The sequence below is a fragment of the Xenopus tropicalis genome, chromosome 2, assembly GCF_000004195.4.
Source record: "Xenopus tropicalis strain Nigerian chromosome 2, UCB_Xtro_10.0, whole genome shotgun sequence".
Lineage (NCBI taxonomy): Eukaryota > Metazoa > Chordata > Amphibia > Anura > Pipidae > Xenopus > Xenopus tropicalis.
The window spans coordinates 3,760,066-3,832,154 of NC_030678.2; positions in this window are offsets into that span (position 1 = coordinate 3,760,066).

The following is a 72,089-nucleotide window of genomic DNA, read 5'->3' on the forward strand; positions in this document are numbered from 1 at the left end:
AAAGGAACCAGGAGTAGGAATAACAAGGAGCAGGTGGAGAAACCAGGATTGGGAAAAGGAACCAGGAGTAGGAATAACCAGGAGCAGGTGGAGAAACCAGGATTGGGAAAAGAAACCAGGAGTAGGAAGAATAACCAGGATCAGGTGGAGAAACCAGGATTGGGAAAAGGAACCAGGAGTAGGAATAACCAGGATCAGGTGGAGAAACCAGGATTGAGAAAAGAAACCAGGAGTAGGAAGAATAACCAGGATCAGGTGGAGAAACCAGGATTGGGAAAAGGAACCAGGAGTAGGAGTAACCAGGAGCAGGTGGAGAAACCAGGATTGGGAAAAGGAACCAGGAGTAGGAATAACCAGGAGCAGGTGGAGAAACCAGGATTGGGAAAAGGAACCAGGAGTAGGAATAACCAGGATCGGGTGGAGAAACCAGGATTGGGAAAAGGAACCAGGAGTAGGAATAACCAGGATCAGGTGGAGAAACCAGGATTGAGAAAAGAAACCAGGAGTAGGAAGAATAACCAGGATCAGGTGGAGAAACCAGGATTGGGAAAAGGAACCAGGAGCAGGAATAACCAGGATCAGGTGGAGAAACCAGGATTGGGAAAAGGAACCAGGAGTAGGAATAACCAGGATCGGGTGGAGAAACCAGGATTGGGAAAAGGAACCAGGAGTAGGAATAACCAGGAGCAGGTGGAGAAACCAGGATTGGGAAAAGGAACCAGGAGTAGGAGTAACCAGGAGCAGGTGGAGAAACCAGGATTGGGAAAAGGAACCAGGAGTAGGAATAACCAGGATCAGGTGGAGAAACCAGGATTGGGAAAAGGAACCAGGAGTAGGAGTAACCAGGAGCAGGTGGAGAAACCAGGATTGGGAAAAGGAACCAGGAACCATCATTAAGACTAAAAACCAAGACAAGGAGCATGAATATGATAGGAATCAGGACAAAAACTGAATATACCCAGGAAGTCCCAAAATGAGCCTCCACTAAGAGATGCCAAGCTGTGGTCTGCCCCTACTGACTAAAGGGGAACATGAAAAAACACACTTTTACAATAAAACATTACCTTGCAATACATATGGTGGGGACTGATTCAATAGAAACACACGTGTGAGGAACAATGGGCTCAAACAGCACTTTATAGGCACTTAACCTGCTAACTAGATGGCTCAAGTGGTTCTTTTCTGCTTGCAAATGATATTTTTCTATGTAAGGTATCGCCAGCTTCTTTCACTATATATGATTATATTCACTCAGTGGAATCCGTAGCACAGAGAGGAGCGAGGGGAAAAGCCAACACGTCAGGCAGATCCCCCTTATTTCATACTTTGAAGACCAAATGGCACCGCGGAGCAGGAAAACTGAGTCTATGTTACAGCGAAGAAGAAATCCGTGCGAATGGGGGAATTAGAAGTATGTGAGTGTTTTGTTGTGGTAATCGCACTGCTGTCACTTAATTAGATAACACATTTTAATGACAGCTGCTTCCTTTTATTCAGCTTTCTGCTATTTGGAACTATCGGGGGGTTTTTTCATTTCTTTCATTTTGTGTATAATAATTCCTATTGTATTCATTGTTTTAATGTTCTTTCCTTTCAACTCAAAGACATTTTACTATTTTACTGTCAGTAGTGGAAATGTAGAAAAAAAAATCCACGTATGTCTTGAAAATCAGAAGGAAATATGTCTTAAAAGAAAGTGTAACTCTTACAGCAAAGGGAAACGGCCTGGAAAAACCTCACCAATGCTTTTGTGGCTGAGTGGAAGCAACTCCCACTAACAATGTTCCAACATATAGTGGGAACCTTCCCAGAAGGGTAGGGGCAGTTATAGCAGCAAAAGTTGGGGCAACCCCACTGAACCCCTGTGGGATGAATTGGACCTCCGACTGTGAGCCTGATCCCCAACATCACTGCCCAACCTCACTAATGCTCTTGTGGCTGAATGGGAGCAACTCCCAGCAACACTTTTCCAACATCTAGTGGGAACCTTCCCAGAAGGGTAGGGGCAGTTAAAGCAGCAAAGGGAGGGGCAACCCAATGGAATCCCTGTGGGATGAATTGGACCCCCGACTGTGAACCTGATCCCCAATATCACTGCCCAACCTCACTAATGCTCTTGTGGCTGAATGGAAGCTAGTGGGAACCTTCCCAGAAGGGTAGGGGCAGTTATAGCAGCAAAGGCTGGGGTAACTCAACTGAATCCCTGTGGGATGAACTGGAGCCCAGACTGTGAGTCTGATCCCCAACATCAGTGCCCAACCTCACTAATGCTTTTGTGGCTGAATGGCAGCAACTCCCAGCAACACTGTTCCACCATCTAGTGGGAACCTTCCCAGAAGGGTAGGGGCAGTTATAGCAGCAAAGGTTGGGGCAACCCAACTGAATCCCTGTGGGATGAATTGGACCCCCGACTGTGAGCCTGATCCCCAACATCAGTGCCCAACCTCACTAATGCTCTTGTGGCTGAATGGAAGCTAGTGGGAACCTTCCCAGAAGGGTAGGGGCTGTTATAGCAGCAAATGGGCAACTTCATATTAACCCCCTTGGTTTAGGAATCAGATGTTGGACAGGCAGGGATCCAGGGCAGTTGGAATAATCCATTTACTATTAAACTTTACTCTCTTTAGGATGCAAGGCAAAACACTGGGGTGGCTTTGGTAGAGGCGACCATTGTACCTTGAAAGCTTCCTCAATAGTTCCTGAAGCTTTTCCACCTCCCCCTAATGGCTTCATGAAACAGACCAACAGCTAGCGTTTTGTGGGTTCTAATACTACAGGAGTGTTAGCAGAAACAGTAAGAATGTTTTTATCTGCTTGTCAAACAACAATGGAGTCAAATGTAAGACTGAAAGTGAGTCAAAAATAACTTCATAGAAGTTAGGAAAAACAAAGCAAAAGGAAAATAACATTCATCCCTTAACGTTTCCATAAGACAAATACAAAAACACAGTGGAAGATACAATACAAGGGCCCTAATTTGCAGGCTTTAAATTCTCTAAACATAATAATAATAATAATAATAATAAATAAATGTATAAATACATTCTTACAGATTTCAGCCACTTGGCTATAAATGGGCCTGTGCCACATATTTATATCTATAAAAAGCCTTCATTTTAAACTATCTAATTGAATAACTGTGCGACATGATGAACTATTTATATTTTCGATTTCCTACAAAGAATCTAATTATGCAGAAGGTCAAGATAAAATGATAAAGTATTATGGGATTATAATATTATAGTATTTCATATGTTGTGCTTAATAAACAGACACAAATACATATATGTAAGGAGAGTGCACACTGCATCCGAATGGAAACCAAGCCACATTACAGAGGGACTGCTGGACTGCTGTATCTCCTCTATCAAACCCAAGCCTATAGCTGAGCTCAGTATCTCCTCTATCAAACCCAAGCCTATAGCTGAGCTCAGTATCTCCTCTATCAAACCCAAGCCTATAGCTGAGCTCAGTATCCCCTCTATCAAACCCAAGCCTATAGCTGAGCTCAGTATCAACTCTATCAAACCCAAGCCTATAGCTGAGCTCAGTATCTCCTCTATCAAACCCAAGCCTATAGCTGAGCTCAGTATCTCCTCTATCAAACCCAAGCCTATAGCTGAGCTCAGTATCCCCTCTATCAAACCCAAGCCTATAGCTGAGCTCAGTATCTCCTCTATCAAACCCAAGCCTATAGCTGAGCTCAGTATCTCCTCTATCAAACCCAAGCCTATAGCTGAGCTCAGTATCTCCTCTATCAAACCCAAGCCTATAGCTGAGCTCAGTATCTCCTCTATCAAACCCAAGCCTATAGCTGAGCTCAGTATCTCCTCTATCAAACCCAAGCCTATAGCTGAGCTCAGTATCCCCTCTATCAAACCCAAGCCTATAGCTGGACTGCTGTATCTCCTCTATCAAACCCAAGCCTATAGCTGAGCTCAGTATCCCCTATATCAAACCCAAGCCTATAGCTGAGCTCAGTATCCCCTCTATCAAACACAAGCCTATAGCTGAGCTCAGTATCTCCTCTATCAAACCCAAGCCTATAGCTGAGCTCAGTATCTCCTCTATAAAACCCAAGCCTATAGCTGAGCTGAGAATCTCCTCTATCAAACCCAAGCCTATAGCTGAGCTCAGTATCTCCTCTATCAAACCCAAGCCTATAGCTGAGCTGAGAATCTCCTCTATCAAACCCAAGCCTATAGCTGAACTCAGTGTCCCCTCTATCAAACCCAAGCCTATAGCTGAGCTCAGTATCTCCTCTATCAAACCCAAGCCTATAGCTGAGCTCAGTATCTCCTCTATCAAACCCAAGCCGATAGCTGAGCTCAGTATCTCCTCTTTCAAACCCAAGCCTATAGCTGAGCTCAGTATCCCCTCTATCAAACACAAGCCTATAGCTGAGCTCAGTATCTCCTCTATCAAACCCAAGCCTATAGCTGAGCTCAGTATTTCCTCTATCAACCCAAGCCTATAGCTGGGCTCAGTATCTCCTCTATCAAACCCAAGCCTATAGCTGAGCTCAGTATCCCCTCTATCAAACCCAAGCCTATAGCTGAGCTGAGTATCAACTCTATCAAACCCAAGCCTATAGCTGAGCTCAGTATCTCCTCTATCAAACCCCAGCCTATAGCTGAGCTCAGTATCTCCTCTTTCAAACCCAAGCCTATAGCTGAGCTCAGTATCCCCTATATCAAACCCAAGCCTATAGCTGAGCTCAGTATCCCCTATATCAAACCCAAGCCTATAGCTGAGCTCAGTATCCCCTCTATCAAACACAAGCCTATAGCTGAGCTCAGTATCTCCTCTATCAAACCCAAGCCTATAGCTGAGCTCAGTATTTCCTCTATCAACCCAAGCCTATAGCTGGGCTCAGTATCTCCTCTATCAAACCCAAGCCTATAGCTGAGCTCAGTATCCCCTCTATCAAACCCAAGCCTATAGCTGAGCTGAGTATCAACTCTATCAAACCCAAGCCTATAGCTGAGCTCAGTATCTCCTCTATCAAACCCAAGCCTATAGCTGAGCTCAGTATCTCCTCTATCAAACCCAAGCCTATAGCTGAGCTCAGTATCTCCTCTATCAAACCCAAGCCTATAGCTGAGCTCAGTATCCCCTCTATCAAACCCAAGCCTATAGCTGAGCTCAGTATCCCCTCTATCAAACCCAAGCCTATAGCTGAGCTCAGTATCTCCTCTATCAAACCCAAGCCTATAGCTGAGCTCAGTATCTCCTCTATCAAACCCAAGCCTATAGCTTAGCTCAGTATCTCCTCTATCAAACCCAAGCCTATAGCTGAGCTCAGTATATCCTCTATCAAACCCAAGCCTATAGCTGAGCTCAGTATCTCCTCTATCAAACCCAAGCCTATAGCTGAGCTCAGTATCTCCTCTATCAAACCCAAGCCTATAGCTGAGCTGAGAATCTCCTCTATCAAACCCAAGCCTATAGCTGAACTCAGTGTCCCCTCTATCAAACCCAAGCCTATAGCTGAGCTCAGTATCTCCTCTATCAAACCCAAGCCTATAGCTGAGCTGAGAATCTCCTCTATCAAACCCAAGCCTATAGCTGAACTCAGTGTCCCCTCTATCAAACCCAAGCCTATAGCTGAGCTCAGTATCTCCTCTATCAAACCCAAGCCTATAGCTGAGCTCAGTATCTCCTCTATCAAACCCAAGCCTATAGCTGAGCTCAGTATCTCCTCTTTCAAACCCAAGCCTATAGCTGAGCTCAGTATCCCCTATATCAAACCCAAGCCTATAGCTGAGCTCAGTATCCCCTCTATCAAACACAAGCCTATAGCTGAGCTCAGTATCTCCTCTATCAAACCCAAGCCTATAGCTGAGCTCAGTATCTCCTCTATCAACCCAAGCCTATAGCTGGGCTCAGTATCTCCTCTATCAAACCCAAGCCTATAGCTGAGCTCAGTATCCCCTCTATCAAACCCAAGCCTATAGCTGAGCTGAGTATCAACTCTATCAAACCCAAGCCTATAGCTGAGCTCAGTATCCCCTCTATCAAACCCAAGCCTATAGCTGAGCTCAGTATCTCCTCTATCAAACCCAAGCCTATAGCTGAGCTCAGTATCTCCTCTATCAAACCCAAGCCTATAGCTGAGCTCAGTATCCCCTCTATCAAACCCAAGCCTATAGCTGAGCTCAGTATCCCCTCTATCAAACCCAAGCCTATAGCTGAGCTCAGTATCTCCTCTATCAAACCCAAGCCTATAGCTGAGCTCAGTATCTCCTCTATCAAACCCAAGCCTATAGCTGAGCTCAGTATCTCCTCTATCAAACCCAAGCCTATAGCTGAGCTCAGTATATCCTCTATCAAACACAAGCCTATAGCTGAGCTCAGTATCTCCTCTATCAAACCCAAGCCTATAGCTGAGCTCAGTATCTCCTCTATCAAACCCAAGCCTATAGCTGAGCTGAGAATCTCCTCTATCAAACCCAAGCCTATAGCTGAACTCAGTGTCCCCTCTATCAAACCCAAGCCTATAGCTGAGCTCAGTATCTCCTCTATCAAACCCAAGCCTATAGCTGAGCTGAGAATCTCCTCTATCAAACCCAAGCCTATAGCTGAACTCAGTGTCCCCTCTATCAAACCCAAGCCTATAGCTGAGCTCAGTATCTCCTCTATCAAACCCAAGCCTATAGCTGAGCTCAGTATCTCCTCTATCAAACCCAAGCCTATAGCTGAGCTCAGTATCTCCTCTTTCAAACCCAAGCCTATAGCTGAGCTCAGTATCCCCTATATCAAACCCAAGCCTATAGCTGAGCTCAGTATCCCCTCTATCAAACCCAAGCCTATAGCTGAGCTCAGTATCTCCTCTATCAACCCAAGCCTATAGCTGGGCTCAGTATCTCCTCTATCAAACCCAAGCCTATAGCTGAGCTCAGTATCCCCTCTATCAAACCCAAGCCTATAGCTGAGCTGAGTATCAACTCTATCAAACCCAAGCCTATAGCTGAGCTCAGTATCTCCTCTATCAAACCCAAGCCTATAGCTGAGCTCAGTATCTCCTCTTTCAAACCCAAGCCTATAGCTGAGCTCAGTATCCCCTATATCAAACCCAAGCCTATAGCTGAGCTCAGTATCCCCTATATCAAACCCAAGCCTATAGCTGAGCTCAGTATCCCCTCTATCAAACACAAGCCTATAGCTGAGCTCAGTATCTCCTCTATCAAACCCAAGCCTATAGCTGAGCTCAGTATTTCCTCTATCAACCCAAGCCTATAGCTGGGCTCAGTATCTCCTCTATCAAACCCAAGCCTATAGCTGAGCTCAGTATCCCCTCTATCAAACCCAAGCCTATAGCTGAGCTGAGTATCAACTCTATCAAACCCAAGCCTATAGCTGAGCTCAGTATCTCCTCTATCAAACCCAAGCCTATAGCTGAGCTCAGTATCTCCTCTATCAAACCCAAGCCTATAGCTGAGCTCAGTATCTCCTCTATCAAACCCAAGCCTATAGCTGAGCTCAGTATCCCCTCTATCAAACCCAAGCCTATAGCTGAGCTCAGTATCCCCTCTATCAAACCCAAGCCTATAGCTGAGCTCAGTATCTCCTCTATCAAACCCAAGCCTATAGCTGAGCTCAGTATCTCCTCTATCAAACCCAAGCCTATAGCTTAGCTCAGTATCTCCTCTATCAAACCCAAGCCTATAGCTGAGCTCAGTATATCCTCTATCAAACCCAAGCCTATAGCTGAGCTCAGTATCTCCTCTATCAAACCCAAGCCTATAGCTGAGCTCAGTATCTCCTCTATCAAACCCAAGCCTATAGCTGAGCTGAGAATCTCCTCTATCAAACCCAAGCCTATAGCTGAACTCAGTGTCCCCTCTATCAAACCCAAGCCTATAGCTGAGCTCAGTATCTCCTCTATCAAACCCAAGCCTATAGCTGAGCTCAGTATCTCCTCTATCAAACCCAAGCCTATAGCTGAGCTCAGTATCCCCTCTATCAAACCCAAGCCTATAGCTGAGCTCAGTATCTCCTCTATCAAACCCAAGCCTATAGCTGAGCTCAGTATCTCCTCTATCAAACCCAAGCCTATAGCTGAGCTCAGTATCTCCTCTATCAAACCCAAGCCTATAGCTGAGCTCAGTATATCCTCTATCAAACACAAGCCTATAGCTGAGCTCAGTATCTCCTCTATCAAACCCAAGCCTATAGCTGAGCTCAGTATCTCCTCTATCAAACCCAAGCCTATAGCTGAGCTGAGAATCTCCTCTATCAAACCCAAGCCTATAGCTGAACTCAGTGTCCCCTCTATCAAACCCAAGCCTATAGCTGAGCTCAGTATCTCCTCTATCAAACCCAAGCCTATAGCTGAGCTGAGAATCTCCTCTATCAAACCCAAGCCTATAGCTGAACTCAGTGTCCCCTCTATCAAACCCAAGCCTATAGCTGAGCTCAGTATCTCCTCTATCAAACCCAAGCCTATAGCTGAGCTCAGTATCTCCTCTATCAAACCCAAGCCTATAGCTGAGCTCAGTATCTCCTCTTTCAAACCCAAGCCTATAGCTGAGCTCAGTATCCCCTATATCAAACCCAAGCCTATAGCTGAGCTCAGTATCCCCTCTATCAAACCCAAGCCTATAGCTGAGCTCAGTATCTCCTCTATCAACCCAAGCCTATAGCTGGGCTCAGTATCTCCTCTATCAAACCCAAGCCTATAGCTGAGCTCAGTATCCCCTCTATCAAACCCAAGCCTATAGCTGAGCTGAGTATCAACTCTATCAAACCCAAGCCTATAGCTGAGCTCAGTATCTCCTCTATCAAACCCAAGCCTATAGCTGAGCTCAGTATCTCCTCTTTCAAACCCAAGCCTATAGCTGAGCTCAGTATCCCCTATATCAAACCCAAGCCTATAGCTGAGCTCAGTATCCCCTATATCAAACCCAAGCCTATAGCTGAGCTCAGTATCCCCTCTATCAAACACAAGCCTATAGCTGAGCTCAGTATCTCCTCTATCAAACCCAAGCCTATAGCTGAGCTCAGTATTTCCTCTATCAACCCAAGCCTATAGCTGGGCTCAGTATCTCCTCTATCAAACCCAAGCCTATAGCTGAGCTCAGTATCCCCTCTATCAAACCCAAGCCTATAGCTGAGCTGAGTATCAACTCTATCAAACCCAAGCCTATAGCTGAGCTCAGTATCTCCTCTATCAAACCCAAGCCTATAGCTGAGCTCAGTATCTCCTCTATCAAACCCAAGCCTATAGCTGAGCTCAGTATCTCCTCTATCAAACCCAAGCCTATAGCTGAGCTCAGTATCCCCTCTATCAAACCCAAGCCTATAGCTGAGCTCAGTATCCCCTCTATCAAACCCAAGCCTATAGCTGAGCTCAGTATCTCCTCTATCAAACCCAAGCCTATAGCTGAGCTCAGTATCTCCTCTATCAAACCCAAGCCTATAGCTTAGCTCAGTATCTCCTCTATCAAACCCAAGCCTATAGCTGAGCTCAGTATATCCTCTATCAAACCAAGCCTATAGCTGAGCTCAGTATCTCCTCTATCAAACCCAAGCCTATAGCTGAGCTCAGTATCTCCTCTATCAAACCCAAGCCTATAGCTGAGCTGAGAATCTCCTCTATCAAACCCAAGCCTATAGCTGAACTCAGTGTCCCCTCTATCAAACCCAAGCCTATAGCTGAGCTCAGTATCTCCTCTATCAAACCCAAGCCTATAGCTGAGCTGAGAATCTCCTCTATCAAACCCAAGCCTATAGCTGAACTCAGTGTCCCCTCTATCAAACCCAAGCCTATAGCTGAGCTCAGTATCTCCTCTATCAAACCCAAGCCTATAGCTGAGCTCAGTATCTCCTCTATCAAACCCAAGCCTATAGCTGAGCTCAGTATCTCCTCTTTCAAACCCAAGCCTATAGCTGAGCTCAGTATCCCCTATATCAAACCCAAGCCTATAGCTGAGCTCAGTATCCCCCTCTATCAAACACAAGCCTATAGCTGAGCTCAGTATCTCCTCTATCAAACCCAAGCCTATAGCTGAGCTCAGTATCTCCTCTATCAACCCAAGCCTATAGCTGGGCTCAGTATCTCCTCTATCAAACCCAAGCCTATAGCTGAGCTCAGTATCCCCTCTATCAAACCGAAGCCTATAGCTGAGCTGAGTATCAACTCTATCAAACCCAAGCCTATAGCTGAGCTCAGTATCTCCTCTATCAAACCCAAGCCTATAGCTGAGCTCAGTATCTCCTCTATCAAACCCAAGCCTATAGCTGAGCTCAGTATCCCCTCTATCAAACCCAAGCCTATAGCTGAGCTCAGTATCAACTCTATCAAACCCAAGCCTATAGCTGAGCTCAGTATCTCCTCTATCAAACCCAAGCCTATAGCTGAGCTCAGTATCTCCTCTATCAAACCCAAGCCTATAGCTGAGCTCAGTATCCCCTCTATCAAACCCAAGCCTATAGCTGAGCTCAGTATCTCCTCTATCAAACCCAAGCCTATAGCTGAGCTCAGTATCTCCTCTATCAAACCCAAGCCTATAGCTGAGCTCAGTATCTCCTCTATCAAACCCAAGCCTATAGCTGAGCTCAGTATCCCCTCTATCAAACCCAAGCCTATAGCTGGACTGCTGTATCTCCTCTATCAAACCCAAGCCTATAGCTGAGCTCAGTATCCCCTATATCAAACCCAAGCCTATAGCTGAGCTCAGTATCCCCTCTATCAAACACAAGCCTATAGCTGAGCTCAGTATCTCCTCTATCAAACCCAAGCCTATAGCTGAGCTCAGTATCTCCTCTATCAAACCCAAGCCTATAGCTGAGCTGAGAATCTCCTCTATCAAACCCAAGCCTATAGCTGAGCTCAGTATCTCCTCTATCAAACCCAAGCCTATAGCTGAGCTGAGAATCTCCTCTATCAAACCCAAGCCTATAGCTGAACTCAGTGTCCCCTCTATCAAACCCAAGCCTATAGCTGAGCTCAGTATCTCCTCTATCAAACCCAAGCCTATAGCTGAGCTCAGTATCTCCTCTATCAAACCCAAGCCGATAGCTGAGCTCAGTATCTCCTCTTTCAAACCCAAGCCTATAGCTGAGCTCAGTATCCCCTCTATCAAACACAAGCCTATAGCTGAGCTCAGTATCTCCTCTATCAAACCCAAGCCTATAGCTGAGCTCAGTATTTCCTCTATCAACCCAAGCCTATAGCTGGGCTCAGTATCTCCTCTATCAAACCCAAGCCTATAGCTGAGCTCAGTATCCCCTCTATCAAACCCAAGCCTATAGCTGAGCTGAGTATCAACTCTATCAAACCCCAAGCCTATAGCTGAGCTCAGTATCTCCTCTATCAAACCCAAGCCTATAGCTGAGCTCAGTATCTCCTCTTTCAAACCCAAGCCTATAGCTGAGCTCAGTATCCCCTATATCAAACCCAAGCCTATAGCTGAGCTCAGTATCCCCTATATCAAACCCAAGCCTATAGCTGAGCTCAGTATCCCCTCTATCAAACACAAGCCTATAGCTGAGCTCAGTATCTCCTCTATCAAACCCAAGCCTATAGCTGAGCTCAGTATTTCCTCTATCAACCCAAGCCTATAGCTGGGCTCAGTATCTCCTCTATCAAACCCAAGCCTATAGCTGAGCTATGTATCCCCTCTATCAAACCCAAGCCTATAGCTGAGCTGAGTATCAACTCTATCAAACCCAAGCCTATAGCTGAGCTCAGTATCTCCTCTATCAAACCCAAGCCTATAGCTGAGCTCAGTATCTCCTCTATCAAACCCAAGCCTATAGCTGAGCTCAGTATCTCCTCTATCAAACCCAAGCCTATAGCTGAGCTCAGTATCCCCTCTATCAAACCCAAGCCTATAGCTGAGCTCAGTATCCCCTCTATCAAACCCAAGCCTATAGCTGAGCCCAGTATCTCCTCTATCAAACCCAAGCCTATAGCTGAGCTCAGTATATCCTCTATCAAACCCAAGCCTATAGCTGAGCTCAGTATCTCCTCTATCAAACCCAAGCCTATAGCTGAGCTCAGTATCTCCTCTATCAAACCCAAGCCTATAGCTGAGCTGAGAATCTCCTCTATCAAACCCAAGCCTATAGCTGAACTCAGTGTCCCCTCTATCAAACCCAAGCCTATAGCTGAGCTCAGTATCTCCTCTATCAAACCCAAGCCTATAGCTGAGCTGAGAATCTCCTCTATCAAACCCAAGCCTATAGCTGAACTCAGTGTCCCCTCTATCAAACCCAAGCCTATAGCTGAGCTCAGTATCTCCTCTATCAAACCCAAGCCTATAGCTGAGCTCAGTATCTCCTCTATCAAACCCAAGCCTATAGCTGAGCTCAGTATCTCCTCTTTCAAACCCAAGCCTATAGCTGAGCTCAGTATCCCCTATATCAAACCCAAGCCTATAGCTGAGCTCAGTATCCCCTCTATCAAACACAAGCCTATAGCTGAGCTCAGTATCTCCTCTATCAAACCCAAGCCTATAGCTGAGCTCAGTATCTCCTCTATCAACCCAAGCCTATAGCTGGGCTCAGTATCTCCTCTATCAAACCCAAGCCTATAGCTGAGCTCAGTATCCCCTCTATCAAACCCAAGCCTATAGCTGAGCTGAGTATCAACTCTATCAAACCCAAGCCTATAGCTGAGCTCAGTATCCCCTCTATCAAACCCAAGCCTATAGCTGAGCTCAGTATCTCCTCTATCAAACCCAAGCCTATAGCTGAGCTCAGTATCTCCTCTATCAAACCCAAGCCTATAGCTGAGCTCAGTATCCCCTCTATCAAACCCAAGCCTATAGCTGAGCTCAGTATCCCCTCTATCAAACCCAAGCCTATAGCTGAGCTCAGTATCTCCTCTATCAAACCCAAGCCTATAGCTGAGCTCAGTATCTCCTCTATCAAACCCAAGCCTATAGCTGAGCTCAGTATATCCTCTATCAAACCCAAGCCTATAGCTGAGCTCAGTATCTCCTCTATCAAACCCAAGCCTATAGCTGAGCTCAGTATCTCCTCTATCAAACCCAAGCCTATAGCTGAGCTGAGAATCTCCTCTATCAAACCCAAGCCTATAGCTGAACTCAGTGTCCCCTCTATCAAACCCAAGCCTATAGCTGAGCTCAGTATCTCCTCTATCAAACCCAAGCCTATAGCTGAGCTGAGAATCTCCTCTATCAAACCCAAGCCTATAGCTGAACTCAGTGTCCCCTCTATCAAACCCAAGCCTATAGCTGAGCTCAGTATCCCCTCTATCAAACCCAAGCCTATAGCTGAGCTCAGTATCTCCTCTATCAAACCCAAGCCTATAGCTGAGCTCAGTATCTCCTCTTTCAAACCCAAGCCTATAGCTGAGCTCAGTATCCCCTATATCAAACCCAAGCCTATAGCTGAGCTCAGTATCCCCTCTATCAAACACAAGCCGATAGCTGAGCTCAGTATCCCCTCTATCAAACCCAAGCCTATAGCTGAGCTCAGTATCTCCTCTATCAAACCCAAGCCTATAGCTGAGCTCAGTATCTCCTCTATCAAACCCAAGCCTATAGCTGAGCTCAGTATCCCCTCTATCAAACCCAAGCCTATAGCTGAGCTCAGTATCCCCTCTATCAAACCCAAGCCTATAGCTGAGCTCAGTATCTCCTCTATCAAACCCAAGCCTATAGCTGAGCTCAGTATCTCCTCTATCAAACCCAAGCCTATAGCTGAGCTCAGTATCTCCTCTATCAAACCCAAGCCTATAGCTGAGCTCAGTATATCCTCTATCAAACCCAAGCCTATAGCTGAGCTCAGTATCTCCTCTATCAAACCCAAGCCTATAGCTGAGCTCAGTATCTCCTCTATCAAACCCAAGCCTATAGCTGAGCTGAGAATCTCCTCTATCAAACCCAAGCCTATAGCTGAACTCAGTGTCCCCTCTATCAAACCCAAGCCTATAGCTGAGCTCAGTATCTCCTCTATCAAACCCAAGCCTATAGCTGAGCTGAGAATCTCCTCTATCAAACCCAAGCCTATAGCTGAACTCAGTGTCCCCTCTATCAAACCCAAGCCTATAGCTGAGCTCAGTATCTCCTCTATCAAACCCAAGCCTATAGCTGAGCTCAGTATCTCCTCTATCAAACCCAAGCCTATAGCTGAGCTCAGGATCTCCTCTTTCAAACCCAAGCCTATAGCTGAGCTCAGTATCCCCTATATCAAACCCAAGCCTATAGCTGAGCTCAGTATCCCCTCTATCAAACACAAGCCTATAGCTGAGCTCAGTATCTCCTCTATCAAACCCAAGCCTATAGCTGAGCTCAGTATCTCCTCTATCAACCCAAGCCTATAGCTGGGCTCAGTATCTCCTCTATCAAACCCAAGCCTATAGCTGAGCTCAGTATCCCCTCTATCAAACCCAAGCCTATAGCTGAGCTGAGTATCAACTCTATCAAACCCAAGCCTATAGCTGAGCTCAGTATCTCCTCTATCAAACCCAAGCCTATAGCTGAGCTCAGTATCTCCTCTATCAAACCCAAGCCTATAGCTGAGCTCAGTATCCCCTCTATCAAACCCAAGCCTATAGCTGAGCTCAGTATCAACTCTATCAAACCCAAGCCTATAGCTGAGCTCAGTATCTCCTCTATCAAACCCAAGCCTATAGCTGAGCTCAGTATCTCCTCTATCAAACCCAAGCCTATAGCTGAGCTCAGTATCCCCTCTATCAAACCCAAGCCTATAGCTGAGCTCAGTATCTCCTCTATCAAACCCAAGCCTATAGCTGAGCTCAGTATCTCCTCTATCAAACCCAAGCCTATAGCTGAGCTCAGTATCTCCTCTATCAAACCCAAGCCTATAGCTGAGCTCAGTATCCCCTCTATCAAACCCAAGCCTATAGCTGGACTGCTGTATCTCCTCTATCAAACCCAAGCCTATAGCTGAGCTCAGTATCCCCTATATCAAACCCAAGCCTATAGCTGAGCTCAGTATCCCCTCTATCAAACACAAGCCTATAGCTGAGCTCAGTATCTCCTCTATCAAACCCAAGCCTATAGCTGAGCTCAGTATCTCCTCTATCAAACCCAAGCCTATAGCTGAGCTGAGAATCTCCTCTATCAAACCCAAGCCTATAGCTGAGCTCAGTATCTCCTCTATCAAACCCAAGCCTATAGCTGAGCTGAGAATCTCCTCTATCAAACCCAAGCCTATAGCTGAACTCAGTGTCCCCTCTATCAAACCCAAGCCTATAGCTGAGCTCAGTATCTCCTCTATCAAACCCAAGCCTATAGCTGAGCTCAGTATCTCCTCTATCAAACCCAAGCCGATAGCTGAGCTCAGTATCTCCTCTTTCAAACCCAAGCCTATAGCTGAGCTCAGTATCCCCTCTATCAAACACAAGCCTATAGCTGAGCTCAGTATCTCCTCTATCAAACCCAAGCCTATAGCTGAGCTCAGTATTTCCTCTATCAACCCAAGCCTATAGCTGGGCTCAGTATCTCCTCTATCAAACCCAAGCCTATAGCTGAGCTCAGTATCCCCTCTATCAAACCCAAGCCTATAGCTGAGCTGAGTATCAACTCTATCAAACCCAAGCCTATAGCTGAGCTCAGTATCTCCTCTATCAAACCCAAGCCTATAGCTGAGCTCAGTATCTCCTCTTTCAAACCCAAGCCTATAGCTGAGCTCAGTATCCCCTATATCAAACCCAAGCCTATAGCTGAGCTCAGTATCCCCTATATCAAACCCAAGCCTATAGCTGAGCTCAGTATCCCCTCTATCAAACACAAGCCTATAGCTGAGCTCAGTATCTCCTCTATCAAACCCAAGCCTATAGCTGAGCTCAGTATTTCCTCTATCAACCCAAGCCTATAGCTGGGCTCAGTATCTCCTCTATCAAACCCAAGCCTATAGCTGAGCTCAGTATCCCCTCTATCAAACCCAAGCCTATAGCTGAGCTGAGTATCAACTCTATCAAACCCAAGCCTATAGCTGAGCTCAGTATCTCCTCTATCAAACCCAAGCCTATAGCTGAGCTCAGTATCTCCTCTATCAAACCCAAGCCTATAGCTGAGCTCAGTATCTCCTCTATCAAACCCAAGCCTATAGCTGAGCTCAGTATCCCCTCTATCAAACCCAAGCCTATAGCTGAGCTCAGTATCCCCTCTATCAAACCCAAGCCTATAGCTGAGCTCAGTATCTCCTCTATCAAACCCAAGCCTATAGCTGAGCTCAGTATATCCTCTATCAAACCCAAGCCTATAGCTGAGCTCAGTATCTCCTCTATCAAACCCAAGCCTATAGCTGAGCTCAGTATCTCCTCTATCAAACCCAAGCCTATAGCTGAGCTGAGAATCTCCTCTATCAAACCCAAGCCTATAGCTGAACTCAGTGTCCCCTCTATCAAACCCAAGCCTATAGCTGAGCTCAGTATCTCCTCTATCAAACCCAAGCCTATAGCTGAGCTGAGAATCTCCTCTATCAAACCCAAGCCTATAGCTGAACTCAGTGTCCCCTCTATCAAACCCAAGCCTATAGCTGAGCTCAGTATCTCCTCTATCAAACCCAAGCCTATAGCTGAGCTCAGTATCTCCTCTATCAAACCCAAGCCTATAGCTGAGCTCAGTATCTCCTCTTTCAAACCCAAGCCTATAGCTGAGCTCAGTATCCCCTATATCAAACCCAAGCCTATAGCTGAGCTCAGTATCCCCTCTATCAAACACAAGCCTATAGCTGAGCTCAGTATTTCCTCTATCAAACCCAAGCCTATAGCTGAGCTCAGTATCTCCTCTATCAACCCAAGCCTATAGCTGGGCTCAGTATCTCCTCTATCAAACCCAAGCCTATAGCTGAGCTCAGAATCCCCTCTATCAAACCCAAGCCTATAGCTGAGCTGAGTATCAACTCTATCAAACCCAAGCCTATAGCTGAGCTCAGTATCCCCTCTATCAAACCCAAGCCTATAGCTGAGCTCAGTATCTCCTCTATCAAACCCAAGCCTATAGCTGAGCTCAGTATCTCCTCTATCAAACCCAAGCCTATAGCTGAGCTCAGTATCCCCTCTATCAAACCCAAGCCTATAGCTGAGCTCAGTATCCCCTCTATCAAACCCAAGCCTATAGCTGAGCTCAGTATCTCCTCTATCAAACCCAAGCCTATAGCTGAGCTCAGTATCTCCTCTATCAAACCCAAGCCTATAGCTGAGCTCAGTATATCCTCTATCAAACCCAAGCCTATAGCTGAGCTCAGTATCTCCTCTATCAACCCAAGCCTATAGCTGAGCTCAGTATCTCCTCTATCAAACCCAAGCCTATAGCTGAGCTGAGAATCTCCTCTATCAAACCCAAGCCTATAGCTGAACTCAGTGTCCCCTCTATCAAACCCAAGCCTATAGCTGAGCTCAGTATCTCCTCTATCAAACCCAAGCCTATAGCTGAGCTGAGAATCTCCTCTATCAAACCCAAGCCTATAGCTGAACTCAGTGTCCCCTCTATCAAACCCAAGCCTATAGCTGAGCTCAGTATCCCCTCTATCAAACCCAAGCCTATAGCTGAGCTCAGTATCTCCTCTATCAAACCCAAGCCTATAGCTGAGCTCAGTATCTCCTCTTTCAAACCCAAGCCTATAGCTGAGCTCAGTATCCCCTATATCAAACCCAAGCCTATAGCTGAGCTCAGTATCCCCTCTATCAAACACAAGCCTATAGCTGAGCTCAGTATCTCCTCTATCAAACCCAAGCCTATAGCTGAGCTCAGTATCTCCTCTATCAACCCAAGCCTATAGCTGGGCTCAGTATCTCCTCTATCAAACCCAAGCCTATAGCTGAGCTCAGTATCCCCTCTATCAAACCCAAGCCTATAGCTGAGCTGAGTATCAACTCTATCAAACCCAAGCCTATAGCTGAGCTCAGTATCCCCTCTATCAAACCCAAGCCTATAGCTGAGCTCAGTATCTCCTCTATCAAACCCAAGCCTATAGCTGAGCTCAGTATCTCCTCTATCAAACCCAAGCCTATAGCTGAGCTCAGTATCCCCTCTATCAAACCCAAGCCTATAGCTGAGCTCAGTATCCCCTCTATCAAACCCAAGCCTATAGCTGAGCTCAGTATCTCCTCTATCAAACCCAAGCCTATAGCTGAGCTCAGTATCTCCTCTTTCAAACCCAAGCCTATAGCTGAGCTCAGTATCCCCTATATCAAACCCAAGCCTATAGCTGAGCTCAGTATCCCCTCTATCAAACACAAGCCTATAGCTGAGCTCAGTATCTCCTCTATCAAACCCAAGCCTATAGCTGAGCTCAGTATCTCCTCTATCAACCCAAGCCTATAGCTGGGCTCAGTATCTCCTCTATCAAACCCAAGCCTATAGCTGAGCTCAGTATCCCCTCTATCAAACCCAAGCCTATAGCTGAGCTGAGTATCAACTCTATCAAACCCAAGCCTATAGCTGAGCTCAGTATCTCCTCTATCAAACCCAAGCCTATAGCTGAGCTCAGTATCTCCTCTATCAAACCCAAGCCTATAGCTGAGCTCAGTATCTCCTCTATCAAACCCAAGCCTATAGCTGAGCTCAGTATCCCCTCTATCAAACCCAAGCCTATAGCTGAGCTCAGTATCCCCTCTATCAAACCCAAGCCTATAGCTGAGCTCAGTATCTCCTCTATCAAACCCAAGCCTATAGCTGAGCTCAGTATCTCCTCTATCAAACCCAAGCCTATAGCTTAGCTCAGTATCTCCTCTATCAAACCCAAGCCTATAGCTGAGCTCAGTATATCCTCTATCAAACCCAAGCCTATAGCTGAGCTCAGTATCTCCTCTATCAAACCCAAGCCTATAGCTGAGCTCAGTATCTCCTCTATCAAACCCAAGCCTATAGCTGAGCTGAGAATCTCCTCTATCAAACCCAAGCCTATAGCTGAACTCAGTATCTCCTCTATCAAACCCAAGCCTATAGCTGAGCTGAGAATCTCCTCTATCAAACCCAAGCCTATAGCTGAACTCAGTGTCCCCTCTATCAAACCCAAGCCTATAGCTGAGCTCAGTATCCCCTCTATCAAACCCAAGCCTATAGCTGAGCTCAGTATCTCCTCTATCAAACCCAAGCCTATAGCTGAGCTCAGTATCTCCTCTTTCAAACCCAAGCCTATAGCTGAGCTCAGTATCCCCTATATCAAACCCAAGCCTATAGCTGAGCTCAGTATCCCCTCTATCAAACACAAGCCTATAGCTGAGCTCAGTATCTCCTCTTTCAAACCCAAGCCTATAGCTGAGCTCAGTATCCCCTATATCAAACCCAAGCCTATAGCTGAGCTCAGTATCCCCTCTATCAAACACAAGCCTATAGCTGAGCTCAGTATTTCCTCTATCAAACCCAAGCCTATAGCTGAGCTCAGTATCTCCTCTATCAACCCAAGCCTATAGCTGGGCTCAGTATCTCCTCTATCAAACCCAAGCCTATAGCTGAGCTCAGTATCCCCTCTATCAAACCCAAGCCTATAGCTGAGCTGAGTATCAACTCTATCAAACCCAAGCCTATAGCTGAACTCAGTATCTCCTCTATCAAACCCAAGCCTATAGCTGAGCTCAGTATCTCCTCTATCAAACCCAAGCCTATAGCTGAGCTCAGTATATCCTCTATCAAACCCAAGCCTATAGCTGAGCTCAGTATCTCCTCTATCAAACCCAAGCCTATAGCTGAGCTCAGTATCTCCTCTATCAAACCCAAGCCTATAGCTGAGCTGAGAATCTCCTCTATCAAACCCAAGCCTATAGCTGAACTCAGTGTCCCCTCTATCAAACCCAAGCCTATAGCTGAGCTCAGTATCTCCTCTATCAAACCCAAGCCTATAGCTGAGCTGAGAATCTCCTCTATCAAACCCAAGCCTATAGCTGAACTCAGTGTCCCCTCTATCAAACCCAAGCCTATAGCTGAGCTCAGTATCTCCTCTATCAAACCCAAGCCTATAGCTGAGCTCAGTATCTCCTCTATCAAACCCAAGCCTATAGCTGAGCTCAGTATCTCCTCTTTCAAACCCAAGCCTATAGCTGAGCTCAGTATCCCCTATATCAAACCCAAGCCTATAGCTGAGCTCAGTATCCCCTCTATCAAACACAAGCCTATAGCTGAGCTCAGTATTTCCTCTATCAAACCCAAGCCTATAGCTGAGCTCAGTATCTCCTCTATCAACCCAAGCCTATAGCTGGGCTCAGTATCTCCTCTATCAAACCCAAGCCTATAGCTGAGCTCAGTATCCCCTCTATCAAACCCAAGCCTATAGCTGAGCTGAGTATCAACTCTATCAAACCCAAGCCTATAGCTGAGCTCAGTATCCCCTCTATCAAACCCAAGCCTATAGCTGAGCTCAGTATCTCCTCTATCAAACCCAAGCCTATAGCTGAGCTCAGTATCTCCTCTATCAAACCCAAGCCTATAGCTGAGCTCAGTATCCCCTCTATCAAACCCAAGCCTATAGCTGAGCTCAGTATCCCCTCTATCAAACCCAAGCCTATAGCTGAGCTCAGTATCTCCTCTATCAAACCCAAGCCTATAGCTGAGCTCAGTATCTCCTCTATCAAACCCAAGCCTATAGCTGAGCTCAGTATATCCTCTATCAAACCCAAGCCTATAGCTGAGCTCAGTATCTCCTCTATCAAACCCAAGCCTATAGCTGAGCTCAGTATCTCCTCTATCAAACCCAAGCCTATAGCTGAGCTGAGAATCTCCTCTATCAAACCCAAGCCTATAGCTGAACTCAGTGTCCCCTCTATCAAACCCAAGCCTATAGCTGAGCTCAGTATCTCCTCTATCAAACCCAAGCCTATAGCTGAGCTGAGAATCTCCTCTATCAAACCCAAGCCTATAGCTGAACTCAGTGTCCCCTCTATCAAACCCAAGCCTATAGCTGAGCTCAGTATCCCCTCTATCAAACCCAAGCCTATAGCTGAGCTCAGTATCTCCTCTATCAAACCCAAGCCTATAGCTGAGCTCAGTATCTCCTCTTTCAAACCCAAGCCTATAGCTGAGCTCAGTATCCCCTATATCAAACCCAAGCCTATAGCTGAGCTCAGTATCCCCTCTATCAAACACAAGCCTATAGCTGAGCTCAGTATCTCCTCTATCAAACCCAAGCCTATAGCTGAGCTCAGTATCTCCTCTATCAACCCAAGCCTATAGCTGGGCTCAGTATCTCCTCTATCAAACCCAAGCCTATAGCTGAGCTCAGTATCCCCTCTATCAAACCCAAGCCTATAGCTGAGCTGAGTATCAACTCTATCAAACCCAAGCCTATAGCTGAGCTCAGTATCCCCTCTATCAAACCCAAGCCTATAGCTGAGCTCAGTATCTCCTCTATCAAACCCAAGCCTATAGCTGAGCTCAGTATCTCCTCTATCAAACCCAAGCCTATAGCTGAGCTCAGTATCCCCTCTATCAAACCCAAGCCTATAGCTGAGCTCAGTATCCCCTCTATCAAACCCAAGCCTATAGCTGAGCTCAGTATCTCCTCTATCAAACCCAAGCCTATAGCTGAGCTCAGTATCTCCTCTATCAAACCCAAGCCTATAGCTGAGCTCAGTATATCCTCTATCAAACCCAAGCCTATAGCTGAGCTCAGTATCTCCTCTATCAAACCCAAGCCTATAGCTGAGCTCAGTATCTCCTCTATCAAACCCAAGCCTATAGCTGAGCTGAGAATCTCCTCTATCAAACCCAAGCCTATAGCTGAACTCAGTGTCCCCTCTATCAAACCCAAGCCTATAGCTGAGCTCAGTATCTCCTCTATCAAACCCAAGCCTATAGCTGAGCTGAGAATCTCCTCTATCAAACCCAAGCCTATAGCTGAACTCAGTGTCCCCTCTATCAAACCCAAGCCTATAGCTGAGCTCAGTATCCCCTCTATCAAACCCAAGCCTATAGCTGAGCTCAGTATCTCCTCTATCAAACCCAAGCCTATAGCTGAGCTCAGTATCTCCTCTTTCAAACCCAAGCCTATAGCTGAGCTCAGTATCCCCTATATCAAACCCAAGCCTATAGCTGAGCTCAGTATCCCCTCTATCAAACACAAGCCTATAGCTGAGCTCAGTATCTCCTCTATCAAACCCAAGCCTATAGCTGAGCTCAGTATCTCCTCTATCAACCCAAGCCTATAGCTGGGCTCAGTATCTCCTCTATCAAACCCAAGCCTATAGCTGAGCTCAGTATCCCCTCTATCAAACCCAAGCCTATAGCTGAGCTGAGTATCAACTCTATCAAACCCAAGCCTATAGCTGAGCTCAGTATCCCCTCTATCAAACCCAAGCCTATAGCTGAGCTCAGTATCTCCTCTATCAAACCCAAGCCTATAGCTGAGCTCAGTATCTCCTCTATCAAACCCAAGCCTATAGCTGAGCTCAGTATCCCCTCTATCAAACCCAAGCCTATAGCTGAGCTCAGTATCCCCTCTATCAAACCCAAGCCTATAGCTGAGCTCAGTATCTCCTCTATCAAACCCAAGCCTATAGCTGAGCTCAGTATCTCCTCTTTCAAACCCAAGCCTATAGCTGAGCTCAGTATCCCCTATATCAAACCCAAGCCTATAGCTGAGCTCAGTATCCCCTCTATCAAACACAAGCCTATAGCTGAGCTCAGTATCTCCTCTATCAAACCCAAGCCTATAGCTGAGCTCAGTATCTCCTCTATCAACCCAAGCCTATAGCTGGGCTCAGTATCTCCTCTATCAAACCCAAGCCTATAGCTGAGCTCAGTATCCCCTCTATCAAACCCAAGCCTATAGCTGAGCTGAGTATCAACTCTATCAAACCCAAGCCTATAGCTGAGCTCAGTATCTCCTCTATCAAACCCAAGCCTATAGCTGAGCTCAGTATCTCCTCTATCAAACCCAAGCCTATAGCTGAGCTCAGTATCTCCTCTATCAAACCCAAGCCTATAGCTGAGCTCAGTATCCCTCTATCAAACCCAAGCCTATAGCTGAGCTCAGTATCCCCTCTATCAAACCCAAGCCTATAGCTGAGCTCAGTATCTCCTCTATCAAACCCAAGCCTATAGCTGAGCTCAGTATCTCCTCTATCAAACCCAAGCCTATAGCTTAGCTCAGTATCTCCTCTATCAAACCCAAGCCTATAGCTGAGCTCAGTATATCCTCTATCAAACCCAAGCCTATAGCTGAGCTCAGTATCTCCTCTATCAAACCCAAGCCTATAGCTGAGCTCAGTATCTCCTCTATCAAACCCAAGCCTATAGCTGAGCTGAGAATCTCCTCTATCAAACCCAAGCCTATAGCTGAACTCAGTGTCCCCTCTATCAAACCCAAGCCTATAGCTGAGCTCAGTATCTCCTCTATCAAACCCAAGCCTATAGCTGAGCTCAGTATCTCCTCTATCAAACCCAAGCCTATAGCTGAGCTCAGTATCTCCTCTATCAAACCCAAGCCTATAGCTGAGCTCAGTATCTCCTCTATCAAACCCAAGCCTATAGCTGAGCTCAGTATCTCCTCTATCAAACCCAAGCCTATAGCTGAGCTCAGTATCCCCTCTATGGGGGGTAACAGAGACATAGGGGGCTCACTGTAACTCTCATTTATTTTAGGAAAAGCAAAGTTGGGAGCAAAGAGATCCATCTCTGAGGATTACTGGGTGCGGTGAAATTCTTTGCACGGTGACTCACTGGTGACTCAATAGTGAGTATTTTTATGAATGAATGGAGTGGGGTCACAGAGATGTGAACTCAACAAATTGTGTAATCTTTTTATTTTCTGCCTTTTAACTCCCTTTTATCTAGTAACTGCCACTCTGTGTAGGTCCCAGCTGCACCGCACACTACGCCTGATGGGCGCCCCTAATATTACAGCCCCTGCACCCTATTGACTTTTTTTTGTCATAGAATGTCCTATTCCTAGCAACTTTGCAATTGGTCTTTATTATTTATTTCTTATAGTTTTTGAATTATTTGCCTTCCTCTTCTAACTCTTTTTCCAGCTTTCAAATGGGGGTCACTGACCCCGGCAGCCAAACCCTATTATAGCGTGAAGCTCCAGTTTTATTGTTATTGTTACTTTATATAACACATTTTTCTGTTCAGGTCCTCCCCTATAAATATATTAATCTCTCTTTCAAACCTGGTTGGTTGCTAAGGTATTTTGGATCCTAGCAACCAGATATCTGCTGAAACTCCAAACTGGAGAGCTGCTGAACAAAAATGTAGATAATTAAACAACTACAAATAATAAAAAAATACAGACCAACTGCAAATTGTCTCAGAATAACTTGGAGGGCTGGATCTGGCCCGCGGGCCATAGTTTAAGGATCCCTGCCCTAAAGCTTTGGTATTAAACGTTCTGTACGTTCTGCTGTGGGGCATTAGCCGTGCATTGCATTCTCAGTCTGCAATGGTCTCTGGGGCGCTAATATGATAACACAGAGGATAAATCAGTTTTATTGTTTATATTACCCCCAAATGCTCTATATTAGGTGGAAAATGTGCTTTTATTTGCGGTCACATTTTACAGCCATGCACATAATCAATTCATTGGTTCATTAAATATATCAGAGCACAGACACTGCCCTACTGACTCCCCCTGCGGTGACAGGTGATGCCCGATCTGTAGCTACTGGCACCAAACTGGTAACCAGATACTTACATGGTCCCACTGTTCCCTCCATCACTGCCCACTCACTGTCTGTCTGCAGCTGGGGCTTTAAAGGAACAGTAACACAGTAACTGGGGTGTTTGCCGGGGCTACACAGCGGGGTATTTATATAAACTATAGTAGGGTTTCTGTAGCAAACACCCCAGCTGTACCAGTGCAGGAATGGCTGCCCCCGGGGCTACACAGCGGGGTATTTATATAAACTATAGTAGGGTTTCTGTAGCAAACACCCCAGCTGTACCAGTGCAGGAATGGCTGCCCCCGGGGCTACACAGCGGGGTATTTATATAAACTATAGTAGGGTTTCTGTAGCAAACACCCCAGCTGTACCAGTGCAGGAACGGCTGCCCCCGGGGCTACACAGCGGGGTATTTATATAAACTATAGTAGGGTTTCTGTAGCAAACACCCCAGCTGTACCAGTGCAGGAATGGCTGCCCCGGGGCTACACAGCGGGGTATTTATATAAACTATAGTAGGGTTTCTGTAGCAAACACCCCAGCTGTACAAGTGCAGGAACGGCTGCCCCGGGGCTACACAGCGGGGTGTTTATATAAACTATAGTAGGGTTTCTGTAGCAAACACCCCAGCTGTACCAGTGCAGGAATGGCTGCCCCCGGGGCTACACAGCGGGGTATTTATATAAACTATAGTAGGGTTTCTGTAGCAAACACCCCAGCTGTACCGGTGCAGGAACGGCTGCCCCCGGGGCTACACAGCGGGGTATTTATATAAACTATAGTAGGGTTTCTGTAGCAAACACCCCAGCTGTACCGGTGCAGGAACGGCTGCCCCCGGGGCTACACAGCGGGGTATTTATATAAACTATAGTAGGGTTTCTGTAGCAAACACCCCAGCTGTACCGGTGCAGGAATGGCTGCCCCCGGGGCTACACAGCGGGGTATTTATATAAACTATAGTAGGGTTTCTGTAGCAAACACCCCAGCTGTACCAGTGCAGGAACGGCTGCCCCCGGGGCTACACAGCGGGGTATTTATATAAACTATAGTAGGGTTTCTGTAGCAAACACCCCAGCTGTACCAGTGCAGGAACGGCTGCCCCCGGGGCTACACAGCGGGGTATTTATATAAACTATAGTAGGGTTTCTGTAGCAAACACCCCAGCTGTACCGGTGCAGGAATGGCTGCCCCCGGGGCTACACAGCGGGGTATTTATATAAACTATAGTAGGGTTTCTGTAGCAAACACCCCAGCTGTACCGGTGCAGGAATGGCTGCCCCCAGGGCTACACAGCGGGGTATTTATATAAACTATAGTAGGGTTTCTGTAGCAAACACCCCAGCTGTACCGGTGCAGGAATGGCTGCCCCCGGGGCTACACAGCGGGGTATTTATATAAACTATAGTAGGGTTTCTGTAACAAACACCCCAGCTGTACCCCAGTACATTACATATTAACAAGTTAACTGTTCCCATTATATATATATCAATCATATAAGGCAGGTTTGAGAGATATATATATTGTACAGATGGAGTTTGTGCCAAAGCTGCCCATACATGTAATGACCAGTTACTCGCAAACGTTCCATAGCGACTGGGTCGTTACAAGTGTGGCCGTGGGGGTGGCCAATGCTCAAGGCCGCAGCCCAATCTGTAAAAGCCTCATGTCCCATGATGCTTGGCTCCCCGGGCCCGAGCGGCTCATAGAAAGTGTGTATTTAATCCTAGAAACCCAACCTTCTCTCTCAGACCACAAAACCTCCGACCTGCAGAAGAGATTAAGCAAATGAGCAGGCACAAGGCTTAATTATTGATAGGAATAAACATTTGTGTGAATAATTAATGTGCGTAGCCTTCGCGCCGTTCTTCTTCCTCTCTCTCTAAATTTAGCAAATGACTTTGTGGTTTGTAAGAGCTCGGGGTTTGGCAAACTTTCCCCTAAATCTTCCACAAATCCTACACTTCCTGTTCCAAATCGGAAAGGGTCAAGGCTTTTAGAAGAGAAACAGAAGGTATACAAGTCATTGGCAAGCACAGCTGGGAAAATACTCACAAACCCTCAGAGACAAACAAGAGAGCCGTCCCTTTTAGGAAACCATTCAGGATCTGCCCCTTTGCCTCCTGCGGGGGCCGCACATTCTGGGGGGGATTTCTTTCATTATCAGATAATTCACTATTTGCTTTGCATGTTACACACAGCGAGACTGACGTGAGATGCCAGGGGTTAAACTGCCACTACAAAGATGGCGGCTGTAAGGAGTCCATCCAGCAAAGCATCCTGGGACACATCTGTAGTCACTTTGCACAGCTGTAGTCTCTTTAAAATGCATCTGTAAATGTACTGACCCAACGTTTGCTGTCTCTCACAGTCGTGAGTCCAAGAGTCCAAGTTACCCATTCACGTTATTGATTCAGGATGCGTTTATTGGTCATATTTCTCACTCAAGAGGGTGGGCATATGGGTAGGGTTGGCACCCAGCCGGTATTTGTCTCAGCCTAGCCAGCCAATCACCAGCTAGGGCCGGTAATACAATTTACTGGCAATATACCTGTTGGTAAATCTGTAAGGCTGGCAACCCTACCTATAAATACCTCCATTCCCTGATGCTCTCCGTGGCCAATCAGCCCCTTTTAAATAGAGACAGTGTCTGTCCAGCCCATTTCCCTGCCCTATCTGTCCATTTCCCCAACCCATACACCCATTACCCCAACCCATACGCCCATTTCCCCAACCCATACGCCCATTTCCCCAACCCATACGACCATATCCCCAACCCATACGCCCATATCCCCAACCCATACGCCCATTTCCCCAACCCATACGCCATTTCCCCAACCCATACGTCATTTCCCCAACCCATACGCCCATTTCCCCAACCCATACGCCCATATCCCCAACCCATACGCCCATATCCCCAACCCATACGCCCATATCCCCAACCCATACGCCCATTTCCCCAACCCATACGCCCATTTCCCCAACCCATACGCCCATTTCCCCAACCCATACTCCCATTTCCCCAACCCATACCCCCATTTCCCCAACCCATACGCCCATATCCCCAATCCATACACCCATTTCCCCAAGCCATACTCCCATTTCCCCAATCCATACGCCCATTTCCCCAACCCATACTCCCATTTCCCCAACCCATACGCCCATTTCCCCAACCCATACGCCATTTCCCCAACCCATACGTCATTTCCCCAACCCATACGCCCATATCCCCAACCCATACGCCCATATCCCCACCCATACGTCCATATCCCCAACCATACGCCCATATCCCCAACCCATACGCCCATTTCCCTAACCCATACGCCCATTTCCCCAACCCATGCGCCCATTTCCCCAACCCATACGCCCATATCCCCAACCCATACGCCCATTTCCCCAACCCATACGCCCATTTCCCCAACCCATACGCCCATATCCCCAACCCATACGCCCATTTCCCTACCCTATCTGTCCATTTCCCTACCCTATCTGTCCATTTCCCTACCCTATCTGTCCATTTCCCCAACCCATACGCCCATTTCCCCAACCCATATGCCCATTTCCCCAACCCATACGCCCATTTCCCTACCCTATCTGTCCATTTCCCTACCCTATCTGTCCATTTCCCCAACCCATACGCCCATTTCCCCAACCCATACACCCATTTCCCTACCCATACGACCATATCCCCAACCCATACGCCCATATCCCCAACCCATACACCCATTTCCCCAACCCATACACCCATTTCCCTACCCATACAACCATATCCCCAACCCATACAACCATATCCCCAACCCATACGCCCATATCCCCAACCCATACACCCATTTCCCCAACCCATACACCCATTTCCCTACCCATACAACCATATCCCCAACCCATACGCCCATATCCCCAACCCATACACCCATTTCCCCAACCCATACGCCCATTTCCCTACCCATACACCCATATCCCCAACCCATACGCCCATTTCCCTACCCATACACCCATATCCCCAACCCATACGCCCATTTCCCTACCCATACACCCATATCCCCAACCCATACGCCCATTTCCCTACCCTATCTGTCCATTTCCCCAACCCATACGCCCATTTCCCTACCCTATCTGTCCATTTCCCCAACCCATACACCCATTTCCCCAACCCATACGTCCATTTCCCCAACGCATACGCCCATTTCCCCAACCCATACACCCATTTCCCCAACCCATACACCCATTTCCCCAACCCATACACCCATTTCCCCAACCCATACACCCATTTCCCCAACGCATACGCCCATTTCCCCAACCCATACACCCATTTCCCCAACCCATACGTCCATTTCCCCAACCCATACGTCCATTTCCCCAACCCATACGCCCATTTCCCCGCCCTGTGACATTATTGCCCCCCAAGTGACATCACCCCATATGTAACAGACCAACAGAAATGGAGCCTGGCCAGCTTGCTAGATAGGCTGGATAGAGAACTTTCCAATGTTGAGTACTGAGGTTTGTTTAAATTTCTGGTTTATGCCTTTTTTTTTCTATAACTTCCTATTGGTTTATAACACCAAAATAAATGTTTCTCGTTACATGAATCTGGTTGCATATATTTTTGTGACAGTTTGCTGATGATGCCTTAATGATACAAGTTATCGCAAAACAAAGTTACAGTTATCATTATCCATCAATAGTATGTCAGTTCCAAAAATAACAATAACCAATGTATTTCCGTATTAATGATAGAGAGATACGTAATAAAACAGGAGTATAAGTGGATAACCACCGTGAGGTATATTTTGAACATATTTCAGTTTAGACATATTTTACTACAGCTCGTTAAATGGATAATTAATTGGGTAGGAAGGGTCCCTCCAAACCTACAGTCTTGGTTTTTGCCTTGTTAAACACAGGTATATACAGGGAGGGGTTATAACAAGTAGAGAAACAGCCGATGGTGGCATGTAAAGGAGAAGGAAGAGTACAATTAACTGACACCCCGGGCCGGTCTTCCAATTAGTCTACGTCTTTCCAGCTTTCACATGGGGGTCACTGACCCCACGAGCCAAAACATTTGCTCATTAAGGCTACAGTTTTATTTTTAGTCTCTTTTCTATTCATATTCCAGTGTCTCATTCACACCACTGCCTGGTTGCTAAGGTAAACAAGACCCTAGCAACCAGATAGCTGCTGAAATTCCAAACTGGAGAGCTGCTACAAAAAAAAAAGCTAAATAATTCAAAAACTACAAATAATATAACTGTCTACATCATACTAAAAGTTGATTTTAAAGGGGTTGTTCACCTAGTATGTTGTAGAGAGTGATTTTCCAAACAATTTTCAATTGGTCATTTTTTTATTTGTAGTTATTTATCTTTATATTCAGCAACTCTCCAATTTGGTATTTTAGCAGCTATGCAGTTGCTAGGGTCCAAATTATCCTAGCAACTGAGCAGTGGTTTAATTGGGTTGTTCACCTTTGAGTTAACGTTTAGTATGATGTAGAGAGTGATATTCCGAGACAATTTGCTATTGGTCTTCATTTTTTATTATTTCAGTAGCTCTCCAATTTGGAGTTATACCAGCAATCTGGTTGCTAGGGTCCAAATTACCTTAGCAACCAGGGAGTGGCTTGAATGAGAGACTGACATATGAATAGGGGAGGGACTGAATAGAAAAGAAAGTTACAAAACTTATCAATAAAACTGGAGGTTTTTGGCTGCCGGGGTCACTGACCCCCATTTGAATGCTGGAAAGTATTAAAAGTAGAAGGCAAATAATTCAAAAACTATAAAAAATAAATAATAAAGACTAATTGAAAAGTTGCTTTAAACTGGCCATTCTAGAACCTACTAAAAGTTAACTTAAAGTTGAATCCCCCCCCCCTTTATCAAGCCCATTCAGACCCCAAAGCTGACAGCAACTCTCACTGCCGACAGGGGCTACAGGGAGTCATCCCACCCCGGCTGTCGGTATGTGGCTTGGCACCACTCCAGTGCAAACAGATGTATCATCAAGCAAACAAACGGCACAGTACTAATCAATACAGGAGGTAAAGAGGGCCCTGCCCAGGAGAGCTCACAATCTAAAGGTGTCGTCTCTCTCGCTCTGAAGTCCTTACAGCACTCTGTCTCCACGTGCTGTCACTTTGTGCCCTGAACACTCCATAACACCAGATTAATACTGAGCCCAGTCACCCTGTCTTGGGCAAACGACACAACATCTGTGCAGTTGGTCACTTTAGAAAGCCCCTAGGGGGCAGAAAAGCCAATGTCAGGCATCCAGCAAAATAATGGGCAACAATGGAGTAAATGTGTAACCAATGCACTTACCCAGTCATTGACACGACGTATCCCGTCCTTATTGGGTCTTGTGTAGTGCAGCACCTGGGCCGGAACCAGCGCTACGGGGAGAACAGAAAGTGACAGTCAGCGGAGAGAATGCGCCCCCACATCAGAATAATAATAAGAATAAGTAATGGGGGAGTAGGCAGGGGAGAAGGTGACAGGGATACAAAGGGAATCGTCAGTCATAGTAAATAATCGGATTTTAACCCTACGGTGATTTAACCCCGCGGCCAACGGCAGCTCTGGCACCTTACGGGCCCAGCGTGGCACCTCCCTAGTGGGCAGAACAGGGCACGCCGGGCCATGATACAGATCTGACAGTAGGCGACGCGGGCTTTGCTTTATTTATTATCTTTGCATGTAATATTGATTGCAATGTGGCTGCACTTACTGGGCCCTGCGGGTACCTCTCCTGTACGGTATCTGCCCAGCAATGTCCTTGTGTGCCCGGGATTAAACTTTAATTAGGGTGGTACTGGCTGCGTCACAAAGAATGTCATTGTGTTCCTCACTTCAAAGGGGTGTAGGGCTCGCCGGCGGGGAGGGACTCCCGTGCCAACACGTCGCATCAGGACCTCCAATCAAACAATTAGCTGACTGCCAGCTTGTGTACCAGCTGCCGGCACCGGCACCCGCTTGTAGTTTGCAATTCACCAACCTGTGGCTCTGCCATGACAACTACAACTCCCAGCCACCTCCGGCGGATGCACGTAGTACCGTTCAGCAGCAGCCCCATTCAGTGAATTGATCGTTGGCTAAAGAGGGCTGGGGCCACGGGCACTAGGCATGTAGGGCTCTGCCAGCCAAGGGGAACCAACCTTATCTCATAAGGCAATGATAAAAACTTAAAGGGGAAGTAAAGTACTAAAAAACACAAACACATCAGCTAAGAACTTAATAATGAGACTTTATTTGTTTCTGGCAGTGCACTCGTGCCAGGGGTTAATTTAGTATCCAAAGGCACCGCCTGTGCCAATTCTGTGCCAGCTGAAGAAACCTGCGACCCCTCCCCAAGTCTGATAATGAGCTGTTACTCCCACTCGGTTACATTATCGTTAGGTGAAACGAGATCCCAGCCGGAGACATAAAGTGTGCGGCACAAACACAGTGAAATCTGTGCGACAGGAGACAACCTGCACTGTACGAGAGCCCACGAGAGGGTATTTAGGGTATTAGAGAATTGCCCCCAAAACTGCCCTGATGCACATTCACAGGGCACCGTTATTCCTATAGCAACCCCTGATATTTTACCTACAGGATTTGTACTTCTTTCCTATTTATATAACATTTATATATATATCATTCCCTGCGCCACTGGAGCTTACAATCTAAGGTTCAGGCTTCCTGCTCATATTAATCAGTATGTTTTATTCAATGGCAGTCCCTTTAACCCATTTCTCACTCCCCGCGCCGCCCCTTAGGCATGAAATCCAGCAGCGCCGCTGCAAATGGCCAAACTCAAACAGAAACGCTCTATAAAATGTCCGGTTTTAGATCAGAATGTACCTTTCCATGTCATGATTGGAGAAACAGGAAGCGCTGCCTGACTCATAAACAATTCTAAATATACTCAGGCCCCAGCACAAGGCAGCCAAGGCTCTGCACTGACACCCCCTGCTCCGCTCAGCAGCACAGCCTCTGCACCTATATATTAGGTACCTACCTAGTGCTACCAACCCCTATTTCTGTAGGGAAATGAGAGCAGGGCAGGCAGTAACCCTTCCAACACTTTCCCCTGTCTCTGCCCCTATATATTAGGTACCTACCTAGTGCTACCAACCCCTATTTCTGTAGGGAAATGAGAGCAGGGCAGGCAGTAACCCTTCCAACACTTTCCCCTGTCTCTGCCCCTATATATTAGGTACCTACCTAGTGCTACCAACCCCTATTTCTGTAGGGGAAATGAGAGCAGGGCAGGCAGTAACCCTTCCAACACTTTCCCCTGTCTCTGCCCCTATATATTAGGTACCTACCTAGTGCTACCAACCCCTATTTCTGTAGGGAAATGAGAGCAGGGCAGGCAGTAACCCTTCCAACACTTTCCCCTGTCTCTGCCCCTATATATTAGGTACCTACCTAGTGCTACCAACCCCTATTTCTGTAGGGAAATGAGAGCAGGGCAGGCAGTAACCCTTCCAACACTTTCCCCTGTCTCTGCCCCTATATATTAGGTACCTACCTAGTGCTACCAACCCTATTTCTGTAGGGAAATGAGAGCAGGGCAGGCAGTAACCCTTCCAACACTTTCCCCTGTCTCTGCCCCTATATATTAGGTACCTACCTAGTGCTACCAACCCCTATTTCTGTAGGGAAATGAGAGCAGGGCAGGCAGTAACCCTTCCAACACTTTCCCCTGTCTCTGCCCCTATATATTAGGTACCTACCTAGTGCTACCAACCCCTATTTCTGTAGGGAAATGAGAGCAGGGCAGGCAGTAACCCTTCCAACACTTTCCCCTGTCTCTGCCCCTATATATTAGGTACCTACCTAGTGCTACCAACCCCTATTTCTGTAGGGAAATGAGAGCAGAGGGGGGATGAGAATGAGAGAGTGATGGGGATGAGTGAGTGATATATATGTGTCTCTCCCGCCTGTGAGTGACGCTTGCTGCCTGTTGCACTCGAGTGAGAGACACATCTGTCCGGCTTTAGATTCCCCTCAGATTCCTGACATCAAAGAGCTTTATAAAGAATAACAAATCCATGTACTGGCACCGAGCGGGAACAACGAGTAGAACTTGTCCTTATGTGACTGCTGCTGACAGGCGCCCCGGGCTGCCTCGCCGAGTTGGGAGTCTGAGGGGAATCAGCCTTGAGGTGTCAGGGATGGCGGATCAGTGAGACGCATTTCGCAGGTGGGATTGATAAAGTACAGAGCGGCGAGAAGCGAGGATGTCACGGCGTTGTCATAATGTTCAATGAGCGCAGCCCGGAGAAGGCGCCGCTCTGTTCTGCCGAATACTGGGATTTAGGTACAAAACGGGCGCTTGGAGATATCACCTGCCGCTGTGATACACATCTGCGCTCTAATTTGTCACATTTCTGCCCACAGAGGCGCCGCGGCGTTTGTTCCCTAACGTTTGTATGGGCCGGGACACACGCGAGCCTGATCTGCTGCCACACGTGTAGCTTTCCTACAGAATTCAAATACAACTGATCCCTATCTCTCACTGCTCCTCAATAAGTTAATAATTACAGTGACTTCCTTACAATTGCTATGGAGAGCTTAACTTTCCCTTATTAGCGCCGGGAAGCCTATATAACTAGCTGGGCAGGCTCACTCAGGCCCTGTACCCTGCACTCATTGGTCACTCTGCTCGGGGCTTCCCATTGGCACAAGCAGGGGTATGGTACAGGTATCCACAATGCTCGGAACCTGGGGGTCTTTCCATAATTTGGATCCCCATACCTTAAGTCTAATAAAAATCATATAAACATTCATTAAACTCAATAGAATCATTCTGCCCCCAATAAGGGGTAATAATATCTTAGTTGGGATCAAGTACAGGTACTGTTTTATTATTACAGAGAAAAGGGAATCATTTAATCATGAAATAAACCCAATAGGGCTGTTCTGCCCCAATAAGGGGTAATTATATCTTAGTTGGGATCAAGTACAGGTACTGTTTTATTATTACAGAGAAAAGGGAATCATTTAACCATGAAATAAACCCAACAGGGCTGTTCTGCCCCAATAAGGGGTAATTATATCTTAGTTGGGATCAAGTACAGGTACTGTTTTATTATTACAGAGAAAAGGGAATCATTTAACCATTAAATAAACCCAATAGGGCTGTTCTGCCCCAATAAGGGGTAATTATATCTTAGTTGGGATCAAGTACAGGTACTGTTTTATTATTACAGGGAAAAGGGAATCATTTAACCATTAAATAAACCCAATAGGGCTGTTCTGCCCCAATAAGGGGTAATTATATCTTAGTTGGGATCAAGTACAGGTACTGTTTTATTATTACAGAGAAAAGGGAATCATTTAACCATTAAATAAACCCAATAGGGCTGTTCTGTCCCCAATAAGGGGTAATTATATCTTAGTTGGGATCAAGTACAGGTACTGTTTTATTATTACAGAGAAAAGGGAATCATTTAACCATTAAATAAACCCAATAGGGCTGTTCTGGCCCAATAAGGGGTAATTATATCTTAGTTGGGATCAAGTACAGGTACTGTTTTATTATTACAGAGAAAAGGGAATCATTTAACCATGAAATAAACCCAATAGGGCTGTTCTGCCCCCAATAAGGGGTAATTATATCTTAGTTGGGATCAAGTACATGTACAGTTTTATTATTAGGGTCTATGGGGACACTTGCCCATCTGGCTGCCATGGGGCAACACTACTGTGCCACTTACAGAGCATTAGCCCAATACCAATGGTAGCTAGGGCCCCCTGTTCTTAACCTTCCCAAAATTGCCCACAATGATGTTGTCCATAGAAACCAATCAGCAATTAGATTTGAACAGTCAGTAAGGAAACTGATTGGTTGCTAAGGGCAACATCGCCGGTGATATTCGTCTGCAGTGATAGTAAATACACCCCTGTGAAACAGACTTGAGCACTGCTATGGCCGCCCCACTGCCCGGCTCATTCCAAAGGAGGGAGATTCTGGGCACGGAAATCACAGCTGCTCCGACCGACACCCGCGGCCAAACATGTGTTCTGACAAATGTAACATTGTCAAGCGAAAGCAACACAGACCTATTCACGAGTCGGAACAAGCAGTGGGCAGAACTGCGCCCACGGTACAAGGTATACAGGGAACATGTGTGTTGGCAGTGCCCCCTCTTACCCACAGCCCCGGCCCACACGTTGCCACTTATCCATGTATCCTGCTGGCTCTATAATGCACATCTGCCTTCCTATTGCCTTTACACGGGTTGGTCACCTTGGAGTAACGTTTAATATGATGTAGAGATATTCTGAGACAATTTGCAATTGGTCTTCATTTTTTATTATTGGTAGTTTTTTAATTATTTCAATTTTTGTTCAGCAGCTTCCCAGTTTGGAATTTCACCTGCTATCTGGTTGCTAGGGTCCAAATTACCTTAGTGACCATGGAGTGGTTTGAATGAGAGGCTGGTATATGAATAGGGGAGGGGCTGAATAGAAAGATAAGGAATAAAAAGTAACAACAACAATAAAACTGGAGCCTCACAGAGCAATAGGGTTTGGCTGCCGGGGTCACTGACCCCCATTTGGAAGCTGCAAAGAGTTGGAAGCTGAAGGCAAATAATTCAAAAACAATATCAAAAATGAAAAAAGTTGCTCAGAACTGGCGATTCTATAACGTATTAAAAGCAAACTTAAAGGTGGCCCACCCGTTTAAAGGGGAAGCTAACGTGATGTTATACAGCGTGAGATTATGGCAATTGGCTTTTAGTTTTTAAAGTGGGTTCTGGATTATTTTTCCTTCTGTTCTGCCTCTCGCCAGCCTGACGGGAAAATGCTGCCTCCATGTCGGGATCAATGACCCCAGTCAGAGCCATCAGGTATCAAACTGCCCTTGCACCGCCTACCCCTTCATTTATTTGCCCCTTGGGGCTAACGTAAGGCCTGGGAATACAGAGGGCTACCCATACACAGCGCTGTGTCAGTCTCGGCTCAGCAGGGCTTAGTGAAATCCATTGGTGCAGCGGCGGCAGTGATAGGGAGGGGGCAGTAACCCCTTAGTGCCACACTGAGTGCCCCCCCAGCCCACAGCCCGGCTTCCCTTCTCCCAGTGACTCCTGCAGCCGCCGGCTCTTTAAATAGAACAGAAGTTTCCTGAGGGCACAACTGTGAGAAGCGGCAGGAAGGCCACTCGGGTCCCCCCAGCCTTGTATGTAAATACTGTATAAGCTGTGTATAGCGCTCACATAGGGGCCCCGAGCGGCTTCACTGAATGAGTAAATGCGTAGAATGTGCCCCCCCAGCAATACAGTCAGGAACATTGGCTCAGAGCCACATCCTCTCCCTCCTCTGGGCAAAGCTTTATCCTCAGGATCTTTTATTCCTATACAGTCAGACTCTTACCCCCCCCCCCCCATCTCACTTCTACCATGGGCCTTGTCTCTTACACCCCCACACTTACTTACGGCTACAGAGCCAGCCTTTAACCCCCAGGTTCTCTTCTAATATCCTTATCATTTACAGTAGGGGGTACATTATCCCTTATAATACATGAGTGATACTCAGAGTTCCCTGTATAACTCAGCCTGCAGCCTTGTGCCTTTATATGGGGGGCACAGAACCCCTCAGTGACTGCTAATATCCTTATCATTTACAGTAGGGGGTACATTATCCCTTATAATACATGAGTGATACTCAGAGTTCCCTGTATAACTCAGCCTGCAGCCTTGTGCCTTTATATGGGGGGCACAGAACCCCTCAGTGACTGCTAATATCCTTATCATTTACAGTAGGGGGTACATTATCCCTTATAATACATGAGTGATACTCAGAGTTCCCTGTATAACTCAGCCTGCAGCCTTGTGCCTTTATATGGGGGGCACAGAACCCCTCAGTGACTGCTAATATCCTTATCATTTACAGTAGGGGGTACAGTATCCCTTATAATACATGAGTGATACTCAGAGTTCCCTGTATAACTCAGCCTGCAGCCTTGTGCCTTTATATGGGGGGCACAGAACCCCTCAGTGACTGCTAATATCCTTATCATTTACAGTAGGGGGTACAATATAATACATGTGTAACGGAGACAGTGAATGAGGGAAGAGATGGGCACTGGGGGAGCAATGGGAAGTGAGGGCCCCTAATAGCTTTGGATGCGGCGCTGGGGCAGATAATTAGCGGAAAAGATGATAATTCTCGTTAAACAGACGCTGTGTACAGAAGCGGCGCTGGCGGTGCCTCCCAGATGCCCCATTGCCCATTACTCCTGAAGACAGAAGGATCGTTCGGATGTTGCTCGTTCAGCCTGAGATGATGATAGCGGCGGTTTATGTGCGTCGGGGGCAGCTCCGCGCTGAATGATAATAAGGAGCCGTATTTACAAAGCACCTCTCTGCTCCAAAGTACTTTCCCAATGATCCTGCGGGGGGGGGGGGCAGCTGGTGATTGGGGGGGGGAGTTACCTGCAAATACACCGCCACCGCAGGGACTGAGGGATAATAATAGGGAAAGGAGAATGGGCAATAATATGAACGGGGGGGGGGGGGGCAACGTGTCCTCCGTAATTTCCCCCCCCCCCCAGACATTCACACAAACAACCAATCAGGAGTCGCTGGGAATCCCCAATGCCGGGCGGCCTGAGCCCCACAGTCAGGTAAAACGCGGGGGCATATACGTGTGCCTTGGATTAATTCATTAGTGCAGAGATTTTACATTACTCCCATCAGCCCCTGCCCCAGTGAGCTTACAATCTAAGGTCCCTATCCCATTCCCATCAGCCCCTGCCCCAGTGAGCTTACAATCTAAGGTCCCTATCCCATTCCCATCAGCCCCTGCCCCAGTGAGCTTACAATCTAAGGTCCCTATCCCATTCCCATCAGCCCCTGCCCCAGTGAGCTTACAATCTAAGGTCCCTATCCCATTCCCATCAGCCCCTGCCCCAGTGAGCTTACAAATCTAAGGTCCCTATCCATTCCCATCAGCCCCTGCCCCAGTGAGCTTACAATCTAAGGTCCCTATCCCATTCCCATCAGCCCCTGCCCCAGTAAGGTTACACTCTAAGGTCCCTATCCCATTCCCATCAGTCCCTGCCCCAGTGAGCTTACAATCTAAGGTCCCTATCCCATTCCCATCAGCCCCTGCCCCAGTGAGCTTACAATCTAAGGTCCCTATCCCATTCCTATCAGTCCCTGCCCAGTGAGCTTACAATCTAAGGTCCCTATCACATTCCCATCAGTCCCTGCCCCAGTGAGCTTACAATCTAAGGTCCCTATCCCATTCCCATCAGTCCCTGCCCAGTGAGCTTACAATCTAAGGTCCCTATCCCATTCCCATCAGTCCCTGCCCCAGTGAGCTTACAATCTAAGGTCCCTATCACATTCCCATCAGTCCCTGCCCCAGTGAGCTTACAATCTAAGGTCCCTATCCCATTCCCATCAGTCCCTGCCCCAGTGAGCTTACAATCTAAGGTCCCTATCCCATTCCCATCAGTCCCTGCCCCAGTGAGCTTACAATCTAAGGTCCCTATCACATTCCCATCAGTCCCTGCCCCAGTGAGCTTACAATCTAAGGTCCCTATCACATTCCCATCAGTCCCTGCCCAGCAGAGTTTACATCGCACAGACATTGTTTTTATTGGCGAATGCTGAAAATTACCCAGTCCCTCATTTTTGAGGCCATTTTGCCCAATTATAAATGCGCTCTATGGAGTCAGAATTGGGTCGATTTGGCAACGTGACTCCGACACCGCGGCACGTGGTCTGAGTAATGAGATATAACCTGCTAAATACTGGGGGGTCCAACCCTGCATATTGGGGCACATGGGAAATGGGCGGAGTTGAGCTGAAATCCTCAAGGTCAGTGACTTTCATTATCGGGGGGCATAGGAAGGGCTTTACCTCTGGTCCAGACTATAAACCTAGGGATGTAATGTGCATAAATATCCCACGGGGCATTTCGTATCAACACTGTTGACCCTGCAGTCTGATACCAGAACCCAACATTTTAAGGGGGAGGCCTCTGGGGCACATCGGGGGTCCTTACTTTTGAAAACCAAAGAGATTTCAAGAAGCATCTGATGTCTTTTTAGCAAAGCAGAAAGCACAAGGGTAACTGTATTGTTATATGTGGGGAGGGCGCTGATTACGGAGGCAGCCATTTTGGAATCAAGTAGAAACATTGTTGCACTTGGTACAAACTACACAATGTTATTTTCCTTGTGACTGGGGCGAGACCCTAGAGCCCCCGCGCCTGATCCCCCCCAGTGAGAATGTTCTCATGTCTCTGACTATATTTCTTACCAAAGGAATTTTAGATATTGCCCCCCCCTCCCCCATGAACATATTTTCTGCTTATTGGGAGAAATCCATTATGCAAATGGACCCAGTGAGCGTGAAGGTGGTGCTGGGTAATTTCCCACCTCGCTGAGGCAGACATTTTTCACATTTACAACTTTTTTTTTAGAAATATTTATAAACACCAAACCTACGTAAATGTTACCTTCCCCTTTCCTTTTATAGATTCCTCTTCAGAAATGGCATTTGTGCCCCCCCCCCCCCCCCCCCCAAAATCACTCTCTGTACAGCTCTGTTGTACTTCAGCCACTGGGCCTGGCTCTATGGTACCAACACTCAGGTCGACACTGCCCCCCCCCCCCCCGCCCCCAGCCAATAGCAGCTGAAGGGCTGGGAAACCATAGAGCTGAGGTCATGTTCTATGGACTGAGGAAGGAGTCCAAGTGACACAAGGGGGGGGACTAAGATTTTGGGACAATGATGTTTAAGGGCGTGACTGTGATGTTTGGGGGCGGAGCAGTGATGTAAAGGGGCATTGGGGGGAATATTTGTTGTTTGTTGTAACCTGGACAAGCGATATTAAACCAAACTGAAGGGGTTTCCATTCCACCCCCAAACAGCTCCGGTACGGCCAGTTCTGGAACGTTCTAAGGCCAAAAGTGACCAGTAATGGAAGTGGTAAAGCTGATAGGATGTTTCTCTGCCGGCTGAAAAGGTCCCAGAGCTCTGAGGGGCAACAGCGCAACCAACCCATCAGAAGCTGGGCACAGGCACATCTCACTCTACCCAACATTGCTCTTCACTATGAACAAGTGGCGTCCAATAGAGTTGGTTGCGCAGTTGCCTCTCAGACCTCTGGGACCTTTTCAGCCAGCAGAGAAACATCCTATCAGCTTTACCACTTCCATTACTGGTCATTTTTCGTCCTTAGAACGTTCCAGAGCTGTTTGGGGGTAGAATGGAAACAGCAACAAATATCCACCTCAATGCCCACTTGTCCTGCCCCTTTACATCACTGCTCCGCCCCCATACATCACAGCCACACCCTTAAATATCATTGTCCCAAAATCTTAGTCCCTCCCCTTGCGTCACCCCCTCTGCCCAGGATTCTGCCACTGGCACAGGTGGCAGCCCTAGTTCTGGGGTCCCTTATTCAATCAAAGGGAGGCAGCGAGGGCAACATGGCCACTCTGGAAGAGATACCACCCCATGTGACCTTAGTGTATGGCATTTGCCCCCGGCCATTATCAAACAGAGGTAACAGACCCCCAGTGCCCTCCCGTCCTGCCCCCCAACTCTTCCCCATTCCTTTCTCTCTCTCCTACATAACGAAACTGCAACTCCCACCCTTTCCCCCACCCCCTCCCACCAATAACGTGCCGCTGCCTCCCAAATAATATGATACAGGGTACAGTCTGTGTCAGTGCGTCCTAAAAATACCAACAGCGGCATTAGGGTGGCGATAATTAATGGCGGGCATTATGCAAACGACAACTTCTCCCCCTGTAACATAACGACATTCACTCATTCGGAGCCTCGTTATGCAAAACAATGAAGTTAAGAAGATAAATCACTCGAATCAAGGGAACCTGAATGTTCATTCCCAGCTGATAGAGAGCTAATGGCTCCATAGATAGGATCTCTCACCCACAATGCATTGCACCCCAGCAACACCAGCCTGTTCTTATCCTAGACACCATAAAGGCTTGCACTCCATAACAGCCAGAGTCCTTCTCCTTACTAAGCCATACAGACCCCACATAAACACCCCCTTTCCTTAATTCGTTACCTTACAGTGTCTCACATCAGTTGTTTGCTTGCCCCTGTACCCCTGAGCTTCCTGCCCCTGTACCCCTGAGCTTCCTGCCCCTGTACCCCTGAGCTTCCTGCCCCCCTGAGCTTCCTGCCCCTGTACCCCTGAGCTTCCTGCCCCTGCACCCCTGAGCTTCCTGCCCCTGTACCCCTGAGCTTCCTGCCCCTGCACCCCTGAGCTTCCTGCCCCTGTACGCCCTGAGCTTCCTGCCCCTGTACCCCTGAGCTTCCTGCCCCTGCACCCCTGAGCTTCCTGCCCCTGTACCCCTGAGCTTCCTGCCCCTGTACCCCTGAGCTTCCTGCCCCTGTACCCTGAGCCTCCTGCCCCCCTGAGCTTACTGCCCCTGTACCCCTGAGCTTCCTGCCCCTGTACCCCTGAGCTTCCTGCCCCTGCACCCCTGAGCTTCCTGCCCCTGTACCCCTGAGCTTCCTGCCCCTGTACCCCTGAGCTTCCTGCCCCTGTACCCTGAGCTTCCTGCCCCTGTACCCCTGAGCTTCCTGCCCTGCACCCCCGAGCTTCCTGCCCCTGCACCCCCGAGCTTCCTGCCGCTGCAACCCCCCGAGCTTCCTGCCCCTGCACCCCTGAGCTTCCTGCCCCTGCACCTGAGCTTCCTGCCCCTGCACCCCCGAGCTTCTGCCCCTGCACCCCCCGAGCTTCCTGCCCCTGCACCCCGAGCTTCTGCCCTGCACCCTGAGCTTCCTGCCCCTGCACCCCTGAGCTTCCTGCCCCTGCACCCCCGAGCTTCCTGTCTCCATCTTAACCTACTCTTTCCATCTTGCCCTACTGTCCCAATCTTGCCCTACTGTCTCCATCTTAACTTACTCTTTCCATCTTGCCCTACTGTCCCCATCTTGCCCTACTGTCTCCATCTTGCCCTACTGTCCCCATCTTGCCCTACTGTCTCCATCTTGCCCTACTGTCACCATCTTGCCCTACTGTCACCATCTTGCCCTACTGTCTCCATCTTGTCCTACTGTCTCCATCTTGCCCTACTGTCTCCATCTTGCCCTACTTGTCTCCATCTTGCCCTTCTGTCTTCATCTTGCCCTACTGTCTCCATCTTGCCCTACTGTCTCCATCTTAACCTACTCTTTCCATCTTGCCCTACTGTCTCCATCTTAACCTACTCTTTCCATCTTGCCCTACTGTCTCCATCTTGCCCTACTGTCTCCATCTTCCCCTACTGTCTCCATCTTGCCCTACTGTCTCCATCTTGCCCTACTGTCTCCATCTTGCCCTACTGTCTCCATCTTGCCCTACTGTCTCCATCTTGCCCTACTGTCTCCATCTTGCCCTACTGTCTCCATCTTGCCCTACTGTCTCCATCTTGCCCTACTGTCCCCATCTTGCCCTACTGTCTCCATCTTCCCCTACTGTCTCCATCTTGCCCTACTGTCTCCATCTTGCCCTACTGTCTCCATCTTCCCCTACTGTCTCCATCTTGCCCTACTGTCTCCATCTTGCCCTACTGTCTCCATCTTCCCCTACTGTCTCCATCTTGCCCTACTGTCTCCATCTTCCCCTACTGTCTCCATCTTGCCCTACTGTCTCCATCTTGCCCTACTGTCTCCATCTTGCCCTACTGTCTCCATCTTGCCCTACTGTCTCCATCTTGCCCTACTGTCTCCATCTTGCCCTACTGTCTCCATCTTGTCCTACTGTCTCCATCTTGCCCTACTGTCCCCATCTTGCCCTACTGCCTCCATCTTGCCCTACTGACTCCATCTTGCCCTACTGTCTCCATCTTGCCCTACTGTCTCCATCTTGTCCTACTGACTCCATCTTGCCCTACTGTCTCCATCTTGTCCTACTGACTCCATCTTGCCCTACTGTCTCCATCTTGCCCTACTGTCTCCATCTTGTCCTACTGACTCCATCTTGCCCTACTGTCTCCATCTTGTCCTACTGACTCCATCTTGCCCTACTGCCTCCATCTTGCCCTACTGCCCCCATTTCGACCCAGTGTCACCATCTTAATTTACTGTCTCCATCTTGCCCTACTAACTCTATCTAGACCCTTAAACCTCAACTCATCTTATCTTTAAGAGTCTCTTCTTGATCCTGACTGTGATTGTACTGCCCCCCCCCCCCCCATATACAGTCAGACTAATTTGCCCCTAAGGATCCCTCTGGAAACACTTCTCCTGTGTTCCCGCTGTTGGAAAGGAGCAGGCTAGTCATGCAAATACAATAATTAGCTGCAGAGAAATGGCACCTTTATAAAGCAGTCCCATATCAATTAGTTTAGTAGTGGCCCCCGTATGACAGTGGCTCTTTCTTTCCCCCTTTATCGCCGGATAGAAAAGGCAGAGCTATAATGAAGAAAGATTGCGCTCGGTGCAGCAATCATCGCGGCTCTGACCTTCTTAGCATTTTATGTACAAATAGTGTCGGGGAAGGCGAGTGCCAAATTAGCCGTTACCCCCCCGCAGAGCCACTGCTCCTTGCCTATTATTCCTGGGGACCCCACTGTGAGCAGCTGAGACGGGGCTCAGTGTGACAGTCTGTTCCACTACTCCAATGTCACATGAATGCCAGGCGCTGGGGTACAGCACATTAATAGAGCATTTATCCTCTAACGCCTCTATCTCCCCCCTCCGCCGGCAAACAACCCGGGATCCACATTCCTCCTTCATGTTCTTTTACTGCGATTTCCGATTGTCACTTCCATTCATTCCTTTCCCTTATTGCCACCTTGCCCCAATGAAAGGAGGGCCCACTATTATTAACGTGAACAAGTGCAATCATTTCTATTGGAATATCAATGCCGTCTGGGGGGGGGGGTTGTACCTTTTGGCAGCTGTTTGGGGTAATTCATGCAAATGGCACCCAATCAGAGGAGAAGGTAAAGTACAGCTCTTCGTCCCACTGGGAAAGTAAAGGGGGACTCGGGCCCATGGGAACTGGACCCAGACACTAGACTGTCCCTTTTTATTCTGCTGGGTGACAAAGGCTTAAACAGACCCTTAATAGTTAACTATGGATTCTAATTATGATCCCTATAACCCATAACAGCCTGTGCCCGTAGCTGGGGCTAATTCTGCTTTTGCACCACTAGGGGGTTGTTATTGTGTCTGCACACAGCTCATTAGGTGACTCCAATGAGCAGATCAATTGGCCACCTAGGTGGTGGGGACCCATCCCAAGAGAATTCCATCATTCCATACAGCAACATTTCCCTCCATTAGGCAAAGCAACTGGGTCTTTGTAACAGTTGCAAACAGAATGGTACCTTGTGGCCATGGGGTTCAGAAGCAGAGATGTCTCCTGGGTTCCTACTTGGGCCCCTATTCTGGGGGGCCCCTACAAGGCAACTAAACCCACCATAACCCCATGAACTCACCATATCTGTATCTGCACTAAGCTTTCTCCAGTCTATTTCTCACTTGTCTCCTTCCTCTTCTATTCACCTCCATGTTGTCCCCACCCAGTCCCACCTACCCATATCTAACATGGGTCACATGGTCTCAATCAATTAGTGAAGATCAAACAGACGTACAGACAACCCTCTGTGGGGTTGGGGGGTGACACAGTTTTGGTTCCCCTACTTGTACTAATACACCAAATTAATATAACCCCAACTACTGAATGCGCCTAGATACCCCCCTGCATTACTGAGATAGGGGTAGAGCCTAGGTACCCCCCTGCATTACTGAGATAGGGGCAGAGCTGGGGGTAATATTGGAAACATAGCGGGATGTTATTTGGATATAATGGGGCTGAACACTCCCGCAGGTTGGAGGGGACTGGGACAGTCTATATTATTATTATTATTAGACTCTATAAGGTCCCGGCTTTGTTTGTCTCGGCCTATCCATTGTCTGTGCTTCTGTCATCATAATACTCAGTTGTTGTTCAATATTGATATTATTTATAATACTAGCCATTAGGGATGCACCAAATTTCAGCTTCCGTGTTTATGTGACAAAAAGTCACGTGATCTTAATGATTCGGTTCGGCCAGGAGCGTGGATGCGGCCGAATCTGAATCCTGGCCGAATCTTGACTGAATCCCAAACCAAATCCTGGATTCGGTGCATCCCTACTATCCATAAATTTGGGCTGTCAGGCTCCGAGGCAACCAGCCAATACAAATTACATACCAAATCTAAACAAGAAGGGAAAGAACATCTTGCTCAAAAGAGCTTTCAATCTAATAAGCCATGTTTAGCGGTAATACCAGCCCCTGCCAGTAGGTGGGAATCTCCTGCATTTGCAGCCAATCAGCAGGCATCTCTTATCTCCATTACTATAAAGGTGCCCTTTGCTAAAGCTATCTACTGTATCTGCCGGCAAACATGGCGGCCCATTGTCTCCCCGCTGCCATATTGCTCTTAATGGCCTGTTGGCACATCGGGGGCCCTCGCCGCCCCTCTCTGCTCTTCCGTCGGCAGTTAATAGCGCTTTGCTGCTCTCCTTAAATAAAAGGCAGCTCGTGGCGGATCAATAAGAATGATGCCCATTTCCCTAATGGCGGCCGATTGCCATTTGCTATTCCAATGAGAGCAGATAAATGACAGTACAAGCCAGGGAACAGGCCAGAGAATTAAGATAAGCCCCCAGAGGAGCGGCAGGGTTATTAATCTTTTAAGACACGCTCATATTTCTTCCTGACAGTGTGCGGAGACTCTCAGTCATTCTGCACCCAGATTGAAATATCAGCCGCTGCTACTGCAGCAAAAATCAATAGCTCCACAAAGACAATCAGATTGGGCCTCCGAGGGCCCCGCTAAGCAGCACTTTGTGTGGCCCCTCCCCGTGGCCCCGGCTGAGGCGCCCCCCGGTGCCAAATCCCCGCTAACTGCCAGGCACGGGGCAAAGTCACACGGACAATGGGGGGCCGCCCTGCCCCCCCAAACCGACGCTCCCCGGCTAAAAGCACAAGGTTCCCACTAATCCATTTCTGCGCTCACAGATGATTCGGAAAATGTTTAGCATAATATCTGGGAAGTTAAAAAGCAATTTCTGAAATATTACCATAGCAACCCCAGGTACTGCCCTCCCTGACTCCACTTCTCAATTCTTTTTAGTGATTTATGTGCTTAACCCAACCCACTCATTCAGCGCCAGCTCCTCTGGTTATTTGATGGTTAAACCCAACCCACTCATTCGGTGCCAGCTCCTCTGGTTATTTAATGGTTAAACCCAACCCACTCATTCAGCGCCAGCTCCTCTGGTTATTTAATGGTTAAACCCAACCCACTCATTCAGTGCCAGCTCTTCTGGTTATTTAATGGTTAAACCCAGCCCACTCATTCAGTGCCAGCTCCTCTGGTTATTTAATGGTTAAACCCAGCCCACTCATTCAGTGCCAGCTCCTCTGGTTATTTAATAGTTAAACCCAACCCACTCATTCAGTGCCAGCTCCTCTGGTTATTTAATGGTTAAACCCAGCCCACTCATTCAGTGCCAGCTCTTCTGGTCATTTAATGGTTAAACCCAGCCCACTCATTCAGTGCCAGCTCTTCTGGTCATTTAATGGTTAAACCCAGCCCACTCATTCAGTGCCAGCTCTTCTGGTCATTTAATGGTTAAACCCAGCCCACTCATTCAGTGCCAGCTCTTCTGGTCATTTAATGGTTAAACCCAGCCCACTCATTCAGTGCCAGCTCTTCTGGTCATTTAATGGTTAAACCCAGCCCACTCATTCAGTGCCAGCTCTTCTGGTCATTTAATGGTTAAACCCAGCCCACTCATTCAGTGCCAGCTCTTCTGGTCATTTAATGGTTAAACCCAGCCCACTCATTCAGTGCCAGCTCTTCTGGTCATTTAATGGTTAAACCCAGCCCACTCATTCAGTGCCAGCTCTTCTGGTCATTTAATGGTTAAACCCAGCCCACTCATTCAGTGCCAGCTCTTCTGGTCATTTAATGGTTAAACCCAGCCCACTCATTCAGTGCCAGCTCTTCTGGTCATTTAATGGTTAAACCCAGACCACTCATTCAGTGCCAGCTCTTCTGGTCATTTAATGGTTAAACCCAGCCCACTCATTCAATGCCAGCTCTTCTGGTCATTTAATGGTTAAACCCAGCCCACTCATTCAGTGCCAGCTCTTCTGGTCATTTAATGGTTAAACCCAGCCCACTCATTCAGTGCCAGCTCTTCTGGTCATTTAATGGTTAAACCCAGCCCACTCATTCAGCGCCAGCTCCTCTGGTTATTTAATGGTTAAACCCAGCCCACTCATTCAGCACCAGCTCCTCTGGTTATTTAATGGTTAAACCCAGCCCACTCATTCAGCACCAGCTCATCTGGTCATTTAATGGTTAAACCCAGCCCACTCATTCAGTGCCAGCTCTTCTGATTATTTAATGGTTAAACCCAGCCCACTCATTCAGCACCAGCTCATCTGGTTATTTAATGGTTAAACCCAGCCCACTCATTCAGCACCAGCTCATCTGGTTATTTAATGGTTAAACCCAGCCCACTCATTCAGTGCCAGCTCTTCTGATTATTTAATGGTTAAACCCAGCCCACTCATTCAGCGCCAGCTCCTCTGGTTATTTAATGGTTATGGAATGGGCATGGAAACATCTACCAACCCGCACACCTGGCACCCACAGATCAGTAACAATAATGATCCAGATCTTCCAATTGCCCCATTTGGCCCCATGGCAGTACGTTTGTTTTACTGGACCCACAAACACCTGAAGGGTAACTAGGCTTTTCCCAAAATAAAGTTAGAATAATAAGGCAGGTTCTGGGGGTGCAGATGATGGATACCAGGAGGTACATTATTTTTTATGATATACCAGGGGCACCATTAAAGGAAAAGGTGAAAACTCAGTAGCTTTATCAGAAAGCTCTATGTACATACAGCCATAAGCACTCACAGTAACGCTGCACTGAGTCCTCTATCAAAAGAAACACAGGATTTCTTGTCTCCTTTTGTGTCACATGTTCTTCTGTGTCAGACTTCCTCTCTCAGAAAAGTCTTTCAGAGCATGGACATGAGTCTGCTCTCTATCCCTCCCTTCTCCCCTCTCTCCCCCTCCCTTTTCCTCCTCTCTGTCCCATCTCATTTCTCTCCCCCTCCCAACTGTGCTGTAATCTGAGCTACCAGCAGCCAGAGCTGCAGCAGGAAGCTACTGAGACCAAGCTAAAATGGCAGCTGCTATCTTAAACAAACGGACAGAGCTTCTAGGGCTGTAACTCAGGCAGGTAAAGCTTTCTGCAGAATAAATATAGGGTTCTAGCTTTACCAATGTGGCTAATCTGTCTTTCCTTCTCCTTTAAACACAGTGGCTAATGGATGACATCACACAGTGCCATTATAAGAATATATCTGACAGGGGATTAACAATGAGAAGGTACTGAGTTGGCCAAACACTGAAAAGTCTACTTATGTGGCTGCCTAACAAGTAGATCTTCTATTTGACCCCCCATATTGGGATGATTCAGTCACCATCAGATCACATTGTTATAGGAACCCATTCATGGCCCAATGTGGTCCATCCAGCCTAAGTTTGAGTTGGTAGCCAATAAGGGCCCTTGCATTGCCAGCTCAACCCAGTTCCAATGCCGAGATGCCCAATCAGTGCCTTTCCAGTCTGCTTCCAAACAAGCAGGTTTAGTATCTCACCAAGGAATTGCCCCTAAGGAATGTGATGGGGACCTTAGATTGTAAGCTCTTCTGGGGCAGGGGCTGATGGGAATGGGATAGGGACCTTAGATTGTAAGCTCACTGGGGCAGGGACTGATGGGAATGGGATAGGGACCTTAGATTGTAAGCTCACTGGGGCAGGGGCTGATGGGAATGTGATAGGGACCTTAGATTGTAAGCTCACTGGGGCAGGGACTCATGGGAATGGGATAGGGACCTTAGATTGTAAGCTCACTGGGGCAGGGGCTGATGGGAATGGGATAGGGACCTTAGATTGTAAGCTCACTGGGGCAGGGGCTGATGGGAATGGGATAGGGACCTTAGATTGTAAGCTCACTGGGGCAGGGGCTGATGGGAATGTGATAGGGACCTTAGATTGTAAGCTCACTGGGGCAGGGACTGATGGGAATGTGATAGGGACCTTAGATTGTAAGCTCACTGGGGCAGGGGCTGATGGGAATGGGATAGGGACCTTAGATTGTAAGCTCACTGGGGCAGGGACTGATGGGAATGTGATAGGGACCTTAGATTGTAAGCTCACTGGGGCAGGGACTGATGGGAATGGGATAGGGACCTTAGATTGTAAGCTCACTGGGGCAGGGACTGATGGGAATGGGATAGGGACCTTAGATTGTAAGCTCACTGGGGCAGGGACTGATGGGAATGTGATAGGGACCTTAGATAGTAAGCTCTTCTGGGGAAGGGTTTGAAGGACTAAAGAGTCCAGCGGAATTCATGCCCTACCACAGGAAGCTTCATTAATGGATCTACTGGGCTTCAAGATGGTGGGTCCTACAGTTCCCCAAGGCTCCTAGTGCCACAGGTTGCCCCCACACCCCCCAGTAACCCCCATTACTCGCTGTGGGATATTAAAGCTTTCTCCCATGTTGTGTAAATCTGCACATTTGGTTTTTAGCAGCTGTTTCCACCCGGGCATCACGTGACATCCCGTGTCCGGCGGCGCCGAGAGCGCACACACACGCATTACACGCACACAACATGGAGGGAACATCAGCCACATTTTATTCTCCAAGATCCGGCGTTCGCTTCCATAGAACTTGGCGCCGCACCACCGGCGTGAATGGAAAATATTATGCAGCGGCTCGCTATTGGCTGACGCACGGCAGGAACATCTGCTGAAATTCACAGGACTCGTTTTTGGAACGGAGCTGCTAAGATCCCCAGCAGCCATGCAGCGAGACCCAAACAATGGGGAGGAAGGTCTCTATGCGCCGAGCAACTGCACCGGAGAGCGGAAAAAACTTCCCAGAGTGGGGGGGCGGCTGCCAAATAATCATCTTCTTAAAGGGGAACGGTCATAGGGAGAAGCGAGCCCCCAGTTGTACTTTGGTGGGTGCCCAATACTCATCTGAATAAAGGGGAACGGTCATAGGGAGACGCGAGCTCCCAACTGTACTTTGGTGGGTGCCCAATACTCATCTTCTTAAAGGGAAACGGTCATAGGGAGAAGCGAGCCCCCAACTGTACTTTGGTGGGTGCCCAATACTCATCTGAATAAAGGGGAACGGTCATAGGGAGACGCGAGCTCCCAACTGTACTTTGGTGGGTGCCCAATACTCATCTTCTTAAAGGGAAACGGTCATAGGGAGACGCGAGCTCCCAACTGTACTTTGGTGGGTGCCTAATACTCATCTTCTTAAAGGGGAACGGTCATAGGGATAAGCGAGCCCCCAACTGTACTTTGGTGGGTGCCCAATAATCATCTTCTTATAGGGGAACCGTCATTGGGAGAAGCGAGCCCCCAACTGTACTTTGGTGGGTGCCCAATACTCATCTTCTTATAGGGGAATAGTCATAGGGATAAGCGAGCCCCCAACTGTACTTTGGTGGGTGCCCAATACTCATCTTCTTATAGGGGAATAGTCATAGGGATAAGCGAGCCCCCAACTGTACTTTGGTGGGTGCCCAATAATCATCTTCTTATAGGGGAACCGTCATTGGGAGAAGCGAGCCCCCAACTGTACTTTGGTGGGTGCCCAATACTCATCTTCTTATAGGGGAATAGTCATAGGGATAAGCGAGCCCCCAACTGTACTTTGGTGGGTGCCCAATAATCATCTTCTTATAGGGGAACCGTCATTGGGAGAAGCGAGCCCCCAACTGTACTTTGGTGGGTGCCTAATACTCATCTGAATAAAGGGGAACGGTCATAGGGAGAAGCGAGCCCCCAACTGTACTTTGGTGGGTGCCCAATACTCATCTTCTTATAGGGGAATAGTCATAGGGATAAGCGAGCCCCCAACTGTACTTTGGTGGGTGCCCAATAATCATCTTCTTATAGGGCAACCGTCATAGGGAGAAGCGAGCCCCCAACTGCAGTTTGGTGGGTGCCCAATACTCATCTTCTTATAGGGGAACCGTCATTGGGAGAAGCGAGCCCCCAACTGCACTTTGGTGGGTGCCCAATACTCATCTTCTTATAGGGGAACCGTCATTGGGATAAGTGAGCCCCCAGTTGTACTTTGGTGGGTGCCCAATAATCATCTTCTTATAGGGGAACCGTCATAGGGAGAAGCGAGCCCCCAGTTGTACTTTGGTGGGTGCCCAATACTCATCTGAATAAAGGGGAACCGTCATAGGGAGAAGCGAGCCCCCAACTGTACTTTGGTGGGTGCCAATAATCATCTTCTTATAGGGGAACCGTCGTAGGGAGAAGCGAGCCCCCAGTTGTACTTTGGTGGGTGCCCAATACTCATCTGAATAAAGGGGAACTGTCATTGGGAGAAGCGAGCCCCCAACTGTACTTTGGTGGGTGCCCAATACTCATCTGAATAAAGGGGAACTGTCATTGGGAGAAGCGAGCCCCCAGTTGTACTTTGGTGGGTGCCCAATACTCATCTGAATAAAGGGAAACGGTCATTGGGAGAAGCGAGCCCCCAACTGTACTTTGGTGGGTGCCCAATAATCATCTTCTTATAGGGGAACAGTCATAGGGATAAGTGAGCCCCCAGTTGTACTTTGGTGGGTGCCCAATAATCATATGAATAAAGGGGAACGGTCATAGGGAGAAGCGAGCCCCTAACTACTCAGTACACAGTCTGGACCAGTTTGTTCTGGTGGCTACTGAGTCTTTGATTTAATTTCCCTACGCCCCGAATCTTCCCGCACTGACGACTGAATCGATGCTCAACAGCAGGACTCGGGGGTTTGCAGCAGTTAAAGGAGAACTAAAGCTTAACAAAGAATTAGGCTAGAAATACGACCTTTAGGTTGTGGGCTTTTGTACCAAGCCAAGGCCACTAGGGTGGCTACCATTCAGGCTTCTTCTTACTGGCCAGGCTGGGCTGGGCGTGGATCTGAGGCGGGCTGGATCAGAGGCGGGCTGGGGTGGATATGAGGCGGGCTGGGGGTAGATCCGAGGCGGGCTGGGGGTGGATCAGAGGCGGGCTGGGGGTGGATCAGAGGCGGGCTGGGGGTGGAACAGAGGCTGGCTGGGGGCGGATCAGAGGCGGGCTGGGGGTGGATCTGAGGCGGGCTGGGAGTGGATCAGAGGCGGGCTGGGGGTGGATCAGAGGCGGGCTGGGGGCGGATCAGAGGCGGGCTGGGGGTGGATCTGAGGCGGGCTGGGGGCGGATCAGAGGCGGGCTGGGGGTGGATCTGAGGCGGGCTGAGGGTGGATCAGAGGCGGGCTGGGGGTGGATCTGAGGCGGGCTGGGGGTGGAACAGAGGCTGGCTGGGGGCGGATCAGAGGCGGGCTGGGGGTGGAACAGAGGCTGGCTGGGGGGCGGATCAGAGGCGGGCTGGGGGCGGATCCTAGGCGGGATGGGGGTGGTTCTTTCATGCAAGGAAACAAGAATAGTAGGGTAAGTTTGCCTTTGCAGTTACAGCAATCTGTATGTGTGAGTTGGGGTGCTCTCTCCAGCTTGGGGTGCTGGGTCGGACAGACGTATCCCCGTTGCTGGCTGCTCTGTGCCGGGGGTGCCCGCAGGGTGAGTCTCCCTCATATCCCATTACTAATCCCACAGACAAGAGAGAACCAATCCGGTGCCAGCTAATCCCATGCTCTGATTTAATTACACAAAACAAATCCACTTTGGCTGATCCCCAGGCCTACGCATTTTAATCCCGGCCCAATCCTGCCGGCCGCGGCACCGCGTCTATAAACTCAAATATGAACCTCCCCGTCCCCATGTGTTTAGCATGGAATTATGGGAAGCGAATCTGCCAGGGCCCATTGCTGGCACCGTTACTAAGGGGGCATGGTGGCAACAAGCAGGGGCACATTTAGCCTAGGGATGAGCTTTTTTTGCTGGATATTCTCCTGAAATATAACTTCCAATCACTGGTGCCCTCAGGAGTATTTAGGAAAGCCCTTTGCACAATATAACTGGGCGCCCTGTTCCCATGGAGATACAAGAAGGACCCAACCAGAAGAACCTGGCATTGAAAGGGAACCTGTCACCCAGGCACAAACAGCTGTATAATGAAAGTCCTTTTAAAATTAAGTATGAAACCGAAATTCTGTTGTTTATGAACACACCCATACCCATTATAAAGCTATTCAATCCTAGCTGTCAATCATATATTGCCTGCTCCGCCCCTATGCCTTAGGCATCAATTACTTTCACTTTCCATTCAGCACTTTCCCAGATGTCACTTTCCCCTTCCCTCCATCTAACTGAGCAGCCAGTGCATCAGGTCCCCCATTCTGGCACATACAGATTTTGGGGTGATACAAAACAACAAAACTTCACTTAATAACCACAAAATGGCGCCGGCCTGCTGGCTGGGATTGTGAATTCCAAGACTGAAGGAAACAAGATTTATATTATTTATACAGTGTAAGTGACGTTTATTTTACTTGACGAACACAATGGAAAAGAATTTGGAATTATTTCTTAGGGCGACAGGTCCCCTTTAACCCAAGGGGCTGTGGGACGCCCCCCCGTGGCCCAATGCTGTAAGCCCAGAGCAACACAACGGCAGAACCTCTCCCAGCTTCACCATTACTACTGAACGACCCATTTCTCTCCCTGATTATTACTGTATGACGGGGCGGGGGGTTATGAATTAGAGAGCCCAGTGCTACCGGAACCCGTTCCTGATATCTCGGGCAGAATTAAAAGCCTTCTCCGTATGTGATGTTTATAGCTGCGAGGAGAACGCGTTGATCAAACGGGACGCGGGACGGGATATAAAAGGCTAAGCGGGATACAAAACCGTTTGGAACAAATCACCTCCTGGTACCTCCGTGCGTAATATGTAAAACACAAGAAAGAGAGGAGACATCAAACTGCCACGTTCTGAGCGCCAGTTTGATGTGTGTGGGGACACGGGAGATGTTTGCCTGCCGGGCACAACCATTTCAAAGGGTTCCTTTGAGTCCCACTAATGTTCCCCAGCTCTCCAGAAAGAAAGGCTTCTGCTGGCATGGGGGGGTCGGGGGTCCCCAGCATTTCAATCACTTGCGTTCTCATTCCAGGCACAAATACACCTGACATTGAGAGCGTTCCGTCGGAGAGGAGCTTCAACCGACTATCCAAGGTGGCGCAGCTGCCGACAACCCAAGCCTTTCTTTTCTTCCAACCACCATGGGCACGATCTGAGCGCCCCCTGAACTACAGACGCAACGATTTGGGGCTGAAACCATACATGTAATTATAAAGAATATTAATGTTTTGGCTTTGGACATTTCTGGAACCAGAGAGGGGTAAATGTTTTGCCTTCAACCCTGTCATCAACAAAGAAGTCCCACTCGCGTAGTGTACTATAGCGGGTCTATTGGGTCTCTGACCCTCTAAACCAGGGGTCCCCAACCTTATCCAGGGGTCCCCAGTCTTTCTTACTCATGAGCCACAGTCAAATGTAAAAAGACTTGGGGAGCATAAAAGTTCATGCAGGAGCCAAATAAGGGCTGTGGTTGGCTATTAGGGGCCTCTATGCACCCTATCAGCTTACAGGGGCTTTATTTGGTAGGAAATCTTGTTTGTACTGAGAGCAACATCCAAGGGGTTGGGGAGCAACATGTTGCCCCCGAGCCACTGGGTGGGGATCACTGCTCTAAACCAAGACCCCCTGACTTACCTTTTAAACCAAGACCCTCTGACTTACCTTCTAAACCAATACCCTCTGACTTACCTTCTAAACCAAGACCCTCCCTGACTTACCTTTTAAACCAAGACCCTCTGACTTACCTTCTAAACCAATACCCTCTGACTTACCTTCTAAACCAAGACCCCCTGACTTACCTTTTAAACCAAGACCCTCTGACTTACCTTCTAAACCAATACCCTCTGACTTACCTTCTAAACCAAGACCCCCTGACTTACCTTCTAAACCAAGACCCCCTGACTTAGCTTCTAAACCAAGACCCTCTGACTTACCTCCTAAACCAAGACCACCTGACTTACCTTCTAAGCCAAAACCCTCTGACTTACCTTCTAAACCAAGACCCTCTGACTTACCTTCTAAACCAAGACCCTCTGACTTACCTTCTAAACCAAGACCCTCTGACTTACCTTCTAAACCAAGACCCTCTGACTTACCTTCTAAACCAGTGGTTCCCAACCTTCCTAATGCCGCGACCCTTTAATACAGTTCCTCATGTTGTGGTGACCCCCAACCATAAAATTATTTCTAAGACCATCGGAAATATGTGTTTTCCGATGGTCTTAGGTGACCCCTGTGAGAGGGTCGTTCGACCCCTAAAGGGGTCCTGACCCACAGGTTGAGAACCGCTGTCCTAAACCAAGAACCTCTGACCCTCTTAACCAATGACCTTAAACCTTTTTTTACTAGTGAGCCAAACTCAGATGCATAAAGTGTTGAGAAGCCAAACAAGCATGAAATAAGTTGCAAAATAAATGCTGTGATTGGCTGTTGGTAGCCCCATGTGACCTGCAGGATGCTCTGCTTGGAGTAAAACTGTGTCTCTGGGCTTCCAAAACTTGCCTCTAAGCCAGAGATTCAAAAATGGCCCCTACTTTAAGGCCACTGGGAGCAACATCCAAGGGGTTGGTGAGCACCCTGGTGCCCCCCGAGCCACTGGTTGGAACTCACTGCTCTAAACCAAGACCCTCTGTAGCCAATTCAGACATATTCAGATTAAGAATTTACTTTTCACTCAATGAGAACCTTGAAGAGTCTTCTCCTTCCTCGCTGACGCCATTCTCAGAGGCTGGGACCCAGAAACCTCTGGCACAAACAGAAGCCCCAGGGCATGAGCACAGGGATAAAGAGGCTTTGTGCGGCGGCCGTGCCAACAAACGCTCCTCACTTGTGTCAATGAAAGGGTTCTGGGAGACTTTGATGGCGAGCGCCGCTTAACAAGCACCTCTGCACCAGCGTAACATGGAGTTGGCCGCGCTTAGCAACCCAGCGGGCATTTGCTGTCATTGTGTTCCTGCTTTGCTGAGGCAGCAGATCGGGGCTCTTGCCAAAGCCGGCTGGCATTTGACATCTTTCTCACAGTCTCTCTCCACTGCCAAGATACACAAATAGTGAACTTTGGCCCTAATTTGCTGCTTTCCATCTGAAATCAATGCGCAGAAATGACTGGAGCAGCAATTGCCACAGTCATTAATCGGACATTATCAGCGCATTCAAGGTCCAATGACAATAACATCCTATGGATTATGTTCCCTCAGCGTTATTGATTTGTTGTCTGCTCCTCGCCGAGTACCAAGGGAGCCCACATCGCCAACATCCTTCACTCACCTCCAAAATTGGGGATTTAGAGGTGAAATGTGAGACACGGCACAGAATCAGAGTCTCCATAAATTTCTATGTTTTATGTTCTACGGATTCGGAGCCGGAGGGGGGGGAGCAAAGGGACCATAAATTCTACCAAAAGGATAAAACACAAGTCCAGGTGGCCATTCGCTATAACAACAATAAAACCCTACAATCCCGTTACCGCTATAATGTAATGGGCCCATAACGCGTTCCCTTCCCGGCACCCATATGGGCTCGATGTGCCCGAGTCTCATTGTGTTGGGAAAGGAAAAGCGAGCGATGGACGACTGCCGGAAAGTGACCCCAAGGATAATAGAGCTTTCAGCTTCATGTCTGTTACCTTACCCTTATGGCTGAGCACTTTGCCCCCCTAATTACCCTAATTAGCCAACATACCAAGCATTCTAGCTCTGTGCTTCATTCCAATGACAAAGATTATGTTATTTAAGCCGTTGGGGTGAATGCGAAACATTAATATAAATAGTTGGGCTGCACCGGAATCGTTCTTCGATGGAGGCCAACACCACAGAAACTCCATCCTGTTGGGTCTCAATCTGTTGATGGACTACAAGCCCTGAAATCTGTAGGATGGACATGTTTCTCCTGAAGAAGAACATCTCAGCTCTTGGCCTCCATGGCCTCCTGCATCAAACTAAGGACAACTACACAATCATCACAGAGACCTCCTCTTCTAGATGTGAGAACTGCAACATCTGTACTTGATCTCCCATCTTGTACCCTACTGCCCAATACATGGGGCCTCAATGACTAAATAATGAAGAAATCTCAATTGACACCCAATTGACACTTGGCCAGAAATCAATCGGGGAGGTCCATCGGGGGCCCCATACACGGTTAGACAAGCTGCCGAATCAGTCTAAAGGACTCTCCCCATTTATGGCCATGTATAGAGCCACAGCCATGGAAGTTAATTTGATATAACCGGCCCATTTAGGTCCCATTTAGGCGCCCAAGTACAACTGTACTGTAGCGCCCAATGACTAAACGCCTTAATGTGCCCCGTCCCATTGTCTCTGACGGCTCCAGGCCATGTGAGGACACGTGAATACCTGGGATAAAGCGTTCGTACTGTTTCCCATAAGTGCCCCAAGCGGGGGGGGGGGGGGGGGCATTTCTCATGTTAAAGGGGCAGAATGTCCTTCAAATGTTCCTTAGAAACCCAAGGTCCTTCCCGCTGACAATACAGCCCGTTCCTTTTCTACTTTCCTATGTCAGAACCCTGCGGCCCCTGAAACACTGGCGCCATTGCCTGAAAGCAATCTCCCTACGCTGCGAGACAAGAGAAGCCCCCACAGGGGGGGGCACCTTTACCTCTGAATTTCCCTAAAAAAAGCTCCTATTTAAAATCCATATTTTCACAGCAGGTATTTGAGGTGCAAATCGCTCAGAGCCTATTCTATTTGGGAATAAAATACATATTTCAGGGAGCGTTTCTGTAGGCTTTTCTCATTGCGAAGCCCACATTACCCTATGAATACCCACGTGCCCCGGCGACGGGATATATTCCCAGCGATAAGAGAAACCCTTCGCCCAATAGATGGGAGTGGGACTCGGCGCTCACCAAGGTGAATAAAGAAACAACTCCCCCCCCCCCCAGAAGCAATTAAAAAGCTTTTTAGCCTAATGCACAAATGATGCTCCCCGGAATTAGGCAGCGTTCCCAACCAGTAAATAGCACATGTGAGACTCGGGGTCACTGACCCCACTCCCAGGGACTGCTAATTTGCACCAGTGCACTCGCACCACCCAATCAGCAATTAGCTTTTATCATTGAACAATGAACAACGTGACGTCTGACTGGCTGCCGGGGCCCGACTGTCGGAATAAAACCTGTAACTGATTCATCCCAACGTATAAAGTAGGGCCGGGGTTTGTATAACAGATTTACTTTATTTCTTATAAAATAGAATAGAGGCAGTCATGTGATTCCCAGAATGCCCTCTCCCCAGAGGGCATTCTGGGAATCACATAACTGCAGCCATTTTTTGTCCCTGTATTGGGGGGTTTAGGGTTAGGGGTGGGGAGAGGGCATTCTGGGAATCACATAACTGCAGCCATTTTTTGTCCCTGTATTGGGGGGTTTAGGGTTAGGGGTGGGGAGAGGGCATTCTGGGAATCACATAACTGCGGCCATTTTTTGTCCCTGTATTGGGGGGTTTAGGGTTAGGGGTGGGGAGAGGGCATTCTGGGAATCACATGACTGCGGCCATTTTTCATCCCTGTATTGGGGGGTTTAGGGTTAGGGGTGGGGAGAGGGCATTCTGGGAATCACATGACTGCGGCCATTTTTCATCCCTGTATTGGGGGGTTTAGGGTTAGGGGTGGGGAGAGGGCATTCTGGGAATCACATAACTGCGGCCATTTTTTGTCCCTGTATTGGGGGGTTTAGGGTTAGGGGTGGGGAGAGGGCATTCTGGGAATCACATAACTGCGGCCATTTTTTGTCCCTGTATTGGGGGGTTAGGGGTGGGGAGAGGGCATTCTGGGAATCACATAACTGCGGCCACCTTTTGTCCCTGTATTGGGGGGTTAGGGGTGGGGAGAGGGCATTCTGGGGATCACATGACTACGGCCATTTTTTGTCCCTGTATTGGGGGGCTTAGGGTTAGGAGTGGGGAGAGGGCATTCTGGGGATCACATGACTGCAGCTACCTTTTGTCCCTGTATTGGGGGGTTTAGGGTTAGGGGTGGGGGAGGGCATTCTGGGGATCACATGACTACGGCCATTTTTTGTCCCTGTATTGGGGGGTTTAGGGGTGGGGAGAGGGCATTCTGGGAATCACATGACTGCGGCCATTTTTTGTCCCTGTATTGGGGGGTTTAGGGGTGGGGAGAGGGCATTCTGGGAATCACATGACTGCGGCCATTTTTTGTCCCTGTATTGGGGGGTTTAGGGGTGGGGGTGGGGAGAGGGCATTCTGGGAATCACATGACTGCGGCCATTTTTTGTCCCTGTATTGGGGGGTTTAGGGGTGGGGAGAGGGCATTCTGGGAATCACATGACTGCCTTCATTCTGCGCTGGTGATTGCCCCCGGGGGCAAATGCTCTGTGCTTGCTGCTATTTACACCCCCATTTACCCTGGGCAATAAAACATGGGCCCCTGTGATTCGCCCACCCCTGAGGGGAAGGAGAGATCTGGGGGAATATGCACAGCTGTCCCCAAGTGATGGGAAATCACTGTAAATATTAATATTTCAGAACAGACTGACGAACAAACGGCAATAAATCCCCCTGAGCCGAGGGAAGAGCAGCGCTAAATCCTACCCCGGCCCCGGTGCCCAGCGAGGGCCTGATTGCTTTGGCGCTGGGCAGCAGGGATCCATACGGCTGCAAACAGTGTCCTTGGGTAACCCCCCTCCCCGGCAGCTGCTCGGCAACAAGCTGCTCCCTCACCTCAAAGGACCCACTGTCATGGCCGCCACGTGCCAATGTGCTAACCGGGTACATCCTGATGCCTGACGTGCCACTAGGGCACTGCCCAACATCCCGCGACTGGGCCCATAATATAAACATGGCGCCAGATTCTAACATGACTTTTCTTTTTGTTTTTTTTTCCCGTTTTTTTTCGAGATTTACTATGCAGCCAAACGGCTAAAACTCGCCGAGATCATGTAGAATAGCGGTGTGCCTGTGCCCTTACACTCCCGGATTTATAGGTGTGCGCCCACCCCGCCCCTTTTGTGACATCATCGGTGGGCGGGTCTATAAAACCAACAGGGTGGGGTAGGGTTTAGGGGGCGGGAGTGGGCGGGGCACATCACTAATGCAGAAGCCAATGGCAGATGTCCCTTTCCTTGAAGCACCTACTTTTGTCTCGAAATTTTGTTTCGGATTTTCAATGCTGTTTTTTTGTGCGAAATTCCGAAAAAGTTGCGGTTTTCGTGCGACAAGTCAAAAAACTTTGGGATAATCGCGATTTTTCCCGTGCTGAATTTTTTTTCGTTTAGACTTTTTAGTAAATGTAAGACATTCGCGAAAACGAGTTTATTCGAATTTTTAAAAGTAAAACAGTTTTTGAATTTTACTAAATATTAGGGATGCGCTGAAACCCCTATTTTCGGCTTCGGTTGAACCCTGAATCCTTCATAGAGGATTTGCCCAAATACCCAACCGAATCCTAATTTGTGTCTGCAAATCTGGCTAAGGAAGGGTTAAAGAGAAAAACGTGGCAAACACTTTTCACTATCCGTGTTTATGTGACAAACAAGGATTCGGATTGGCCAGGAACGTGGAGCAAACCAAACCCTGGATTCAGTGCACCCCTATTAAATGAACCCCGGTATCAGGACTGGGGGGGACGCAATTCCTCGTGCACCTCATTTCCTCCTTCCCGGTATCAGGACTGGGGGGGGGACGCAATTCCTCGTGCGCCTCATTTCCTCCTTCCCGGTATCAGACTGGGGGGGACACCAATTCCTCGTGCGCCTCATTTCCTCCTTCCCGGTATCAGGACTGGGGGGGGGACGCAATTCCTCGTGCGCCTCATTTCCTCCTTCCCGGTATCAGGACTGGGGGGGACACAATTCCTCGTGCGCCTCATTTCCTCCTTCCCGGTATCAGGACTGGGGGGGGGACGCAATTCCTCGTGCGCCTCATTTCCTCCTTCCCGTATCAGGACTGGGGGGGGGACGCAATTCCTCGTGCGCCTCATTCCTCCTTCCCGGTATCAGGACTGGGGGGGGACGCAATTCTCGTGCACCTCATTTCCTCCTTCCCGGTATCAGGACTGGGGGGGGGCGCAATTCCTCGTGCGCCTCATTTCCTCCTTCCCCAGTGTCAGGACTGGGGGGACGCAATTCCTCGTGCGCCTCATTTCCTCCTTCCAGTGTCAGGACTGGGGGGACGCAATTCCTCGTGCGCCTCATTTCCTCCTTCCCGGTGTCAGGCTGGGGGGGGGGCAGTTCCTTGTGCGCCTCATTTCCTCCTTCCCGGTGTAAGGCCTGGGGGGGGCGCAATTCTTCGTGCGCCTCATTTCCTCCTTCCCGGGTCTGGCCTCGGGGGGGTGCAATTCCTCGTGTGCCTCATTTCCTCTTCCGGTGTCAGGCCTGGGGGGGGTGCAATTCCTCGTGCGCCTCATTTCCTCCTTCCCGGTGTCAAGCCTGGGGGGGGTGCAATTCCTCGTGCGCCTCATTTCCTCCTTCCCGGTGTCAAGCCTGGGGGGGGTGCATTCCTTGTGCGCCTCATTTCCTCCTTCCCGGTGTCAAGCCTGGGGGGGGGTGCAATTCCTCGTGCGCCTCATTTCCTCCTTCCCGTGTCAAGCCTGGGGGGGGGTGCAATTCCTGTGCGCCTCATTTCCTCCTTCCCGGTGTCAGGCCTGGGGGGGGTGCAATTCCTTGTGCGCCTCATTTCCTCCTTCCCAGTGTCAGGCCTGGGGGGGGCGCAATTCCTCGTGCGCCTCATTTCCTCCTTCCCGGTGTCAGGCCTGGGGGGGGGGCAGTTCCTTGTGCGCCTCATTTCCTCCTTCCCGGTGTCAGGCCTGGGGGGGCGCAATTCCTTGTGCGCCTCATTTCCTCCTTCCCGGTGTCAGGACTGGGGGGGGCTGCAATTCCTCGTGCGCCTCATTTCCTCCTTCCCGGTATCAGGACTGGGGGGGGGGGGCGCAATTCCTCGTGTGCCTCATTTCCTCCTTCCCAGTGTCAGGACTGGGGGGGACGCAATTCCTCGTGCGCCTCATTTCCTCCTTCCCAGTGTCAGGACTGGGGGGGACGCAATTCCTCGTGCGCCTCATTTCCTCCTTCCCGGTGTCAGGCCTGGGGGGGGGGGGCAGTTCCTTGTGCGCCTCATTTCCTCCCTTCCCGGTGTCAGGACTGGGGGAGAGGGGACGCAATTCCTCGTGGGCCTCATTTTCCTTCCTTCCCGGTGTCAGGACTGGGGGGGACGCAATTCCTTGTGCGCCTCATTCCTCCTTCCCAGTGTCAGGACTGGGGGGACGCAATTCCTCGTGCGCCTCATTTCCTCCTTCCCCTGTGTCAGGACTGGGGGGACGCAATTCCTCGTGCGCCTCATTTCCTCCTTCCCGTATCAGGACTGGGGGGGACGCAATTCCTCGTGTGCCTCATTTCCTCCTTCCGGTATCAGGACTGGGGGGGTGCAATTCCTCGTGTGCCTCATTTCCTCCTTCCCGGTATCAGGACTGGGGGGGGTTGCAATTCCTCGTGCGCCTCATTCTCCTCCTTCCCGGTATCAGGACTGGGGGGGGACGCAATTCCTCGTGTTTGCCTCATTTCCTCCTTCCGGTGTCAGGGCCTGGGGGGGCTGCAATTCCTCGTGTGGCCTCATTCCTCCTTCCCGGTATCAGGACTGGGGGGGTGCAATTCCTCGTGCGCCTCATCTCCTCCTTCCCGGTATCAGGACTGGGGGGGACGCAATTCCTCGAGCGCCTCATTTCCTCCTTCCCAGTGTCAGGACTGGGGGGGACGCAATTCCTCGTGCGCCTCATTTCCTCCTTCCCGGTGTCAGGCCTGGGGGGGCTGCAATTCCTCGTGTGCCTCATTTCCTCCTTCCCGGTATCAGGACTGGGGGGGGGGTGCAATTTCTCCTTCCCGGTATCAGGACTGGGGGGGGTGCAATTCCTGTGCGCCTCATTTCCTCCTTCCCGGTATCAGGACTGGAGGGGGCGCAATTCCTCGTGCGCCTCATTTCCTCCTTCCCGGTGTCAGGCCTGGGGGCTGCAATTCCTCGTGTGCCTCATTTCCTCCTTCCCGGTGTCAGGCCTGGGGGCTGCAATTCCTCGTGTGCCTCATTTCCTCCTTCCCGGTATCAGGACTGGGGGGGTGCAATTCCTCGTGCGCCTCATTTCCTCCTTCCCGGTGTCAGGACTGGGGGGGTGCAATTCCTCGTGTGCCTCATTTCCTCCTTCCCGGTGTCAGGACTGGGGTGCAATTCCTCGTGCGCCTCATCTCCTCCTTCCGGTATCAGGACTGGGCGGGGCGCAATTCCTCGTGCGCCTCATTTCCTCCTTCCCGGTGTCAGGCCTGGGGGGCTGCAATTCCTCGTGCGCCTCATTTCCTCCTTCCGGTGTCAAGCCTGGGGGGGGTGCAATTCCTCGTGCGCCTCATTTCCTCCTTCCCGGTATCAGGACTGGGGGGGTGCAATTCCTCGTGCGCCTCATTTCCTCCTTCCCGGTATCAGGACTGGGGGGGGTGCAATTCCTCGTGCGCCTCATTTCCTCCTTCCCGGTATCAGGACTGGGGGGGGTGCAATTCCTCGTGCGCCTCATTTCCTCCTTCCCGGTATCAGGACTGGGGGGGGGCGCAATTCCTCGTGCGCCTCATTTCCTCCTTCCCGGTGTCAGGCCTGGGGGGGCTGCAATTCCTCGTGTGCCTCATTTCCTCCTTCCCGGTGTCAAGCCTGGGGGGGGTGCAATTCCTTGTGCGCCTCATTTCCTCCTTCCCGGTATCAGGACTGGGGGGGTGCAATTCCTCGTGCGCCTCATTTCCTCCTTCCCGGTATCAGGACTGGGGGGGGGGTGCAATTCCTCGTGCGCCTCATTTCCTCCTTCCCGGTGTCAGGCCTCGGGGGGGTCCAATTCCTCGTGTGCCTCATTTCCTCCTTCCCGGTGTCAAGCCTGGGGGGGGGCGCAATTCCTCGTGTGCCTCATTTCCTCCTTCCCGGTGTCAGGCCTGGGGGGGCTGCAATTCCTCGTGTGCCTCATTTCCTCCTTCCCGGTGTCAAGCCTGGGGGGCTGCAATTCCTCGTGTGCCTCATTTCCTCCTTCCCGGTGTCAGGACTGGGGGGGCTGCAATTCCTCGTGTGCCTCATTTCCTCCTTCCCGGTATCAGGACTGGGGGGGGTGCAATTCCTCGTGCGCCTCATCTCCTCCTTCCCGGTATCAGGACTGGGGGCGGGGCGCAATTCCTCGTGCGCCTCATTTCCTCCTTCCCGGTGTCAGGCCTGGGGGGGCTGCAATTCCTCGTGCGCCTCATTTCCTCCTTCCCGGTGTCAAGCCTGGGGGGGGGTGCAATTCCTCGTGCGCCTCATTTCCTCCTTCCCGGTATCAGGACTGGGGGGGTGCAATTCCTCGTGCGCCTCATTTCCTCCTTCCCGGTATCAGGACTGGGGGGGTGCAATTCCTCGTGCGCCTCATTTCCTCCTTCCCGGTATCAGGACTGGGGGGGGGTGCAATTCCTCGTGCGCCTCATTTCCTCCTTCCCGGTATCAGGACTGGGGGGGGGGCGCAATTCCTCGTGCGCCTCATTTCCTCCTTCCCGGTGTCAGGCCTGGGGGGGCTGCAATTCCTCGTGTGCCTCATTTCCTCCTTCCCGGTGTCAAGCCTGGGGGGGGTGCAATTCCTTGTGCGCCTCATTTCCTCCTTCCCGGTATCAGGACTGGGGGGAGCAATTCCTCGTGCGCCTCATTTCCTCCTTCCCGGTATCAGGACTGGGGGGGGGTGCAATTCCTCATGCGCCTCATTTCCTCCTTCCCGGTGTCAGGCCTCGGGGGGGGTCCAATTCCTCGTGTGCCTCATTTCCTCCTTCCCGGTGTCAAGCCTGGGGGGGCGCAATTCCTCGTGTGCCTCATTTCCTCCTTCCCGGTGTCAGGCCTCGGGGGGGTCCAATTCCTTGTGCGCCTCATTTCCTCCTTCCCGGTATCAGGACTGGGGGGGTGCAATTCCTCGTGCGCCTCATTTCCTCCTTCCCGGTATCAGGACTGGGGGGGGTGCAATTCCTCGTGCGCCTCATTTCCTCCTTCCCGGTGTCAGGCCTCGGGGGGCGCAATTCCTCGTGCGCCTCATTTCCTCCTTCCCGGTGTCAGGCCTGGGGGGGCGCAATTCCTCGTGTGCCTCATTTCCTCCTTCCCGGTGTCAGGACTGGGGGGGGTGCAATTCCTCGTGCGCCTCATTTCCTCCTTCCCGGTGTCAGGACTGGGGGGGGTGCAATTCCTCGTGCGCCTCATTTCCTCCTTCCCGGTGTCAGGACTGGGGGGGTGCAATTCCTCGTGCGCCTCATTTCCTCCTTCCCGGTGTCAGGACTGGGGGGGGTGCAATTCCTCGTGCGCCTCATTTCCTCCTTTCCTGGTGTCAGGACTGGGGGGGTGCAATTCTTCGTGCGCCTCATTTCCTCCTTCCCGGTATCAGGACTGGGGGGGGGGTGCAATTCCTGGTGCGCCTCATTTCCTCCTTCCCGGTATCAGGACTGGGGGGGGGGGGGTGCAATTCCTCGTGCGCCTCATTTCCTCCTTCCCGGTATCAGGACTGGGGGGGGGGGTGCAATTCCTGGTGCGCCTCATTTCCTCCTTCCGGTATCAGGACTGGGGGGGGGGTGCAATTCCTCGTGCGCCTCATTTCCTCCTTCCCGGTATCAGGACTGGGGGGGGGGTGCAATTCCTGGTGCGCCTCATTTCCTCCTTCCCGGTATCAGGACTGGGGGGGGGGGTGCAATTCTTCGTGCGCCTCATTTCCTCCTTCCCGGTATCAGGACTGGGGGGGGGGTGCAATTCCTGGTGCGCCTCATTTCCTCCTTCCCGGTATCAGGACTGGGGGGGGGGTGCAATTCCTCGTGCGCCTCATTTCCTCCTTCCCGGTGTCAGGACTGGGGGGGGTGCAATTCCTCGTGCGCCTCATTTCCTCCTTCCCGGTGTCAGGACTGGGGGGGGTGCAATTCCTCGTGCGCCTCATTTCCTCCTTCCCGTGTCAGGACTGGGGGGGGTGCAATTCCTCGTGCGCCTCATTTCCTCCTTCCCGGTGTCAGGACTGGGGGGGGTGCAATTCCTCGTGCGCCTCATTTCCTCCTTCCCGGTGTCAGGACTGGGGGGGGTGCAATTCCTCGTGCGCCTCATTTCCTCCCTTCCCGGTGTCAGGACTGGGGGGGTGCAATTCCTCGTGCGCCTCATTTCCTCCTTCCCGGTGTCAGGACTGGGGGGGGTGCAATTCTTCGTGCGCCTCATTTCCTCCTTCCCGGTATCAGGACTGGGGGGGGGGTGCAATTCCTGGTGCGCCTCATTTCCTCCTTCCCGGTATCAGGACGGGGGGGGGGTGCAATTCCTCGTGCGCCTCATTTCCTCCTTCCGGTATCAGGACTGGGGGGGGGGTGCAATTCCTGGTGCGCCTCATTTCCTCCTTCCCGGTATCAGGACTGGGGGGGGGTGCAATTCCTCGTGCGCCTCATTTCCTCCTTCCCGGTATCAGGACTGGGGGGGGGGGGCGCAATTCCTCGTGCGCCTCATTTCCTCCTTCCTGGTATCAGGACTGGGGGGTGGGGGGTGCAATTCCTCGTGCGCCTCATTTCCTCCTTCCCGGTATCAGGACTGGGGGGTGGGGTGCAATTCCTCGTGCGCCTCATTTCCTCCTTCCCGGTATCAGGACTGGGGGGTGGGGGTGCAATTCCTCGTGCGCCTCATTTCCTCCTTCCCGGTATCAGGACTGGGGGGGGTGCAATTCCTCGTGCGCCTCATTTCCTCCTTCCCGGTATCAGGACTGGGGGGGGGGGTGCAATTCCTCGTGCGCCTCATTTCCTCCTTCCCGGTATCAGGACTGGGGGGGGGGTGCAATTCCTCGTGCACCTCATTTCCCATAGTTACAGCTTCCCGGGGCAAAGGGAAATACCTTCCCCCAGTGTGTGGTGCCGAGGTGCAACAGATATTCTATACAGGAGGCAATCTCTGGTCCTACCTCTGCTGTTAAACTACAATTCCCAGCATCCTGTGAAGGCCGGACTAGAGCATTAGAAGGGCCAGGCACTGACTGACAGGGACACTAAGGGGAAATAAGGTCACTGTATATACGGGGATAAGTCAATATCCGTAGCCAGAGAGCACATAATCCCACGTAATTGCGCTGCCTGTCTGCAGAGATTTAATAAGATCCCGCGGCTGTAAATACGCCATTCAGTCCGGGCGCCGCGAGCTTCTCCCGCCAGCAATTCCATAGAAGCAAATGATACTTTCCGTATAGCACAAGTGGCCGCTACCGACACATAATGGCCAATAAAATGACTGGCAGTGTATATATACATCTGTGTATCAAGGGTTATAGAATGGATTAATCTTAGCAACTTTCAATTGGTCTTCATTTTTTATTTGTATAATTTTTTTAATTATTTGCCCTTCTTCTTCTGACTCTTTCCAGCTTTCAAATGGGGGTCAGTGACCCCGGCAGCCAAACCCTATTGCTCTGTGAGGCTCCAGTTTTACTGTTATTGTTACTTTTTATTCCTTCTCTTTCTATTCAGCCCCTCCCCTATTTATATATCAGTCTCTCATTCAAACCACTCCCTGGTTACTAAGGTAATGTGGACCCTAGCAACCAGATAGCTGTTATAACTCCAAACTGGAGAGCTGCTAATCAATTATAGAAATAATTTAAAAACTAGAAAAAAATGAAGACCAACTGCAAATTATATCAGAATATCACTCTCTACATCACACTAATAGTTAACTTAAAGGTGAACATCCCCTTTATTCCTTATCTTTCAAATCACTGCCTGGTTGCTAGGTTAAATTCGACTGGGCAGAACAGTGATGTCAAATGGGCGGGACTATGACATTGCAGGGGCGGGGCTACAATGTGGAGATCAGCCAATCGCTGATCTCAAAGAGTCCTGCCCCATTTTACAAATTGGGGAAATCGGGCAGCCAGTTTTGACCTAGACGACCCTTCTAAAACCCGGGGTGTCTGGGTCAAAACAGGACAGGTGACACCCCATATATATATATATATTATATAAGGAATTTGCTTGCAGCTGATTGGGTCTCTGTACATTGAGGCCGCTGAGCTGGTTGGTGGCACAAAGTCGAACATATTGATTCCTGACTCCCGTCGCTGGGCTGCAAGGGGAATATTAAATCTACAGCTCTTTGTAATGGTTTCCCTGGGCCACTAATGATACAGAGGAACATTCTGTCTGGTTCCAGCGGATCTGCCGGCGCTGAGGGTACGAGACTGTGTGCGTCCTAACGATGCTCCCTCAGCCCCTGTACCTCTGGCTGCTTATTGGCTGTAACATGGGAACATTCCCTCTCTGTATATTTGTATTTATACATATGGGTAGGAGGTGCCATAGTGTTTCCCTTAGACAGTACAGTATGGGGGTACAGCTTATTGTGTGCCCAGAACATTCCTTCTCTGTATATTTGTATTTATACATATGGGTAGGGGGTGCCATAGTGCTTCCCTTAGACAGTACAGTATGGGGGTACAGCTTATTGTGTGCCCAGAACATTCCCTCTCTGTATATTTGTATTTATACATATGGGTAGGGGGTGCCATAGTGTTTCCCTTAGACAGTACAGTATGGGGGTACAGCTTATTGTGTGCCCAGAACATTCCCTCTCTGTATATTTGTATTTATACATATGGGTAGGAGGTGCCATAGTGTTTCCCTTAGACAGTACAGTATGGGGGTACAGCTTATTGTGTGCCCAGAGCATTCCTTCTCTGTATATTTGTATTTATACGTATTGGTAGGGGGTGCCATAGTGTTTCCCTTAGACAGTACAGTATGGGGGTACAGCTTATTGTGTGCCCAGAGCATTCCTTCTCTGTATATTTGTATTTATACATATGGGTAGGGGTGCCATAGTGTTTCCCTTAGACAGTACAGTATGGGGGGTACAGCTTATTGTGTGCCCAGAACATTCCTTCTCTGTATATTTGTATTTATACATATGGGTAGGGGGTGCCATAGTGTTTCCCTTAGACAGTACAGTATGGGGGTACAGCTTATTGTGTGCCCAGAACATTCCTTCTCTGTATATTTGTATTTATACATATGGGTAGGGGGTGCCATAGTGTTTCCCTTAGACAGTACAGTATGGGGTACAGCTTATTGTGTGCCCAGAACATTCCCTCTCTGTATATTTGTATTTATACATATGGGTAGGGGGTGCCATAGTGTTTCCCTTAGACAGTACAGTATGGGGTACAGCTTATTGTGTGCCCAGAACATTCCTTCTCTGTATATTTGTATTTATACATATGGGTAGGGGGTGCCATAGTGTTTCCCTTAGACAGTACAGTATGGGGGTACAGCTTATTGTGTGCCCAGAACATTCCCTCTCTGTATATTTGTATTTATACATATGGGTAGGGGGTGCCATAGTGTTTCCCTTAGACAGTACAGTATGGGGGTACAGCTTATTGTGTGCCCAGAACATTCCCTCTCTGTATATTTGTATTTATACATATGGGTAGGGGGTGCCATAGTGTTTCCCTTAGACAGTAATCTCACACACTGAGAACCACAACTCCCAGCACCCTTTGCCACCCAGAGGAAGCTGTATGTGACACAGCGGCAGGCTCACAGCTTTATATAACAAACTAACAGCAGGTTTCCCCCCCTGGGAATGCCGCCCCCCCCCCAGCAGTACAAACACACAGTGAGTGTCAGTAGCTGAATAGGAAGCAGCAGCCTGAGGATGTGCAGGAAACTCACCAGTTCCGACTTTAACTCACTTAACATTTGTAATCCTTTGTCATCTCCTGTCTCCATATCCTCTGAATATCTGCCCTTTGCCCCCCCGCCCCCCCCCCCAGCTCCGGCCCAATACCGGGAGTTCAAACCAGGATAAGGGGGCGCAGCACCTCGCCTTAAAGGGGAAGTCTCCCACTTCTACCCGTGTAACCGCAACGGCACAGAGATGGGGCCCAGTGATTGGAATGAATGTGACTTTGTATCGGGAGCCCTTGGTCTTCATTTTTTATTATTTGTAGTTTTTTAATTATTTCGGTTTTTGTGCAGCAGCTCTCCCGTATGGAGTTTCAGCCGCTATCTGGTTGCTAGGGTCCTAATTACCTTAGTAACCAGGGAGTTGTTTGAATGAAAGTGATTTATGAATAGTGAGGATTTGAATAGAAAGATAACAAGTAAAAAGTAACAATAACAATAAAACTGGAGCCTCACAGAGCAATAGGGTTTGGCTGCCGGGGTCAGTGACCCCCATTTGTTAGAAAGAAGAAGAAGGGAAATAATTCAAAAACTGTAAGAAATAAAAAATAAAGACCAACTGAAAAGTGGCTTAGAATTGGCCATTCTATAACGAACTAAAAGTGAACCGGGGGCCGGGGGTTATTATTGCCCCCAGTCTCTCTGCCTCGGGCAGCGTTTAGTTTAACCCATCGCAGCCCCATGGAAAGTCTGTCGCCATTGGCTGGAATCCCTCCCCAAACTGCGCTGGGAACATCTGTTTTCTGGGGGGGTGGGATGGTGGAGTTGGTGCTAGGGTGCAAATTACCTTAGTAACCAGGGAGTGGCTTAAATGAGAGGCTGAATGAAAAAAGTGGAACTGGAGCCTCACAGAGCAATAGGGTTTGGCTGCCGGGGTCAGTGACCCCCATTTGAAAGCTGCAAAGAGTCAGAAGGTGAAGGCAAATAATTAAAAAAACTATAAAAAATAAATAATGAAGACCAATTGAAAAGTTGCTTAGAATTGTCCATTCTATAACATACTAACAGTTTACATAAAGGTGAACCGCCCCTTTTAAAGGAGACAACCTAGAGGGCGGAGCCTCACCCATGGACTGTCCCATTCCCAGTAGAACCGATATAAAATGTCCCACTGCTACAGAGCAGGGCGAGATGGAGAGATGAAGGGAACACCCTACAGACAAACCAACAGCAGGTTATATCGCTATGGCAGCTCCATTTATGACAATATTGAACTACAGGGCCCTTAATAACATAGGGCCCCATAACATGAATATCCTTTGCTGTCACCCCCAAACCCCTAATATAAGGCTAAATCTACATTTGTATCTTTCACTGCTGACTCCTTACAACCCCATGGGCCATTTATTGGCATTTTCCCCTTATTATTTTCCCACAACTGAGGGCAGAAGGCAAGACAAAGGCGTTGGGGCATAGCGGGGCCGGTATGTGGGGCAGGAAGGGGTGGGATCTGGCAGCTCTGCTGTTACTGAGCCCATAAGCCGGGCACACAGATGCCAGATTTACAGCCGTGTTTACTGCCCCTGCCAGTCACATGATGTGCCCACATGCCATTGGAAGCTGATGTACATGTGACCTTCAGCCTTGTCCCCGGCTGCCCCGCTCCTGACTCATTTATGATCTATATCATATGAACTATAAAATATAACTCATAGAGATAAGCTGCAGATACGGCATGTAGTATAAATACCCCCCCGCCCCCCCGCCGTCTTATCTGTGTGAGAAAGATGGAGACGGGGATAATGAGGCAACAATACGGGGGGGGGGGGGGCAGTAG